A 50,485-nucleotide genomic window follows, 5' to 3' on the forward strand; every position below is an offset into this window, starting at 1 on the left:
TCAAAAAGAATGGTCAGTTTCCATTTATTTTGTAGTTTAAGGAAAGCAATTTCTTTCTGGGTAGAAAAGGAAGTCGTTTTTCCCCAATCTAAGATTTTTTTTTTCTAAGTTTTCAGTTCAAGGAAAATGTTTCTATATATCGATTAGTTTTTCGTCATCCAAATACCTAAAAATCAAAAAAAATTCTCTCAAAAACAATTTTCTTTCATGCAAACAGAACCTAAGAGTGAAATCAATTGGATTCATGCACATATTATCTTAGCAATACAATGCTTTTGCACACTCTCATGCAACAATATAATCTCCTTATTGACGTCGATTATTTACTTCATATTCTTTTTTAACATACGGCATGTTCCGATTAGTTACTTAAAGAGTGAAGCCTTATTAGGCTCATTTCCTTCACTTATAGCCGCCTATGACACTATTATGTAAAACCGAATAATTTCGCCATCTTCGTACGTGTAACATTCCTCGAACGGCACATAGAATTCACATTCTTGCCTTAGTTAGGTTAAGGCCGCCCTAAGCACTCCTTTTCCTAATTTGTCTCAAGGTTGTGAAGGTGGCCAATAGGATCCATACCACAACCAAGATTATTGCTAATTAAAGAAAAGATATGGATCGGATACGATGAGTAATTGTCTAAGACAATCGGTTGAGGCCATAAACCTCATAGTGCTCCAACTGCACTTTATTCTTAATTGCTTCACTTATGTAAGAGATTATTTTAAGAGCTAGGGTTTTATGGAAAAGATGTTATGCTGCAATATCCACCATCAATCAAATCCCTCCTCCTCTTGCCATACACGTCTCCAACCCTAGTTTCTCGTGGCCTATGGTAGGTGTCTTTTTCTTCTTCCTCTTTGATTTTTTGTTGGGTGTTATTTGGGCTCGGGACATGTATGATGGATGGTTAAGTGGACAGAGACCTCCACCCATAGGTCTGAACATTATTTCTTTTGCTAATTTATTCATTTGGCTAACTTTACTTATGAATGGGGTTGAATTAGAATACATGGTAACAGCTAAAAAGGCAGACACGAGAGGATTGTCTTGATTCGAGCATGCCTAGATGTTTAATTTATTAAGTTGAACTTTATGTCTCTGGAGTGGAATTAGTTAGGTGGATGTATTTGGTCTTGTACAGAGACGTTCGTGAAGACAAAATCAGCCTGTCTGAGAAAGTGATTCATGCAACCATATGATTCCAATGAGGTGGAGTCCATCTCAAAAGAAATACATGCCGACTTTCACCAACCTCGTCTGCGAGGCAAGACATGAGCTGAAATCAGGGTGAATGGCGTAAGCATAAGATTATTTGCACTCGGTCGTTCAAGGAATCAATTCCGCGCCATTACTATCCAGTTCGCACACACGACCAATAGCTAAAGCAGGCCCATAGGATATGGAAACAAATCTTTATAAAGACACGGGTTGATTTCCTTGTGTGATTCGCATTCGCTTTATTGACATGCGGTCGGCACACTCACCACTCTAGTATTTGTATCATAAGCATAGGATACATTCTCCTTCACGTTAAGCAAAGTTTTTTTCAATTTTTATAGCGAGCCGAAAAGAGAAAAGGTAATAATAATAATGGCAATATATACAGCTGGCTCACTTTTATTGGAGGGGAAACAATCCCGTGGTTAATTATAAGGTTCGGCTTAGCTAACCGTCCTCCATCAAATGATGGAGTGACTGTCAACTAAGGACCGCACATGCTAGATGGAAACCGGTTGACTTTTCAACCGGTTTCCATCTTTTACCCTATTTTTCTTTTTCTTTTTTGATTTTTATGTTTTCTTATTGCAAGCATAAATTGAGAGATAAAATCGTAAAATGGCCATCACAATCAAATTTTATGAATATGATGAAAGAAAAAACAAATTAAATATCAAATATAGATAATTACAAGTAAAAAATAGTATCACTTACTAAAAAGAAATCGTTAATGTCATTATATAGATATATTAAATTTAAAAGATCAAAAAACACTTGAAACGTTGGCTTTGCAATAAACTCATTTTTTTTTGGTCGGAAATAAACTTCATTAAAAACTAACCCAAAGACAGATTACAAGCGTTTCCAAAGTCAAGACATAAAATTAACCAAAAGAAATGAGGGGGATAAGTAATCCAGTCTGATAGGAGTGTTCCAGCTCGATGGGCTTTAGCCACCCAATCCACAACCCCCTTTGTTTCTCTCGGTTCACAGTTGATATTAATTCCTCCTAGCTAGGCCATCAACTTGCGCCAGTCCAAGAAAATGTACCGAGAAGCCCACAGAAGCTCCTCTTGGCCCAAGACTTCTTTCACAAAAGCTAAGTTGTCAGAAACTAGTTCCACTTTCAAATCAATTTCAAGTACACCCCTCAAGTTTAACACACGTGTTTTCTTCAGCCATAACAGAGCTTTTCTTATAGCAAGGGTTTTAGCAACTGAAGCTAAGAGGGCATGGATCTTGCTTGCGAAGCCATCAATGAGTACTCTGTCACTATTTATGCATATACCGACGACCGAACCCTCCATTGAAGAGCAGCACCAGGAGCTGTCAACATTTAATTTTAGGATATGAGGTAATGGTGGAGTCTAGTTCTTCATTTGAGGGTAGATCTCGGATTCTCCACTTGACTTGCACTGGTTCCATTGTTCGTAGATCTGGGTCATGTAGATGGCTTCATCCACAAGCAAATTTGGTTTGGGTTTTCAGTCTAGGAATATGAAGGCATTTCTTGCCTTCCAAATCAGCCAAAGGACACTTGCCAATAGAGCATTAGTTCGTGGGGGAACACCAGCAGTAAGATAATCGCCAACCCATTTATCAATTCAAGTTATATATGTCAGGAAAGCAACAAATCCAATTGTGGGTTCTAACCATGTGTCCTTTGTCCAAGCGCAAAAGATAAAGAAGTGTTTGATGGTTTCCAAACCTTAGCTACAAAATGGGTATAGTGGATCAAGTATCAAATTTCTTCTATATAAGTTGTCCTTGGTAGGATGGGCTTCGTTGCACACACTCCATAATGAAGAACCTGATTTTGGAATAGGTTTGTAATTTCCATGCCTCAATCCATAGTCTTCTGGGGTTTTGATACAAGGTTGATGCTTAGTTGTCTCTTTTTAGATATCTTCAGGTGACAAAGTTTATTACGTCCACTATTTACCTTGTATATACCTAACTTGTTCGCCGTCCATATGAGTTTATCCGGTCCCAAATTTGGATTCAAGGGAGTAGCTAAAATCTCTTTGACGGTATCAACTCCATATGTCTTGTTCAGTAATTAAGTAGCCCGCATTCACTCGAGTTGTGAATTATCAAGTCAATTACATACTAAGGATTATTTTGATTTGCTGGACCTCCAATTTTGCCCAATAACAGCCACATATCCTCTCTGATTTCGATGCCTTTACCATCACCTAATTCTCATTTAATCTCCAGTTCGATGACATATCTTCCCATAAGTATACTTTACTACATTTGTTAGCATTCTAGAAGTTTCCTCTAGGGAAATAGAGGCCTTTAAAAATTGACATGGCGTATTGCGATAAAGCTTGAACAAGTTGTTTTAACCAAAACCTCCTTACCAGCCTTTGATATTAACCATTCTTTCCAACCCTCTAGTTTACTATCCACCCTTGTTAATACCCAAGAAAGCATTTGTTTTTTTCGTATGACCCCAATTTGAAGGAGTGCCCAAATATTTCCCTGTTTTCTCAATGATATTCACTTAATTCTGCTGCAATATTCTATTTCAACTCCTGAAAAAAGAATTCCCCCAAAAAAAGGTTGATTTATTTAGATTGATGGACTAACCTGATGCAAACTAGTACTAGTATAAAACATTTGCGAAATTTTGAGCTATCCTAAGTGTACCATCGAAAAAGAAGATGGCATCATCTGCAAACCGGGGATGTGATAGTGTAGGGTAGTTTGAATTCAGTTGAATACCCTTTATACTTTTGCATGTCAATGCTTTAGTCATGAGGGAAGATAGAACATTAGCCATGATAATAAATAGGTAAGGAAATAACGGATCTCCCTATCTAATTCCTCCGGTTGGATGAAAGACCTCACAAGAATCTTCATTAACTCTAACGCTGAAAGATACTGAAAAAACACAATGTTTGACTAGCAAGACCCATTTCTCACAAAATCTCATTCTCAACATACAGTCACCAAGGAAATCTCATCCGACCCTATCATAGGCTTTCTGCATATCCAATTTAAGGATTGCATGAACTTTCTGTTTTCTCTTTCTAACCTCCTGAACAATGAAAGTGTTGTCTTGGATTTGTCGTCCTCTTACAAAAGCACTTTGTTCAGGAAATATAATTCTTGGAATCCAAGGTTTGAGCCTACTCATCATTACCCTTGCAATTATTTCATAATTAAAATTTACAAAGACTAATGGGTCTATATTTAGACATACTGTCAAGATTTTTTACTTTTGGAATAAGAGTAATATGAGTCTTGTTAAACTCGAGATCAAATGTATCTTGGTTAAAGAAAGAGTCCACCATTTTGAAAATCTCCTCCTAAATGTTCGACCAATTACTCTGGTAGAATAAACCATTTAGTCCATCTGGTCCTTGTGCTTTTGTCACTCCCATTTGAAAAAAAAAAAATTATCACTTCTTCCCCAGTAATATGCTTAATGAGGGCCTCATTCATCACATTAGTCACCATCCGCGGGCATTGTTCTAACACAAGTTGATAATATCTACTTCCAACCGAGCTATACAAAGATTTATAAAAACATGTGATGTGTTGTTTGAGAGTATACAAATGCCGACTCTAGTTATGCTCATCAAGCCATAGCATAGAAATTTTGTTGTGTTATCTCCTCTAGATCATGGTAACATGAAAATCTTTGTATTCTTATCCCCCCATTTCAACCAATTAATCCCATATCGCATGCCCCAAAACATTTCTTCTTGTCTCCATAGGATTTCAATTTGTTCAACAGTTCTCCTTTACTCTTCCCCACTTGATGTTTCCTCCACCGTATTCATTAATTTTGTAAGTTTTCCTCTAAGTAAATCAATCTATTTGGATGCATTTTTAAAAGCCTTTTGACTCCACATCCCTAATTCTGCTGCTACTTTTCTAGTTTTGCTAACGATATCCAGTTGGTTTCCCATTTCAGTCCTCCAAACATTTTTAACCACTTCTCCACACTTAGGATTTTCTAACTAGAATGCTTCAAATATGAATATCTTTTGTTTTCTAGTCTTTGCTAAATCCAATGATAGGATAATTGAACAATGATTTGAGCCAATAGCAAGAAGAGCATACGCCGCGACATTAGGGAATAAAACTCTCCATTTCATGTTACATAATGCCCTATCAAGTTTCTTTTTGACTAGCTCATCACCATCTGGATTGTTGGTCCATGTAAACGCATAGCCTTTGCTTTCCATATCCATTAGAGAACATAAATTCCCAAACTCCCGAAAAGTCACAATCTTGTACTTATCAACGTCACGTCTTTCAACCTTTTCTCACTAGTACAAAACTTCATTAAAATCTCTTATGCATAACCACAAAAGATTATAAGAAATGTCCTTGGAGCGCAAGATATTCCATAGTTTAATCCTCTCCTGAAAGTTGGTAGATGCATGCAAAAAAGAAATTTTCATCATTACTCCATTATCAAGAACCTTACATAGTACCCAATGCACTCCCCAAAGTTAAATTCCACGTTTGTTTTCACCTCCTCATCTCATAGTAGTGCAAGTCCTCCCCCAATCCCAACCAAATTAATAATAACTAAAGAATTATACTAAAGACTCTTTTTAACTTGATCCATCACTTCTTCCTTATTCTTGGTTTCCATAGGGAAGACCAAATTAGGCCTCTCATGAGCCACTATGGCTCTAAGATGCTAAACTATCAAAGGAGTGCCTAAACCTTAACAGTTCCAGCTTAAAAACTTCATATTTTCTTTGGTGACTTATTAGGACTAGTAACTAAAGCCCCCTCATGGACCCCTTTCAACACCTAGATTGGTGTGTCCGGAAGTTTCTCCTCATCGATTAAGTTCACCAATGATCCCCTCTTCTCATAGGGAGTACAGCATTTCTTATTTTTTGTAGCTTGTGTCTTCAATCTTATTTTTCCTATTTTAGAGTGCCTAACCCCTTTTCCATGCTCTGATATGATCAAAAACAGCTCATATGTTTGTTGCACCCTTTTTCCCTGGTTTGGAGTTGCATATTTAGACATACTTACATCATCAACTAGCTCATTTGCCACTAGAGTATATATGACTAAAGCCTTGTTGTTTGGCCCTGAATAATTGCTGCCAAAATTCTCACCTACGGAGGAGTTAGGTGAATCGGCACAATTTCCTCTTCCTCAATGAAAAGATCGATATCACCATAAAAAAACTTTCCAACATGGATTGAATTATTTCACTTCTGCCTTGAGCCACAAGCCGTATCTTCTCGATTTATCTTGGGCTAATCCAATCTCCTCATATTTTGGACAAAAATTTGCGTAGTGTCCTATACACCCACATGAGTAACACAAATATGGTAGCCTCGCGTATTTAAAATCTATCAACTATTTTTTTTCCACCCACGTTAATAACATTTCCTGTTTTGAGGGGGTTTAGTAGGTTCAACCTCACTTTTGCTTCCCCATGAAAGCCATTGTTTCTTGCTTCAATTTTGATTTCCTCCATTGTACCTAATTTTGTAGCAATCCTCCTCACAAAATCCTCCAATACAACAGCTTGGGGAAGTCCCAGAAAATGCACTCAAAATGCATAATGAGAAAAATCATAACAATGCTCTGGAACATTGGCGTCACCTTCTTTTTTTCTCTTCCATCGAATTCAAAGTGAAAATGAAAAACCCAAGTTCTATGACTTCAAATTTGACAACCTCTAATTTCCATGCTTTCTTCATTGTGCTTAAAAATGCTTGGAAATTAACATTTGGTTTAAAGAACAACTTTCCATAAAGTAAGAGCTCACTTTCCTATTTTTATTTTTCAGGCACTTTTGCATCCAAATATATGACTTCATCTTATGCCCATAAGTCATCAATCCTTCTACAAAGCGCCATCATCCAAAGGTGGTTTTCATCTATGCCTTCCATACTTGATCAATTGCAGCTCGATTATATGACGATATTAATGGTAGAAGTTATTGGGGTTTTTGTGTTGTTGGATAGATATATGGGTTTGGGGTATGGAGTGAAGAGAGCCCTAGCTGTGTGAGACAGCATATTTGAAAGTCATTTGGAGAGGAAATTCTAAATATGGGGTGTAAAGCAAAGAAACTAGGTCAAAAAAGGGTAAAACAGTAGGACGTTGTTGCATTGAAAGAATAGCTAAAGGGAACTGCTTCCTATCATTTCATTCTTCAAGCTTCTTTAATTGCTAGGTTCATAAAGATGTTGTGTGGGTTTTGTATTGAATGAGAGTGAAAGGGAAAGGGATACCTAATCATGTGGAGGCAAGATGCACTCAGACATTTGCGATTTCTTCAAGAAATTGGGTTTGGAAAGCTAGGGTTTTAAAACAAGGGTAAACTATCGCCTTAAGGGATAGAGAGGAGCTCGCACAGGGTGAGAATTGGATTGCTCATATTATTGTATACATTAATTCAATTGGTAGATACTATGACATAAATTTCCAAAAAATTCTACATAATTATTGAAAAATAATTTGGAAACACCATACCGTGTGATCCAAATTCATGGGAGAGTCAATGTGCGGGCCCTCTTATAAATTTTTTTTTACTTGTAATTATTTATATTTTGGTAATTAATTTATTTTTTCTTTCATCATATTTAAAAAAAAATGAATATGTGGGCTCTCTTACGATTTTATCTCTCAAATTAAGCTTGCAATAAGAAAAAATAAAAAAGGGGTAAAACATGGAAATCGCGGTCCGTCATTTGATGAAGTGATGGCCAACTAAGCTTTTTCCTTAATTATATTTCAATTCAGTTAAATACAGCATGCACTGTTGACTTTACATTGGAATTTCCTTAATTACCATATTAAAGGTCTGCTTAATTATGCGGGATATTATTTACTTTCATCGAATATAAGGGCTTAAATTGAGGCTAAAAGAGCATGATTAATTGGAGTAATTGCTCTCTAATGAGCTGCTTGATCTTCTTATCCGAGTGTAACTCAGCTCTCTCTCCAAACGACATCGCACTGGGCAGAAACGAGCTGTTCTCTCTCGAAATATACCGAGAGGAGAGGAAGAAAAAGATGGCAGACATTACAATTTGCAGAAGGGCAGGCAGATCGCATCAAGGCACACGCCGCGAGCTTGGATCTAGCGACGGCAAGTGCACGTGCGCTGGCCCTGCCGCGGGGGTTGCTGTCCTTTCTCCAGACGCCGCCAAGTAGGGTTTTTTCTAAAGTGGCTCGCGGTATCTCCGTTCCCTCCCATCCCTGTCGAGCATGGACAGCGCGGATCGAGCGTCGGATGTGAACCGAAAGCGACGGACGGTGGTGGTCCTCTTGTCGGTCTCTTCTCCATCCAATAATTCGCTCCGTCGATCTCTCGTTAGCGACGGTCTCTCCGACCACCTTCTGAGCGTTTGTTAGGTTAAGTTGGCTTCTGTTAAGTTCTCTAACATGATGTCGAAAGATGCAGAGCCGGAGATGGCTCCCCATTTGAGCCCTCGGCGCCTCACGTCCGGCTCTCCGGTTCGCCTCTCTGGGGCATGATGGAAAGATACCACGACAACCCGACCCGACCCGTTTTACGCGACGGTGAAGCCCCCTCAAAAAGGAATGCTCTGAGTAATCACACGAGGTGATGACCAATTGGAAGTCGATTTTTAGCTTATGCAATGCTCAACGCGCAGTCCTACTCATTATGGATATAATGTAATCCGATGGCTTTTAATTTATATTTAGATCGATGAGCTGTACACTCGAATAAAGGAAGCTTTGCATCCTTCACGTGCTGCACCATTGAGATGCAACTTTATTTTCATGCATAGACATAAGTCGTCTCATCTGCACATTCAGTTGCTTTTGAATCTAACCAAATTGAAAGGGAATCTAATGTTTGGCAAAAATTTCGTGATAAATGCTTTTAGGAAAATATTTTCCAGAAAATGTTTTCTTCTTCTTAGGATAGGGAATTTGTTTTCCTAATTTTAAGCATGCATATTTTGCTAAACTATAAATGGTTATCCATGAGCTGATTACTTTTGACAAACCAAACACTGAAATGTCCAAAAAATTTATTCGCAATAAATTCTTTCACTCAAACAAGCACAACCCTAACCATAAACATAAAAAAGAAAAAAATTGTTTGGAGAGCGTCTCCATCTTCTTAGTTGGAAATTTTAGCAGGCCCATTAAAGTTGCGTGTTTCTTCTTATGGCCAATCTTAGAAAGCGGACTTTCAATAAATGCTCGATACGCCATGCCACAGAGGATTATCATACTCAGCTTTCAATACTCGAGTTCTCTAAAAGTCCCGAATAAATTCAATCGTTCACAAGGGAAAAAAAAAAAACCAAAAATGAAAAAGTGATGATGGGCCGTTCATATATTTCCCCCTCACACGGCCCAAGCCCACGAAGTGGCTTTCTTGTCTGGCTTGGCTTGGCTTGGCCCTTCCGCGAGATGAAGAGGCGCCGGGAACTTCCCGGGAGAGGAGGGTCGACACGAGTCGTCGCGCCCGAAGTCAAATTGGACTCGACGTTTCCTCCACGATGCAATGAAGACCACATAACATGGTTAGAAAAATCAAGGCCTCCTCCATGTTTTCACAAGTTCAAATCCAAACCAAATGACAAATCGACTGTGGGCGTTTTCTTCATTCCTCCGGAGAATCGTCTTTCGAAATCGACAGCCATCGAGCCGCACACAGAAAGAGAAATATCCATCGTTTACTGAGGAAAACTCTCTGAATTATTATGTGCGCATCGAGACATCTTCTCCAGCTCCGATAGAAATATCCACCACTGCAATTGCATTCCATCGAGGAATGATTCCTCGAGAAACGACCATACGGGACCCTTTCTTTCTCTTTCTAATTTACTATGCACGTTTAGTTTGTTGGATACGTGTGGGAGTTGTGATAGAGAAGTCCCACGTCAGATAATTAACATAATATTGAGCAATTAGTATATTATAGTTGGTCCATAACTCATTGACTTAAACTTTTGAATGAATGTAGATCCAACTGGATAATTGATAGGCTCGAATTTGGATTTCCTCTTGATGATTTCCTCAAGCGTTGCATACTCCCAACAAGTGGTATTAAAGACATTGGTTAATTGAGAGTCACTCCCAAATGTGTATCGATTTTGGTAAGGTTAATTTGTGGCAAATGGTATTAGAGCTAATGGTTGATTGGTGGGCTACTCCTAATATGTAACGGTATTTGGATTATCTCAAGGAAAATTAGAAATCATGTACTTATTGATTCGACCATCATAGAATTTATTTATTATTGTTACAAGTTTATCTACTACTAATTTTCTTTGAAATTATCAATATTATGGCCAATTAGAGATTTTATTAGCAATCCGTGAAGTCGATAATCTAAAAGACAACACAATCAATTCCAGGACGTGTCGGTGCATTTTGGATTGAATTGAAATTCGAAGACTTATTTTGAGACGAAAAGAATTCGGAGCAGAGCTGAGATCAGACCTAAAGCTGAGAATCTTTTTAAGGGGATTAGTCCTCGCGGAGAATCATGAAAAAGGAAGTAATAACATTACCAGTAATAATGCAAATCATTTTCTAAGGTCAAGAATCGGTGGGTCTTCTTATACGATGGTGCGACAAGAATCGTCGGTCGGCCATGGCCGCGGGGGCCACCGTGGCCCCGTTTTCCTGTTACAGGACTCGCTCCACTGTTCACGACATGTCTCTCCTCGTCACAGTCCCAGTCGCGGTTGCCATTATCGTGGCTTCGGTACATTGCCAGGAAAACGACGTCGCGACGAGACAAGAAGGATGGAAAATTCGCAATCGCGCCCGCGCTCAGAGGCTCTTTGGGAGCACCTGACCAGAAGGCCCCGTTTTATAAAAAAAATTTTTGTTCGTGCGGACATGTGATGAGTCATGTCTCGGGACGGATTTGGATGTCGATAGCGAGGTCGCAGGCGAGGGCCGTGTTGTCTCGAAATGAAATCATACGTGCTGTGATTCGATGCTCGATTTGTAAGTGTGGAATTGGAACGAGGATAAACAAGGTAGCTGCAACCATTCCTTTTTTTACTTGAGAAATTTCATCTTTTGTGGAAGAGAATGTTAGCTAGCGGAAATCTATTGCTAAGTCTCCCATCCCCATGGCCCCCATGTGCACCGGTCCACCCACATGCGCAACCTTGCCAAATGCCAAAACATATCCTAAATAAGATATATTTATTTATTTTATTTATTATATATACTGAACGTTTATCGTTTCGAAAATTTTGGCCAATTAGAACAAATGGCAAAATCATTGCCTCCAATTGCAATTTCAACCTGACTTTTTCCTTTATCTCGTAAAAAAAGTCAATTTTAGGTTTGATCTTAATTCGGGCTTTCATCTTATCTCATAAAAAGGTGTTCGTTCATTTTCAGGCGGTGCCCAAATCTGACCCTCGATACATTGAATCTTTAACGATATCTTTAGATTTGAAAAACTTGACGAGGGCCGAATTTCGATACCATATATATACTGAGCATTTATTGTCTTGTTTAGCTCCGAAAGTTTGACCAATTATCATAAAAAGCACGATTTTATCTTAAATTCTAAACATTTCTTATATGGAAAAAAAAAAAAAAAGAGTCAATTTTAGATCGAATCTCAATTCTTATCAAAACTTTTCTAATTGTCTCATAAAACAACATCAACATCAGTCTTAATTCCAAACCTAACTTTGTCTTATAAAAAAGCATCGCATTCAGGCAGTGCCCAAATTTGGCCCTTATCGATATCATTAGGTTAGAAAAACTTGATGGGGGCCAAATTTGGTATCAACTCCAAGTCGATGCTTTTTTAATCAGACAGGAATAAATCTTGGGCTAGAATTGGGATCCACCAAAAGTTCATGCGTTTTTTGGGAGTTGGGTACGGAGAAATATTGGTCGGCCAGATTCGTAATTTTGGGTATTTCGAGGGGCCGGAGAGCAAAAAACAAAAAAGATAAAGATAAAATCGGGGGTCAAAGCCCGCACCCAACCCGGCCCCCACCATCATCAGGTCCGAGACAAAAAGCTGGAATTATTGGGGAGAGAGATGCCAATATAATATTCCACGAGGCCCGATGGAGTTAACGGCCCTGGAACCGCCACGCTCCGCCGCTCCCCCCGCGACACGTGTGCCCCGGGCGCATTGACTAGTCGCTGCCAGCTCTCGTCGGTGAGCGCGCCGGGAGGGACCGTCCTACGTGTCGGTTCCTGATTGGTGGAAATTATCCACGTAATTAATTTAGTACGTCCTTTTTTTCATTTTATTTTTTTGGGGGGGGGGGGGGCGGTTGAGGGGGTAATCATTTCGTTACCCGAAATGACACCAACATTTTACCTGCAAATAAGCTTTTTATTATTAATAATTAATTGATTAATTTAACCACGATGTCAGGCGCGTGATCTCTTAATAGTGTTCACGTGCGTAACCCCACGCTTGGCTCGTGAGCCGTCTAATTAGTTGACTATAATCTAACCGCGGCAGCTTCAACGAAAAAAAAAAAAAATTGTTAAGGTTGTATACCAATTATAGCGACTGTTTCAAAATTTTAAATTATTAAATAAATGTGTAATTTAATATTAAAATATTCCGACATTGTCTTCTGCAATCTTCTATTCTAATGCTACATAACAATTTAATGAGATCATTATTAGTTATTTTTAAAAAAATTAATTAATATGCGATTTAATGCGATAGAATTTCCATTAGAAAAATTGAGGTGGATGCGGGACGAGTCACTTGGAGTTGCCAAAAAAGTTGCGAACCGGAGGCATGGAGCGTTCACGGAAAAAGAAAAAGACAGAAAGGTTGAAAAGGAAATTAGGGCATTAACATAAAGTCCGCCGCCCGTCCACCAAACTTTTCAGGAAAAATCATAACAGTGGTATGTAACTATCCCACTCATGGATGTAAGGCCTGCTTTTGCTTCAACTTGTCCAATTTTCAAAGGGATAATAATTAAATAGGTAATGTGATTCGTGAAAATTTAATTCGTTCAATATAATTCATAAATTTTATTTTAATGTACAATGTCGTTCCTGAAGCTTTTAATTTTTTCAATACTATTTTTGAATTTTTTATCTATATTCAATCTAATCCTTAGAACCCTGAATTTTTAATTCTTTCAACATTGGTAAAAATTTTGATTTATATTTAATCTAATCCCATCATTGCGTATTGGAATAAAGTTTACGAATCACATTGAGTATTGAGTAAATTAAAAGTTCGGAGATGATTTGCATACCGGAATAAAATTTGAGAACCACAGTAAAATAAATTAAAACTTCGGCGACGGCATAAACAATAAGTCAAAGTTCTAGAATCATTTATGCTATTTTTCTTATTTTTTTAAAAGGGCGTTCTTCAAATCCTATATATAAGTATATCAATTTATTTGTATCTATTTAGTGGACATATGTACGTATGAATATACTCACATCAAAATCAAAGATCCAGCGGATGGAGTTGCGAGATTTTCGGGTCTGGACCACAGCCGATCATTATAGGGAGAGGGTCCCCACATCATACGATCATATAGAACCAATTATTTTATATTATCTTATTTATTTATTAGTATTATTAAATTTATCGTTGGTAATGCTAATACTAAAATGCGTGTAGGTCAGGAAACGACTGTATAAAACAACAATCGACAACTGGGACTGTACCCATGACATGCTGTATCCCCTTTTTCTCGTCATCTTCTTCTTGCCCACCACCTCGTTTGGTCTCTCTCACTCAATAGTTGTCACCTGTTTTTTTTTTTTTTTTTTTTTTTTAATTGTCAAATGTCAAAAGAGTTTGGAATCTATAGCATCATTATTATCATATTCAGTACTGCTACTTAGGACCTATTTATTTCACGGAAAATAAATAATTTAGATAATATTTTTCCTGAAAATAATCGTTTATATTGCTTGAGATTATTAATTTAAAAAAAATGTTTCAAATGTTAATAATAATTTATGTTTGGACATTTGATGGGAAAAAGGAGGAGGATTATTCGAAATCAAGCAACATTTTGAGGAGAGTTGAAGTTGGATCTACATAGATTTAAGAGTTTATTTATTAGCATTGGTTGAGAATAAGATAATTAGGCTTCTGAATCACTGACCAACAAAAAAATTTCCTTTTGAAAAAGTAATATGCTAAAGAGCACTTCTTGAGCATTTGTCGAGTTTTACTATATGTGTTTTGGAAATTTTGATATTTATTGTTCGAAATTGTCAAAATAAGAACATTGCATAACGGATCTATCATTCTCTAATGATATTTTATCAACAGTAAGTTTTGTGTAGGTCATTAGACTAATGATTCTATGGTGTTGATTAATAAGATTTTTAAGGGGACAAATATTCTCTAGATTAAGACCTTAGCATATAATGATTTCTCTCAAATAGTAGTAACTTTAGTAGTCTAGTTTTTCATCATTAGCGGTGCCTTCCTTTTTAAACTTCCTAACTTGACAATGGAGTCGCTTTATAATTATCTTGTGATAATATAATTTTAGCTTGTGTAGGCTTTTGTTCTTAGTAATTAAACATCTGACGAGTAAATTTGCCAAAAGCTATCACAATCTCAATTGCGCCTATAGTCGGTACTTCCTTTTTTCAAGTAATAATCAAGCTATAAAATCCGTAACATAAGATTAGCAATCAACCAATATAATAACGTACCTTTAATAATCGTAAGAAACACAACTTATAATTTGTAATTGACCTCAATAATCATAGATTTCCTGTAAATCCATGTAAATGGTAGTTATTTTACTTGGAGAAATAGTAAATTACCTCGAGTACTCTTGAGCTCGAAGGTCCAAATCATTGCAACTCCTAACAAGAAATGGTGAGCAATTTTAATTTATTGTAACTTTCTCTTTTTGTATTACAAGTAAATTTACCTGCACAATCACAATGTCCTTTCAAATTTCATAAATCAATGAACCGCATCCTAAGTAATAAATTCCGTCCGTCGTTCTTAATTAATGGTGAAATTTGTTATCCTACTTTAGTAAATTCCCTTAAAAGTTCATGAATTATCGTTTTACCAATAATAAATTACATTTTTTTGAAATTGATTATATTAATTAGTGCCTCAAAAGTACTCGGACACCTCAGTAAAATTGATCGAACGGAGTAGATTTATTGGCTTTGGATTCGACGGCCCATGTTATCCCTCCTGGACTATATGCATTTTTTTTTCTGAGTGCAAAAAGAAATTAAAAAGAAAAAAAAAAAATTGGTCTCCTCATCTACCCAATCACAACCACCTCGTGACTTGCGGCCCGTGTAAATTTACCATTTTGTCCGTTGCCACGCCGTCAGGGGCACGATGAGGCGCCGCTCCAGCCGGTAATAACCCCATCTCAAAAATTCAAATTGGAAAAATAGACCAAAAGAATAAAATTGGAAAAAAAAAATCTCACCTTTCGAAGTAAAAAAAAAAAAATGAGCATACGAAAAAGATTATAGTGGAAATTTTCATTCTGAATAAGAATCTAATTTATTTTAAAATTTTAAAACAACTAAATAGATTTCTCAAATCTCTCTCGAGTTAAGAAATTTAGTTAAGTAAATTAAATACATTTTCCCACAAAAGCTAATTTTGATCGAAAACTATAATTAGAGATAGTATCATAAAATCCAATTGGCTCCCACCTCCTTTCAAAGTAGAAGGGTTGAAATAGTGGAACGAACGTTAATTTAATATCGTCACCATAAGACTCTCATGTCAATTCATATCTTGTCGCATACATGAGATTGGCGAGCCTGTCATTACAACGTCATTTCTATGCTGAAAATTGGAAAGCTTTCGTACGAGGTGGAATAATTTATTTTTGTAAAGGGGTAATTGCACCCCTCATTTTTGTCACCCCACTTTTCATTTATTTATTTATTTATTGATATTAAATTTAAAGAATAGAAAACAAAAGAAAATTTCGAAAGTATAAAGGAAAAACGGCGCAGGCACAGGCGCAGGCCCATCCCAAATTCGAAAGTGTTAGATTTTTTTTTGTAAGTGTCTCTGCAGTTCTTCATCTCTTTCTGCTGTGCCGACTCTCTCTCTCCCTCCTCTGCCGCGTCTCCGACGAATGCCATTGCCAAAAACCCTCTCAAAGTCTCCGCCTTTCTCGCCGGAACGCTCTCCGATCGCCCCGGCCGGCGCCGCCACGCCGTCGCCGAACCTCGGGGCCCTCGAATCTGCTCCGTTGCTTGTCCCCTGTTTTTAATTTTCTTGTTGGGTCTGTGCGTACTCGCATTGGGAGCCTCGAATGGAGGGACGTAATTCTTGCCTGCGTGGGTATCCGGCTTCGTAGTTGCAGCGTGTTTTTCGAGCTTGGGTCGTGGAGATTTCTGGGCTCTTTTTGTTCCTTCGGATTTGCTGTAAAGTTTGCTCCTTTTGGTCGAGCTTTCTTTTTTTTTTCTAAACTCTGGCTTTGGAGGGAAGCGTGGCTTCTCAATTTGTCGAGACCAAGTTTGCTTGCGAGCATTTTGGGTAGTTGAATCGCTTCGTGGTAGGTGAGTTTTTGCTGGATCTTGTGGTTTTCTTCTTTGTCTGCCCTTGTAGAAGGGATTTTTATCTGTCGTATGATGTCTTGTTCTGTTCTTTCTGTTCCTTTGATTTATGGGTGAGCTGATGCTGACGTAAAGGACTGAATTTTGCATCTGGGACGATGTCCTGGTTTGTTGCATTGTTATTAAGATAGTGGTAAGATGGTCGAGCGAATACATTCCGTTAGAGCCTCAGTTCTGCTTTGTAGATTGCTCTATGACTGAGGCACGCGGAAGCCGGTGGAGTTTGAAACTGTTAAAAGAGAAAGGCAAATTGTGGGGACAACATTCTACTTTGCATCTGGTTTGCGCAGTGTTTATTTGTTAGATGTTGAAAAGGGTACTTTTATCTCATCAAAATTACTAAACAGGTTGTGCTTTTCGGTTGTCTGCAGCACTTGTGAAGTCTTTTCGGGAATGAAGTTCCATTGGAAAGAACTTTAATGTGTTGTGGCTGGATTCCATGTGCCTAGATAACTTAACGTTCATTTAAAGTTGCTAGTTAAGGTAGAATTATCAGCTGTAAAACGTGAAGGTAGGTGTGTGACAGTGTCAAGATTCGAATACTCAATTAGAACATTGTGGTGTCTGTTATCTTGTTCTCCGGTTAACTTTCTAAAGCTTATTCTTTTCAGTTCCTATGTTTTAGGCCGATTCTTTGGTTATGCAGGGTTTGATTTTCTAGATATGTTTGTTCCTCTATTACCGAAAATATGTGGTGTTGTTCTTCGATCTTGGAGACCCTCATTCTGGTTATGTTAAAGTACTTTACTGATGATTCACTTGACCCATATTTTCCAGGTGAACCCTCTACTCTGCAAGTGAAGCAGAATTAGATAACCGCGGAGTTCAACTTTATTATAACTAGGGATTAATTGTTTGAAAAGAAATGTGGCCAGCCTGCATCTTGCTGTAATGAAGAACTCACAGGTTAATAGTTGACCATACATCTCTCACACCTCTCTTCACTATCTGTCTGTGCTACTTTTCATGAGCTCCTTCGTTCATTTCATCTTGCCTCTTTGCTTTACATAGTGGAAGAACTATTTAGTGTCTTTCTATTTCATTGACTATTCTATGCCACAACCTCACTGTTGTACCTGCTATTCAAAGAAAAAGAAGAAAGATAGATTCTGCGAACCTTCCTTGCACTTTCCTCACTGCCTCTGAACTTAGAATAATGATGCAGTCCTGCAGAAAGCAATTGTGGCACCCCTAGATTCATTTGCAAATAGTGTGTTTGGCTCATTTTGACAAAAAAAATTTCTTGTGCTAAGATGAGAGCGGAACTGGAATAATATCGCGAACACGTGCGGTATATAGGCCTTGCTGATGACCATCCAAACTTTATGATGACATTTGGACTTTAGCTAACTTCACAATGCTACAGTTTGCTTTTTTAGGTTCTGTTCAATTTCTAAACAGTCAGATGTAGGTTGGATACTTTTGAATAGCCCTGCTGCAAATTCCATGAATGTTTTTGAGTCCAGAAACAGTCACTTTATTATATTTATTTTTCACCTGATCACTAAGATTTTGTTTCATTTTGAAACTACAGGGCGTGCAGGAAATACAATCTTCAAACCATGCTTCTCATGATTCCCAAAGTGAACAACAAAACAACCAGGGAGCAGAGGCTCCCTTGCCGGAGTCCAGCTCAATTTCTACTTCAAGTAATGAAACTAAGAAGGTTTCACGCAAAGATATAGAACTTGTAAGCTTACTCATCCAACTTTAAGTTGGTAGATATATCTTTTGTTTTATTTTGAATATTTTTTCCTTTGTACGTTACCAGACCTTGAAAAGCACTCATTCTTGTTTATACTTTTTCTAATGTGGCTTTTCGTAGGTCCAGAATTTGATAGAGCGTTGTCTACAACTTTATATGAATAGAGATGAAGTTGTCAAGACACTGTTGACAAGGGCGAGGATAGATCCTGCATTCACGACACTAGGTGCGCATGGTGGGACATTATTGGAAGTCCTTGGATTGGGCAACAGCTTATCTTTTCTTTAGATAATATGGTTTTGGGTTTTGTTCTTTTGAGGGCCTTTTTTTGATGAAAAATCCTTGTTTTCCCATTGGGTCACCTTTTGTATCTGCATCAATCGCCATATATTAGGAGAAGTCCTCATAACTCATTATAATTTTTCCTGCTACATTCATTACTTAGAAATGATAAAAACTATGCTGCTGCCACTTTTGTCAGAACATTTTCTGAGTTTCATATGCATCGAATTATTCAACCATTTTTTTTTTTTTATACTTTCAGTTTGGCAGAAGTTGGAAGAAGAAAATGCTGATTTCTTCAGGGCATACTATATAAGGTTAAAACTGAAAAAGCAAATTCTGCTGTTTAATCACCTGCTAGAGCACCAGTATCATCTCATGAAGTATCCGGTGCCTCCAAAGGTCCCTCTGGCCCCTATGCAAAATGGAATTCACCCAATGCCTGGTAAGTTAACCTTCTGATGATTGGTTGGAAAGACACGTCCGAGACGTGAGTCTGTAAGAACGAGGATATCTCAAAAGATACATACACATTAGTTGTGACGGAAAGTAAAGGTGCATTCCATAAGTAGCATTGGTGCTGTGAAATTTATATATATTTCATGTGTATGTCACTGGGAATCTATTGTATTATTGCTATCTTAGCCTTTTTGGGAAGAGGAAATGATTGTGAAAATAATTAATGTCTCAAAAAAAGGCGATTAAAGATAAATGCTTGAATAACAAGAGAGAATGTAGAGTGTATTTCGACCAATCTGATGTCCCTAATTGTTATGAAGATGTTGTTTTGGGTTTCCCAACTTACCTTATGAAAAGAAATGATTGAATCAAACCTCAGTATGACTTTGTGTTGTTACAGTAGATACCAATTTCTTCTCCCAAGCTAAAAAAAGGTATTAATCCCTTCCCTACCGACTTTTACTCCACTTTCGGTCCACCACTCATTTTCCGTCCTTTTTCTGTCCTTCGGAACAACAATAGGCTGTATGAGCTAATTTTCATCATAAGCTGCCAGGGAGAGGAAAAGAGATGTTGGCCTTGTTTTTATGCTCAAACATGGAGTTAAGGCTTACATAATACACCACCATTTAGTTAAGGTTGTATGAGCTAATTTTCATCATAAACTGCCAAGGTGAGGAAAGAGGAAACTGGGGGCTTATTTTTTTGCTCAAACATGAAGTTAGTTTCCATTGTACATGACGTTTTGTACATGCAAATCATACTTATCCCGATATGAAATGCTGATCTCTGTTCTTGTGCTTTGCCTGTGTTTCAATGTTTGAGTTCATTCATAAGGGACATAACTTGGTGTCTTGGGTCCTAGCATTATTGTTGTCAACTACTATTCAACTCAACTTGTGTTCAGTGCAGTTAACAATTTACCCATGGGATACCCAGTGCTGCAGCAGCCTGCAATTCCAGCACCAGGTCAACCTCATATCAATCCCTTGGGCTGTGGAATTTCTAGCTGTCATGTCGTGAATGGAGTTCCTGCACCAAGCAACTACCATGCTATGCGTGTAAATTCAGCGAATGAGTAAGTACCAATACATTGTCATCATAATCTACATCATCATACTTGGCAATGACATTGATTTGACTTCCATTCTGGACCCATGTCTCCTGCATATTCTGATCTTTAGCTTTATACCAATTGGAATTGAGGATTGATTGTGTACCATTTGGCAATCTGCTATGTGTTAATTGCAATCTTTGTGCATATAATGGCATGGGGCACATGTTTTTGTCCCTTGACATGGTACTTATAGCAAAATCTAAGAGCAACTGCCAAGCATACGAATGTTTACACGCGTAAGTTATTCAGTGTTGACACAATGATTTACATTCTGGTTGCCATTTAGTCCTTGGCATCTAGTACTGAGCTCTATTCACTCATGCCGAATCCTTCAATTCTCACTTTTCTTTCATGAGGCATAAACATGATATTATACCATAGGTGGGATGACTTGTCTAGGTGATTTCTGCGGTTGCTTGGTTGTTTGGTTGATCTCTCTCATGCATTGTTTAAGCCAAGTATTGCCATGTGACATTGCCTGTGCATGGTTGGAATTTACCTCGCTCTCTTATCTGGTATTGATACTATTGTTTTCCTTGATTTAATATGGCAATGGATAGCAGTGCAGCTGATGCATCTTCCCTCATTCCTCCAAGCAGTGCCATGTCATCCATGTCAGAGATGCCTGTGAGTCCTACATCAGCGGCATCTAGCGGTCATTTCCCCTTCTCTGCATCCGAAATATCTGGATTGGGTGTAGATACGTCGGCACTTGATACGGCATTTACATCTGATGTAGCAAGTTCAGTAGGGTTGCAGCTTCCACCTGATGGGGGACCTGGGAATTCCAGAGACTCTCTTAGGTCATTGGATCAGATACAGTGGAATTTCAGTCTCTCAGATCTAACTGCTGATTTTTCAAACTTGGGAGGTATGTGTCTAATTATTCTTCCTAAAGTCATGGGCATTTGGTGTTATGATGGCTTTAGTGTCCATGAGCTAACTCCATTCCTTTGACCTATGGCCTCTATTATATCTTTACTCATACAAATCTTTTGGGATATCTTTAATTGGAATTGCAGATTTAGGGGCCCTTGGAAACTACCCTGGTTCGCCATTTCTTCCCTCAGATTCAGAAATTTTGCTCGATTCTCCTGACCCGGATGATATAGGTACGAATGCGTTCTCTTTTTCATGATGATTAACTACATGCATATACAACCCATGTATGGTAAATATTCACATGGAAACTGCTTTGAGTTGACAAATGCCTAGCGCAATGGAGAGGCAGAACCTGAGAGATTCTCTTACAGTCGTTTTCAACAATAAAAAGGAAACGCTTCACTCCTTGCCTATTTCCTAGCTGTCCATGCTGAGTTTGCCCTAATGGAGTTCTGTTGTGGAAGACTTCAGAACATTATGCTAGTATTACTTATGTGACAAACATGATGCACCAGGTTTGTCCTTTTTGTAGGAAGGGATTCAAATCTCTTAATCGTTTTTCCCCTTTCCATAAGTAAATTGGAGATGAGAGAGGACAAGGAGTGAGTCGGCTTATTGGTGGAAAACCACTTGAGCAACGCAAGATGGGGGAAGAGCTTATTGAGCCCATTTTAATCTCAAGTTATCTAACTGCTTTTTTAGATATGAATGATTCACCTTTTTATGCTGTATTTACTCATAGTATTGCATTCTCTCCAGTCAGAACTTGTGCTCTTCTTAAAATATTTTATCTTGTCCTTCTGCATCCACTAATTGTCCCTACTAATGTGTTCACTGTTTTCTTTTTGCCACAGTGGAGGAGTTTTTTGTAGATGTCCCTGGGCCAGCAGGCTCTCAGTCAGATGAAGAAGGTCCTAGATCCCAGTGAGAGACCTGATTTGTTAGGGTAGCTATGTTTAGGTTAGAAAAATAAGTCCTCGCCATCCAATATACTGGCCTTACAGGTTTTTGTCAGTGACCAGTGGTGAATTCTTTACTTTCCCTTAGCTTGTTGGCGACAAATGTGGGCTTTTGTACTTCTTATTACTTTGAGAATCACTAGCCCCAGATGGGAACTATTCTGCTGTAGCTTTAATTTTCTCAGATTAGCCCAGCTTATGGATCTATTCATGTACCTCATTGTATAGTCTTGGCAGAATTGTTGTGTTCACAATCCTTTCTTTCTCAACATTTTGCTGTTTAATTATGTGGTGACATGGTAAATGCCTACTCTGTCCGGAGTGCAGCTACCTTTACACCAATGCCATGGTTGATAGACCACTAAAATGGAGTTGCTTGATGAATAATGCAGCACGAGGAAATATCTGCTGCTTTTTGTGATCTGATTCTTTGTTGGGGTACCGATGTCAGTTGAATATCTTTACGCGATGAGATCACCTTGCGAGATCAATGTGATTATTTGGCAGGCTAATAAATGCCATAATAGAGGGCGTTTGAATTAATCCTTACGAGGTATGAACGAGAGTCATGATCAGAAAGGGTAATGATTTTGAGGGGATTGTTGAGTATACTTCTCGCTTCCAAATTGTCATAATGGCGAGTTTTTAGGTGCGTGCTGCCCATCAAGGTCATTATTTTCTTTTGAGATAATGCCAACGAGAAACCATTGCCCCAAAAGCTGCATAAAGTCGTTTTTCTAAATGATTTACTCAAGTAAATTGGGTTATAATTAACATGGAAAGGCTGTCCCACTAAGGATCCTGACCCCTGATCTCACCCTATGCAATTTGCCCTATCTTGACGTTGCCTCGTCCTTGGATGTCGGTAATTTGGACGGCCCTGTGATGTGGGTGCATACGCTACCAGGATCAGAGACCAGCCAGAAGGCATCCCATCTTCGATGGGAAGAGTAAAATGTAAATCACAACGACCCTAAGCTGATGCGGGTGAGCGACGCACAGGGTGATCAGGCAACGGAAAGATGTCAAATATTTCGTAAGTAGTACCAAATTACCAATTTGAGGAATTGCCAGTTTGGTTTATGCCATTAATCCTTGCCTCAGACTTGAGACAGCGGCAACGTATTGTCACAACCCCAACAATTCCAGTGATACAGGCTTTCCCCCATATATGATCCTGCTCCTCTTTACCAGCACATACAATCTTTTTCGATGGCCCAAAAGTCAACATAAATCTACGACCTGAAAAGTTTGCGTACTTCAATTCTACTTCTAATATGTACATGTCAAATGCGTGACTTGCCGTCACTTTTTACAAATTTTGGGATCCAAACTTGGCATCAGTTCCTCGCTTTGCGTAGAAGGTGCCTGCAGCTGGAACATCAGCATGCTGAGATACTGTTCCGGAAAGCGATTGAAAGTTGGTATTCCCAATAAACCAATAGAGAGCCCATTTGAGATTGCACAGGGTGTACTTTAGAGCTTTCGTCCAATTCTCCTGCTTATTGAAACTTTGCGTAATAGAGTAGTTCTCGACTTTGTCATTCTCAATCCTGCAAGGACATCTCATGTTCAGTTATTCTCATCAGTACGAAATACAGCATTCACTCAACATTCTGGAGCACCCGTGTGCTCACAATGAAAGTACTGGTAGGTGCCAATGTTCACAAATTGACTACAAACTAAGGTGTGAATAAGATTTCTCGATATCACAGTGGTAATTGGTTACCGCTACTCTTGTAAGCCATTTCCGGAAGTTACACAAGTTGCTCGTTTACTTCAACGAAACATGCATTAGCGAATCATATTTTTTGAAAAGAGCAAATGAGCCATGCGGTGAATTATGTCAGGTGATCCACATGTTCAGAGTTAAATAATACTCCTTCTATAAACAAAACAAGGAAACAATATAAATTTCCTTCTTACGACCATAAGGACATTTACTAGCAGTTCAGTCAGGATATATCAAATCTACAGATTAACATCATAACAGAAAACTCGATCTAGACAATTACGTACATACTGAAATAAGGAGATGGTGCATTCCATAATTCAAAGTTATATCTACTCAGAGGAAGAAACACTTACTTGTATGGCAATTTGAAACATTTCTCAGATGGTATGTTGTTCTCCTGATCCTTTGATTTTGCGAACTCAGCAAAGTCTTTGAGGCATGTCAAGAACAATGTCATAGCCTTGTCATAACGAGTGCTCCAGAACAAGTTCACAGGACCAAACCTACGAATTAAAATTTATGTTAAACCAAAAATGAGAAACCTACACAGAGAACTACAACCACAACCAGATGTCTAACAATCACATTATAATTAAATTTCCTAAAATTATTCTTGATATGCACCAAGAGGTGACAAAAGTGACAAGTTAATCAGTAGTGAGGTTGTCTCGAGGAAAAAAACATTAGTTACATGCTAGACTCATGGCAAGATGTTTCTTTGAACCTACAGCACCTACCTTAGGAAGGCAAGTCTCAGCTTTAAGATGCACACATGGGCTACATAATACAAGAAGATTTGGTTCAATTATGGACACTTATCTGTACTTACAGCTCATAAGAATTGTTGCTGAGGTCCATAATCCGGGGGTAGCTTCCCATGGGAAGTATCTTTATACGGTATCTAAACAACCACTCAAGGGAGAGACAAAACAACACCTTGAAAAATTTCACCCAGGCAAAATGATGAGTGCAAGAGTGGAGGTTGCATTTATCTATTCGAGTGAAATGGCGAGTGCAAGAGTAGAGTTTCCATTTATCTATCCTTTTGTCTTTGATTATGAAAATTCCCCAAACTTTCTGCCAAAGATAATGAGAGGCTAGGATAAGCAAAATTCTCAAAACCACAGACCATGGAAGAATGAAATTCAATCTGTTTTGTTTCAAAATGGCCCAAAAGCTAGTCAACTTATGGTTGGATCAGAACCTAAGAGATGACTGATTTTTTTGATAAGTTACACTAAGACAGAGGCATATCTGCCGCAAAGAATGTTCATATACGTGCATTGGCTCCTAATCATATCATAAAGATACTGAAGTATATAAACCACCAAAGAAGCCAGCTAAGAAGTGAGAATTCCCAACATGCCACCTTGAAAATCAACAAAGAAGCTAGCTAAGAAGTGAGAATTTCCAACATGCCACCATCAAAATATATCCACAAATGTAAGAATCTGGAACAAGAGACACGTTAAGGGGATTGGCACACTAACACCATCAAAGCCCATTACTACTGCATAACTGGTTTTTTTCTCAAATGCATTTAAAAACAATGGCAATTAACAAACTCAAGCACATGGTATGCTGTGGCCAATTCAAGCAAGAAGATCAAACTTTAGATGAAATTCAGTAAAGGATACGGAAACTTGGGCCGAAAATATTGACACATTGTATGTAAGAGGAGGCAAGCTTGGCCCCAGGCAGCATTTATCTCATCCCACTCAACCTGAGCAATTCAATACAAAGTGAAAGGACAAAGTCAAACCCTTTAGCAGGGTGAAATGGCAGGTAGAACATAGGCTTAAAATATAGAGACATCTTAGACAAGGCCTGAGAATCACTTGCAACTGCACTGAAAAATGTGCACTAATCCAAGCAGACTAATTTTAACACAAAGTCCTTGGAACTAGTAATTAAAAAAAACCACATATCCACAATGTAGCTGGAAGCCTGAACTTCTAGAATCATGGTGTATTAAATGTCAGGTGAGGTGAAACTGACGCCCATACCTCATCAATAGCCTTTCACAAAAATCTTTCAGACCTTAGATCAGAGAATCAGACAAAAGGTTGTCAAATGTACTGAATGCAACTCACTGCACAGCTTTTGTTCACTATGTGTCCATAATTGCGTAGCACAATTCTATTTTCTCCACATACTCTCATTAAGCTTTACCATAAATAAACTCTCATGAAGGTTGCATTAAGAAAAGCACCTGCAGCAGCAAAGACATTTCCTGGAAGAGGATGGAAGTTTCACCAAATGTTTTTAACTCCTAAAGAGTTGTCCTAAAAGCAAAGATTATTTACGTTCCACTACATGGTTTGATCTCATTATGCATAACGAAGAAACAGGAAGAGCTACAAATCAACAAGCCAAACAATACAGCACAGTCAGAGCTTGATCGGAGTATTTTCTCACTGGAATTTTGGGAAGTCTTCCTAGTCGAAAATTGTTTATCGTCCCAAACTCTCCATCATGCCAGATGGGAAAGGCATCACTGAGGACATTGGTTCGCTTCAACAGCTCTAGATGTGCCTGTGAAACATCAATCTTTGCCAAGATTGCATCTCTCTCTTCCTGCAGTCATTTTTTTTTTTTTTTTTTAATTTCAAAATTTTCGAGTTAGAAAATCAGCTGTGAAGTTCTAGCACAAAGAGGAGATACATCATTGTTGCATTGCCTATACATGCTTTTCACAGTGCACATGCTACATGTTTGTACGGCAAACACCGCTAAGTAACACAAAACATATCGCAATTGTTCATCAGTGGAAATGGAGTTAGCAACTCACCCAGGAAGAATGTAATTTTATTATTACTAAAAAAAAAAATGCTTCAGTCACAACTTATTGAGAATGGAAACTGAGAATCCAGTAAAATACAAACTTTGATGTAACAGAGGCAAAGACTGAATAATTTGAGCTTTCACCTAACACTTTCAGTCGCCTGATCTTCTATTATTCCAAAAAGAGTCACAATCGTACTCAGAAACAAAACTTCTAAACTGCAGATTTCATATGTTATGATGCTACAAAATGATTCAGATTTTGGATAACAAAACAGTAGCAAGAGCATAACAATATTTGGGACAATGTAAGGTTAAACAATCAATTGTGTTGTTTTGAAAGACAATCTCAAGTAACTTCTTTGCAGATAGACTTTGGGAGCCCATTTAGAGCGTGCCCAGCAATTTTAATCTGGAGAAAGTCGACAGGATTTTGACTTTCATTTATCTTCTCATCAATGCATGATAAACTTATGCTCTTTCAAATTGGTCAAACCAACTGAGAATACCATAATTTCCATGAATAGTATGAAAAGGGTGCAATTCACGAACTATAGAGTATGGACAGACCTGATGTGAAATCAGCTGAAACTGAAAATTGTTAAACTCGTGCCAATACCTGATGCACAGAAGTTCAAGAATGATAATTAACTAACAAGTCTTGATTCCCAAGTCTATGAGCAAGCAAGATCCAAAAGCGAATATGAGGACTGGCAATCTTTTCACCAGTGGAGACAGGAAAGATACCTCTCCTCCAATTCTTGAAAGCGGCTAGATTTTGTTTCTAGTTCCTTCAATTCACCACTAACTCCCTTATACTGTTTATCAATTTCTTGGATTGCAACTTCAAGTTTCCGCTCTTCTTCTTCAATCTTAAAAGGAAAGGTATGGGGCGTCAGTTTGATCTCAATAGCAGGAAATTCAATTAACAGTATACACGCATATATACATCAATGATGAACCAAGTTCTTGGATGGAAAGGCAAAAAGTGAGGAAACACAAGAACCAAAGGTCAAATATACATGTCAAATAACAGGAGAAAAATAAATAGTTTAAACTGCAAATATTACCCTTAAAAGTATTATAAAATGAGATTAATACTCTAAGCTGCCAAATTATCCATCAAAAGATTAAATGCCAAGGTGTAAGCTTTGAATATCCCTCCAGCAAGTGACGAAAGATTTTAACAATCTAACATCGTGAATTTTTTCACTTCAGCATGTTTAATGATGACGTACTGCTCCATATGGATTACATCACAGCTGAAACGCTTCATTTACAGAAAATCATTAAAATTAAAGGCATTTGTCAGCTATATAGTCAATCTGAACATAATGCAGAAGAAATTGTTTTTAGGGACAGAGCAATTCTAGATCTTATGACTCAAATAGAAATATATACGCACAGATGCCAGCTCTTTTTCATCATCACTTCCACTGAAGCACAGCTAAGTCTTGTTCCAGTGTTACGTCTTAGGACTGTGCTAAAACAGTGTAATTCCAACTGCCCCCCAAAAAAAAAAAAAAAAAAAAAACTCCCAGACAACCCAAAAAAGGAAGAAATTCAAAAACGCCAAAGAATGAAAGAACAAACCAACAAAAAAATTTCAAAAGCAAACACAGAGGTTGACTCGGTAGCCTAATCACACCTTTAGCTTCTCCTTAAGGAAATCAGCCTCGCTAAGAATATTACGTGCCTCGCCCTCCAATCTCTGCAAACAGGCTTCATAAGCTTCGATATCTCTGTTTACATCTTCAACCTCCTTATCAAGTTTATCAGACAATATCCTCATGCATTCAATGCACAGAGGTTGTTCAACCTGAGAATGGCAATCAAGGCGACGAGAAAATTATATAATTCCACTGCAAACAGCAAATGAAGCAAATTCCCTATCCTCAGAGGAAACACATTTGAGATACCTGAGACTGTGTTGTAGCGATCTCAAATGCACGTTTAAGGACTGTTATAGTCGTGCTAAACCCAGAATTGTTTGGCTGCAGAGGAACAGCTGCATGGCCCCCTTCGGATAAGGGTAACTGCCCAGTTCCTCCATCCGAAGCAGACTCATTCTTATAGACTACAACAAAAGATTCATCCATCGCCTTCCCAGATGGGCTCGCATCAGACTGGAGGCTAGCACCGTGACCACGTGGAGGAATCCCTTGCGCCTGAGCTCTCTGTTTTGGCAATACAACGAAAGAATTGTCCATGCGAGTTGAACCCAACACGCTGTTCGCCACATGCATTGAAGACCCATGCATACCTGTGAACACAAGTGGACATGGGATTCAGCACACAAGAGTGATTTCTCCCATCAAATTGCCCCGTCGAAATGATAAACAAACGATGCCCCATCATTACTAAATCCTCAAAGCAGCAAGCTGTCATTTTTTATCCGAGCAAAGATACAGAAAAACCGACATTTGATCGAGGCCGAACTACAACTCTCAGCAAAGAAATTGGTTTTAACAGTCTACAGAGGCGTGAAATGCAGCACATCATATAAAAGCTCCTCCGTGATCACATCACGGCAATCAATTAGAGGCGAAAGCTATTCAATCGCTCAATCTAGTCATCTTAATTACTCCAACATCATCTATTAACAAAAAAGATTCTTTTCCCAATCTCCTGCCCCCGATTGCCCTAACGGAAAAGAGCGACTTCATAAAGTCACGAGCTGAAATTGAGCTGGCTCGAGCAGAAATCAACACCGCAAGAAAGGAAAAATCGAAACGCGGGAGCAACGAGATGACGGAGGAACCGAACCGGAGCGCGAGGAGGGGTCGTTGAGGTACTTGTCGGCGTAGGGATCGAGGCCGACGATGGCGAGCGGGTGGTGGCAGTTCTGGCACTGCCAGCGGGGCAGGTTCGGATCCACCGGGAAGCTCCGGCCCTTGTCCTCGCCGGCGTTCTTCATCCTTCCCCCCCCAGACAGACGCCCGGCCGCCGCGGATACGAGCTTCTCTCTCTCTCTCTCTCTCTAGTTCAGAGCTCGCGAGCCACCGAACCGCGTGCTTCGACGGAGCGGCGGCGGCGGCGACGACGAGATGATCGCCTCGCGCGGACGGTATCGATCGCGACGGGAGAGTCTGCCGACCGGGTCGGGTTGCGGGTAGAGAAGGAGGGTACCGCACCGGTGCCGTTGGACGCAAGTCGTTTTTGGCGAGCACGCGATATCTTGGGCCCCCCCCTCTCGGACTGATTTTTTAATGGGTGGAGTGCATTATTAAAAAGTTTAATTATATTCAAATGCATTTAGTCTATTAAATCATTAAAATTTTATGAATATCTCGAGAGCAACGTTGAAATTGGATAAGATTGCATGAGACCTCCTGCTTTTGCGTCAGACGCTTGGGATTTAATAAAAAAATAATAATTAACGGGATGAGTGTAGAGAAGCATAAGCATTTGTCTCACTTCAATCATTAATTGAAAAGGATTATGCACTAATATAACAAGGACAGTAATCGATCATATCGTATTGTGCAAGACAAGGGTCGTTTTTCGGGTATTAATCAAACATGTCATGGAAAAATTCGTCCTCCTAAAACTTGTGAACTTTCTTAATTTGAGCACTTTTTGCAAAATCTAATAAAAATTGATTAGAAATTCTTTTTTTCACTTGGTATAGAAATATATAATTTGATTTTCTTAAATAGACATGCATTATTCGGATGTCAGTAATTTACACACGAGTAGATAGAAAATCAGATACGAGCACTAAAGTCTCAAATCCAATTGCTATGAGCCTCAACCCAATTGCAAGGGAGTGGAGCATGAGTACCTAGGTTCGAGGCCAAGCCTCAGTGGACCTAAGCATGACCTTTATGGCTCTGAGCATGGCCATTATGGACCCGAGCCCAAGTGATGGGGATCCAAGCTCAGGTATAGAAACCCCACGCTAGGCCTTTGTGGACCTAGGTGCCGAGGTTTTAGGACCAACCTTGATGGATCCGATCATAGGCACTAGGGACAAGAATATGTCTCAATATACTCAAGCAAGGGTGCTAGGGATCCAAGCATGAGCACTAGGACCAACCTAGCTTCGATAAACCCTGGCCTAAGCACTACATATCTGATCTTGGACGCCGAGAATTAATGTTAGAGTTTCGATAGAGTTTATGGCCTGAGCTCTAATACCTAATTATATTTTTGAAAATGATTTTTTGATTTTTTAAAGAGAAATTCATTTTCTTGAATTTAAGTATAGGTTTTTCATTGACTATAAAAATATTTTTTATCGACTCATTTTTCTAAAATGAACCAAACACCTAAAAATGCTTTCTTAAAACATGTTTTCCGCAAAATAAACAATGTCTAAAATAAGTTTACAAGTAATGGGCAATTAGATCCTTTTTTATACAAGGATTTATTTAAAGATAAGAAACTGGTATTTGTAACAATATAGTTACACAAACTATCATTAGATTAAAAGTGACCTATGATTCTTTTTTTTTTTTCTAATTGATTAAATTTGACTTGTACAATATTTAATGGATTGGATAACAGTGCAAATGGTTTTGTGAAATTTGATCTAATATATAATGTGATGGTTCATGAACTTTTAATTTATTTAATATGATCCTAGAAATTTAAATAAATGTTCAAGCTAATCCCTGTACTCTATGAAAACGTTCAAAGTTATTTTTCTATTAATATAAGTTAAGGAACTACCCTAAAAAGTTTCATATAATCCATGAACTAGTCTGAACATGTACATAAATATTCAAAAACTATGTTCAATAAATTAAAATTTTAGGAACAACATTACGCATTAAATTAAATTTTATGAACCATACTGAATAAATTAAAACTTTACGGATTATCTTACATATCAAGCCAGAGTTCAACAATTATTTCTATCATCTTTTTCTCAAAAGAACACGATTGTGTAAAACCGCGCGGTCCCAGCCCACCAGCGAAACGGAGTTTACTCACGGGCCGTGATGGGCCGGATCCTACCCTCATCCGAATCCGACCCGCTCTCGGGGCCCCGAGTCTTGGCCCGAGTCCCGTCCATAAATTAGGGCACAATTCCCGATTTCCCTCTCCTTCTTCTTCGTTCTCTCTCTCCAACGCAGACGCACGCAGAGCGAGATCGAAATCAAGCCATGGAAACCACCGCAGAATCCGCGCGGCCCTTCCAGTTCTTCGTCAAGCTGATCGACGGCAAGACCTCCGTCCTCAACTTCGCCGCCCCGCGCGTCGACGCCCTCGCCGTCAAGCGCCGCATCTTCGAGGTCGCCCGGATCCCCGTCCCCTCCCAGCGCCTCATCGTCGCCGGCCGCCAGCTCGAGGACCGCTCCGTCGTCTCCTCCCCCGGGCCCACCCTCCACCTCTCCCTCCGCCTCCGCGGCGGCAAGGGCGGGTTCGGGTCCCTCCTCCGCGGGGCCGCCACCAAGGCGGGCCAGAAGAAGACCAACAACTTCGACGCGTGCCGCGACATGAGCGGCCGGCGGCTCCGCCACGTCAACGCCGAGAAGAAGCTCGAGGAGTGGAGGGCGGAGGAGGAGGAGAGGAAGCTGGAGAGGGTGGCGGAGGAGTTTATTAAGAAGGCCGCCAAGAAGGGGAAGAAGGGGGTCGGGGAGGGGCAGGCCGAGAAGTATGTCGAGAAGTACAGGCAGCAATCGGCGAAATGCGTGGCGCAGGTTGAGGAGTGCGTTAGGGACGTGATCGGGTCGCGTGGGACGGGGTCGAAGCGGAAAGCTGGGGTCGGTTCGGGCTCAGATGCGAAAAAGTTGAAGATTTGGTAAGTACTGGAGGTTCAAACTGATCTTTTTTTGTGGTTATGATGATTTCTAGTGCTTAAATTGGTTATCTATGTAGAAGCATATTGAGCTCGTTTATCGTATGATTGCTCGGCTTGCTGGTGGAGGGAATTAGAGAATTTAGCAGAACAATATCTATCCATGTGGAAAAATATTGCGGAATTTTCACAGCCTCTTATGCATGCTTATTTGTACTATTTTCTTTTGCTGGTGCTTTAATTGTGTCCATTTGCTCTGAGCTTTAGTTTCTTTTGATTACTGAGGCCTTGATACGTTAGTTCTGTTCTACAATTATCCAAATTATTTTATGCTTGGAAATAATGAATTGAACTTGAATTATGTAGTTACAAATGTACTCTATATCGTGATCACGCATGGGTTTTTGCAAATAAATAAGTCGAACTATGCAGGCTAGATTCTGTAGAGGCACCAGTTTCCAGTTTGCTCTACCTTCTTTTTGATCATGTGAAGAGCACAAGGAAGAGCAAAAAGCTAGCAAATTGTAGTTGTCTTTTCTTTGTTCACTTATTTTCTTAAGTGGAATGATAATCTTTAGTATGTTTTAGATAATCTCCCTTGATGCAACCTGTGTCCTATTTTGGGTTCCCTGCAACTTTTTTTTTGCTGAATTTATTGATTGTAAACATGAGGTTGGGGAGAAGAGGGTATATCATATGTAATAAAGAAATTGCAGAGAATTTAACTAGATCGTCGGTACTTGTGGATCCGCGAAGGTGGTTTCTTGCCAACCTGGGCCCATACTGTGCATTTTCATATATAAGCACTTGTGTACATTATCTCTTTGAAAACTAAGATCTGTAGTAGATTATGTAATTTAAAATAATTTATTCAATTCTTGCCAATCATTTTTTCTGATGTTGTTAGGATGGGGAAGAGAAAAGTGGGAGATAGTGACAGTGATGATTCGGGTGATGATACCAGTGAGGATGAAGAAGATGAGAAGTCTACCATCTCAAATGGTGCAATGCATTTGAATTTGATTAGGGAAGAGGATGGAAGCTCCGACTCTGTGACTGGTGGGAGACAAGATGGAGAAGCATATACTTCCAGTTGTAATGGAAGTGGTTCTGAGGAAGAAAAAGAGAGCAGCATGCAAGTGTGTTCAGAATCCGACGGGTGCTCTGGTGGAGTTGTGCCTGATGAAAAAGTTGCTTTGGTTAACCCAGTTTCTTCTGAGGGTCATGCTGTTTTGTCATTGGAGTGTGCTATAGTTTCTGAGACTGAAGCGGTTGAGCCCGTGAATGAGAGTCAACATAAAGTTGAACCTGAGAATTGCGAAGTAGTGGTTAGTCAGTCACCAAGTGCTCCAGATTCAGGAGATGAGGTAACAACTGAAGCTGGACAAGTATCTCCACAGGCTGGTGGGTTTTCAGAGGACAAAGTAGCAGTTACTGAAGCAGCTGAAATTGTCGAACCTGAAATTGTTGAAGCTAGTGTTTCAGAGGACAATGCACTTGATTTTGATAAATTCAATTCAGCTGCTGAAATGGAGGTATTGTACTCTGAAATTTCACTCAGATGACTTGTAGCAAGCAGATTGTGAATTCAGTTATTATCAAAGGAGACTATTTTTTTTTTCAATTATTGACATGTGTGAAAAAGCGAGTTTTTTAGCCACCAGAAGGGCATTATCTTAAGTAGTCGTATGTCCTGCTGCGAATGGGTAAATTGTATTGATGCTTATGATAATACCATCCGTGCCTAACTACGACTTTTTGCTCTGTTCCTGCAGGGTGTGGGCATGGAAAGGTTAAAGCTTGAACTTCAATCTCGTGGATTGAAATGCGGAGGTACTTTGCAGGAGCGTGCTTCTAGGCTTTTCCTACTCAAGACTACCCCACTGGACAAGATCCCAAAGAAGCATCTTGCAAAGAAATGATGTATATGATGCCACCTCAAGCATGAACCTAGTCATCAAGCTGTGATAGAGCTGGAACTTATAGAGCCAGAACTTTGTCGGCATTAGATGGGAACAATTGCATGCCATCCGATGCTTTGGACCTTCAAAAGATTTCATCACCATCTACTTTAAACATTGCATGTATAGTCTTTGTTTGTGTGCTTATGGAGGAGACAAGTTTTTGTAATCTGACTTAGAACGAGGATGAAACCCAATTTGGTGATGTCTATTTTCTGGCTACTAAGATAAGATTGCCCAGAGCGTACTGAAGCAGTGCATCCCAGCTGTGTCTTTCAGAATTGCAATAAAACGTATCTTTTGCGGCTTGTCTGCTGATTGTGGTTTTCAAACTTGGAACGGGCTTTGTTTTTTAAATCTTGCTGAGGTGGGCAATAAGCATTGTCACGGTAAGTGGCGGCATCGCATAACAGTTCTTACGTCATGAATAGATGTATACTAGTAAAGAGACCAGCTTCAAAATTGAAATGTAATATTGACAAAAATATGCAATGAGTAAGATTATAAGATTACAGATTGCCAACCAATGGAACGGGGGGTGTTAATGATGATGAGAATTTTTCTTGAAAAAAACCAGAATAGGTAAAATCCCGTAATGAAATCAACAGGTTCTTTCTCAAATCGTACATGCACAAGTAAATTGACAAGGAGAAGAAAGAATAAATCACTTAGCAAAACTTCATTTTGTCCTGCAAATAAAACGTCTGATATTGCCTTAAAAAGTGAATTATATTGCAAAAGAAATCTTTTAAACAGCTCTACTTTAGTACACAGTATTAAAATAAGATAGCATCAAAATCGAGTTTTCATAATGTAAAAGGAAATAAAATGTGGATACTCATATGAAAGGAAAGAGAAAATTAAGAAAAAATAATTTGAACTTTTCCAGCAAACCAAACCCCTTTATTTTTTTTGGTCGAAGCAAACCAAACCCATTTAAAGTGGGACAAGTGTCAACAAATACAAGCATAAAAACGGTCCTTTTGTATGTAAGACTACAATCTGCACGGGGCTGATATAGGTTTACTCTTCCAGATATACCTCTTGTACAACGCATGCAACATTATAATCATCGTCTGATGCATGCATTGTCTGTATGGCTCCACGAGTCCCTAAGAATGAGCAGCAAATGGTGCCCCAAAGAGAACATAAGAAATCTGTGAATGTCCTTGTTCTTTGTTTCGTGTGATAGGATAGCTCACCTGATCATCAGTTGGTTAGGCATTGTTTGTTCTTTTGATATCGTAAGATTACATATGCATTTTGTTTATGATTTAGAGTTTTTAGATTTTTTATTAAAAAAATTGATATGAAATGAATCACAGAAGCTGCTGACAAATCCTGATCGAAACAATTTCTCCGTCGGCTCCAGCTCTCATGACATGATATTTAAGATGCAAACCTGCGTCGATACGGTTTAAAAACTGTCAATGAAAAAACAAAAGTCAACACCATATAGAGAAAACTAGCTCTGTCGATTTATGCGATCAGATAATTACTGTCGTTTCATGACTGATTCAGAAGCAATGAGGCTCTTCAGTATATGCGCAAAGGTCAACTTTTAGCTGATTTAAAAGAGCAATACCCTCATTTTTCTGTAAATTGGTATTTACTGCAACTGCATGGACCGTGACCTTGGCCTTTGGTTGCAAATCTTGAGGCTTCCCTACCCATGACTTGACATCAAAAATTGCTGCCACAAAGTTACGAAAAATTTTCTGTAATCTCAATACAGCAAGCAATTAATCTATCCAGATTGCTACTATCTGACGGTCCTGTCACTGAGGACGATAGTTTAGTTAAGCATGAGCCTATGGATTCTGTATGTTTCTTCTATTGCTGCTGGCAGAAAGCTTTAGTATTAAAATAGGAACTTTTCTGTGGGTGGTTGCATACTTGGGTAATTTGAGCAGGAAAGTAATGATGATTAACAAGCCAGAATGAAAGGCTAAGATCACCTGAGGTTGAGGAATCTTTGAGGTGTTTGAGGTCAAATATGGCTCCAGAAGCTGCTTCTGTATTCCCTTTGATATCGCGAGCTCCTGCAACTTGATATTCCCAAGTTCCGTCCTGGTATCCCTCGCTGAGGAAAAGTTCAATGTGCCTTGCATCCAAGGTTTGCATGGTTCCTGCCACAGCGAATAATTTTGAGTCCTATGTTGGCTAAATCAAACAATACGCAGACCATTTTCGCAGTGCCCACATAAGACTACGGAAAGGAAGTGATCTCTCTGTTTCTTGAATGCCTACATGATTCCCTCCGAGAAACTCACGATCAGTTTAAAGCAAGAAACCACGTCATACAATTTGCAACAGACTGATGATGCCAGTTAATTCTTGAGAGTTATGAAAACCAAAATTCATGAAGATATCTAACATCATTACTGTTTAGCCTATGCAAGCAATCACTAGAGAAATAGATCGCATATCCTCAATTTCTTTTGAATTCAAATATTAATTTGTACTTTAGTAGTCAGCCCCTGTTAACAAAGACAGGGACGGTATGCTTTCCCAAAGAGAGGAGATCTATATCACGTTAGCTAATATAAGAACACAATTGGTTACCTTCACATTTGCTTAGGTCACAGATAGGACAGCGAACTAGCTGCAAATCTGTGTGCAGACAAATGCGAGGACACAAGTTAGAGAAGCCATGGAGTGCTTCTGTTGTCCATGCCAAACACTTAATGTGGAAAAGAATGAAGGAGCACTCTGCAACTAGCTACCGGCTATCCAGATTCCAGTTTTGATGTTCTTTAGCAAGCAATAGGCGCCGGACTTCAATATCTTCTTCATGTTCCCTGCTTCTGGTATCTCCACAGCACTCAACCTCTCGGTCAGGAGTGCCTGTGATGAATCAAGAGAGAATGCACCAATTCGCATCCAATCTTGAGTTGTCAAGTGAAAGAAAAAAGTCAAGACACCATTGTTGTAAAATCAAAATCAGAACTTGTTATATGATAAAGCACAGAAGGTAAGTCTTATTGCTATCCGTATACTACCATTTCCAAGTCTAAAAGGTGTAAAAGCTTCCTATGCAGCCAAAGAAATACTCACCAATATGCTTCTCCTGCTGACGAAACATGTAAGAGTGGCTCCCATCTGATCAAAGGGAAAAAAGAAATGAGGTGAATATACCAGCTGCACTCTGCAACAAAGACAAGTTGGCAAAGAAGGTTCTGTTTTCTACCAAAAGCCGAAGCATAGAGCGAGATCCACTTGCACGAAACTTTCTTCGGCTCAGGGACTTGAAGATCGCGCAAACAAGCAAACTTCCATATGCTATCATCCATCATAAGACGGTAGAACCATTTGCTGGTCAATGCGAGCATCACCAGCGATCTTCCGCTCAGGAACCTGGCTATCGCCGTCCACACGTCTTCCTCATAGCTTATTACATGCCCAAAACAGAATGTGAATCTTGAGAATTCTTGCTTAATAATTATTACGGAGAACACAGACGAAATGAAAAGGTAAACGCTCTGAACTGCTGGCCTCTGTCGTGCAACGACGGCGTCACTCTGTGTCAACGTGCACCGTGAAGAGAATATCCACACAATCCTTCATCAACAATGAACAGTGAAGAACCGATAGCTTTTCCATACAATACGTCATCAACAATGAACAGTGAAGAACTGACAGCCTTCTTCACTGTGTTCATAGCTACTCGTAGTATAGAGCAGATTGTATACAGTCATCTCCATCTCAAGCGGCCGCTCCGCGCTAATCCTATCTACTTCAAACAGAGCCAGCGAGCTCGCAACCAAGCTACAGAGGATCGCTGAACTAAGCCGCAAGTTCGCGGCTAGATTCTAACTAGGATTCGAACTCGAACCGGTCCGCCGGCGAGATGGAAACGAAAAACAGAGCATCCGAATCCCGCGCGCATATACCGACGATGCGTCCGGAACTGACACGCGCCGATCGGAATCCGGTCGCGTTCTGCTCGAGCTTCGAGCAGATCGGCTTTCGAACGGCACGGAAACAGACAAAAAAACAGAACAACCGAATCCCGCAAGCGTATGCCGACGTGACCGGAACTCGCACGCGCCGATCGGAACCCGGTGGCGTTCGGCTCGAGCTCCGAGCCGATCGGCTTCGGGCGGCGCGGAAACAGCACGGCAAGCTAGAGGCGGCGAGAAGAGAGCTCGATCGATCGCCGAGCGAGCGAGCGAACGGAGGAAGCTTGAAGAGAGAGAGAGATTACCAGCAGAAGGAGGAGTGAGGAGCGAGGTAGCTGGAGCGAGGAGAGATGCGAGCGCAGACCGCTCTCTGCCTTCTTGGTCGCTTTCCCATCGCTTGCTCGCGCGCTCTTTCTCTCTCTCTCTCTCTCTCTCTCCCTCCCTCTCTCTTTCTGTCTCTCTCTATTTCGAAAACGGATTTTTGATTTGTGCTTAGAAGCTAAACAACGCTCAGACTTCGAATATGAACTCTATTTGTATTTATTTATTGTGTCATTTTTTTAAACTTTTTTCCAGGGCGAGAGCGTTTATACGGGGTCGTATCCATTTCGCTTCGCAACCGGGTAATTTTGCCACAGCTCTTTTTTTTTTTCTTTTTCTTTTCTGCTTAACATATAAAATACTCGTATCACGAAAAGTCTTAAATTAGTATATTTATGACAAATTTATTTTAAATTAATTTTTTATCACCAAAAACCTCATATCGATACATTTATAATAAATTTATATTAATTTTCGTTAAATTTGATTAATATTACAAAAATCACAAATACATCCATTCATTACCATATGTTATTTGACTCTAATTCGATAATAAAATTTAAAGAAAACCAACGAAGAGTAAATTGCTCAAGTATGTACCAATTTAAAGATTTTTTTTTTTAAGTAAAACAATTGACTTGAGCTAAATTTATCATAAATATACTAATTTAATTTTTTTCTTGATATTTGTTCTATAAATGAATGTGTTGAGCTCATCCTTGTTTTTCTCATGAATAAATCAAGTATGCAACCCAATAATACAATATTAAAAGTGTACAATAGTACTTTGTGATTAATGATGCATTTGTTTTACAATAAATAAATAATTTGAAAAACATTTTCAAAAATAATCGTTTGTATTACTTAAAATAAATTAAAGGAAAATTTTCCATCACCCACATAAAATACCCATGCATAGATTGTTATTGATATTTTCCGCTAATTAATTTTTCTAAACAAAACAAGCACTACAGTCAAGAAAACAAATATCTTTAAACAAATTATTCAGCAAAATACACGTAATGTCCAACAATGGTGGAGCTTCAGAGTATTGTAAATTCAATTAGCAGCGATGACAAAGTCATCGCACGGCTACAACGCTACTTCAGTAAAACGGGCCCTGATATACATCAAAACCTTGAAAAAACAAGAAACATGAAAAGGAAAACGCCCCCCACCAAGCAAAAAATTTTGTTGGTGGTCATCCAATTAGTATTATTATCTATTGAAAGATTTACAAAAAAATTTCCTGGGGCGAAACAATTAAAAGAATTATATGCTCGCTCTATTCTCAGATGTACAATGGCTAAGCCTAATTCATGAATTTCCTACAATTGGGGGCTTTACATAAGCAAGGGACTTTCAGTTCCTCGCGTTCGTCCGGATCAAATAAGTAATCGTACCTGCAAAGCAACATGAATGCGTCAATGTCACAACCCACATGACGACTCTGCTATGCTTCGGCTTTTTCAACTTCCCAACAGAAAATGCGCGCACAGGCAATCACATCACAAACACACAAGGAAGAAATCTTACGTTAGCTCATCGCCTGCAGATACATTAGTCTTTGCGATAAGAACAATTCGACTCTCGTCATCACCCATACTCAAAATTCTGGCATAACAGTTGGGCATACACTGCAGCATATCAAGGATTTCAGTGTTTAAATAAGCAACCGAAAGCCTCGTCACACTAGGAATTCATGAGTTAGAATACTTGAAGCAGAAGAGGCCCATCATTCCTTTAAGAAATGCTTCTATTGGAACTTACCGAATGATTAATTAGCCGAGCTATATTCCCTTTATTTGTGGCATCGATTACAAGTTCTTCACTGATCTTGAAGAGCTGCACAATGTCTTATCATGTTTAGAAGACGAACTGACAGATGATGCAGATCATGATTTCAATGCTAATCAATGAACCTGATGAGCCAAAGAGACAAAGCTTTGGGAGGGAAAATCATGAAGAAACACACTTCCTAAACCGACAGGCACTATGCATCCTCAGCAAGCAACGAGTAAATGGATCAATTAAAATGTGAAAATAGTGATGGAGATCTTGGACACATTTCGCTTTAGAAGAGCATAAACATGATGGGCAATACTTTACTTGTGTAACAGAAAACACCATGTCATACATTTATTATTGACACCAGAACTATCCAAGTGAACACTTCTCAAATATATTATAATCTTCCATCAAGTAGGCTGGAGCTCAGTTGTAAGTCAAACTTGAATTTTCTTAAAACTAAAATGAAATGGCAAACTGCAGTGCACCCAATAAGGAATTTTAGAGTCTTACATAACAGTCTTTTCCCTCTCTGCGGTAAGTTGCCTCTCTAAGATCTGCCACATTGCGTCTCACCTGCTCACCACGGTATTCAGCAACCTATAAACAAACAAGTCTAGTGTCAATCTCATGTCACTTTTAAATAGGCATATGGCACTGGTACTTTCATATGATTTCTCAGATAGAGCTGAAAAGAGCACACCATAGCAGAGGAGACAGGTCTTAGGGAATAGCAAAACATAAATAAGATGTACCCAATCTTCTAAGGCCTCCACAGAAACTCCACTCTTTATGATAATGAAAAAACGAAAAACATTGAGAATATAAATTGCTGTACTTGTCTCTTTTATCATGTCCTCCATTTCCAAGAATAAATGAAAAGCATAATGACAAATACGGCATTTCCGTCCAACTAAAGCATAACATGCAAATAATGAGGTCCTTTTCACAAGAAAGTACCATTTCTCCTTCCTGAATATTTCTTCGAGCAAAGAGTCCCCATCCATGTATACCAGATTTACCAAAACATATTCGATGCTTTTCTGTCCTCTGAAACAGTAATTTAACATTAGCCATTACGAAAGACACATCAAGCAAAACGCAATGATAAAAATTGAAGGAGCAAACGTACTTGTAAGAGGTGAAGCCGTTCCTTTAATGAAGTAAAAATTGTAGAATCATTTTGTTTCTGCAAAAGAAAAGAAGAAATCTGTAAAACACTACTATGACCATCAATCTGTAAAGTAGAGAAAAAAGGTCTCCAACTAGAAGGGGTTGTTATAGTAGAAAAATTACTTCCAAATTTCGCATGTTAATCACTTCTTGAAGAGAATGATGCCTTGGCCCCGTTGGACGATGAGACACTGGTTCTTCATTTCTCTGAGAAGAGAATGAGCAAACATCACAACTCAAATAGACCATGTAATTACTGGCAGACAACTGAAATGATGATCATGACAGTAAAATTTAGAGCTGCGTGGATACAATACCATTTTGTTAGATCTTGTAAAGACCCGACATCTTGCAGACGAGAGTGGTTCAATTTCATCATTCTTGACGGTTAAGGACTCGGGAAGTTCTTTCCTAGATGATATCAGCCTTGAACCTTGGAAGTTCCCCTGCTGGTCTTGTACCAAGTTTCTAGCAGAGAACACCCCTAAGGGGGTATGAACAACCACAACCGAATCTGGGTTTGGGACCCTGGGCAGAAGCCAAAGCATGTAACCTTAATGTTCAAAATGTACACAATGAACCAGAAAGGAGCAAAGAATGTGTCTTCTTGACTGACAACCACACATGAATGAAATTTCTAGATGGTCAAGGAGCTCAACCATTTTTAAATGATGCACGGTTGAGTACACTTTAGCCACCTTAATATCAACTAAGTACTATTAAGACATGAAGCAGGAAGTAAGAATGTTCAAATATGAGAAACCAAATTAGACCATCAGTGTTCAGATTAATCAGCAGAGTTCACCCAGCCATCACATTTCATCTAATAGGCCATAGCAGCAGATTATGTAACTGAACAGGCCATAGCAAAAAGGTTCAAACAAATGCAATTTACTCTTTTCAATTAGAATTAGCTCTGCAAAAATAGAACATATACTGACAACCTCCTAAATTTGTCTGTTGACACTTTAATGGTGACTACATATTCTTAACTTCAAATTGCAACAGGAAGTGTCCTATAACCCGAGAAGGAACTGCAAAGATGGGAGAAGCAACTCTATCTCATAAATTGTTAATCAAAATGACATTGCATAAACATTGATTAACTATTCAATACATCAATGTACTATGTTAATGACCATGACATAGTTATAATCAACCTCTTGGCTTTCGAACCTTTTGCATAATCATCTGAGTAAAACCATATTTTTCCAGGACAAGGCAGCATGCACCTATAGTTTTTAGTCAATGGATCATAGTTGTTAAATCTTCTAGGCAATAGACTTAACAAAACGGCTCTGGACATGAGATTGAAACAGAGAATTAAAACATGTAGACAAGGGGAACCAATCTAACCTATGATCGGCGCAATATATCAACTTCTTTGTTATTTGACTCCCACTCTTCTCCAGGCAGTGTAACTGAAAACAAAGATATAGAATCAGTGTAAACTTACATGAGTATCTATCTAACATATCCTTCCTTGCAATCCAACAGCAAAGAAAATAGAAAGAAAGCAAGAGTGAGCATCAGAATAGATTAAAAAATCCAGCTCAAGAAATTCTACCGATGTTAGTTCTGATAGAAGTCATGAAAATAATAAATATCTATATAAGGACTTACTTCCATGCTGTGTCCTGCTCTTGCAGCACACATAACGTGAAAATAAGTAGGACATCTGCTGCATTGAGTGCAGGAACCATGAGTCTGCTTACATATTACACAACTCTGCACCACAAGCAAAGAAAAGCATTTGAAAAGAAGCACTGAGCATCTAGAAGTTAATGGCAAATAAACTAAGCAGTAGACAACAAACAAAATCAACACATGAAACTCAAATACTCAACTAAAAAGTAAGCTGCTATAAAGCTATTATGAAATCAGGTTCTCCTCTATTGCTAAACGCTTTTATCATTCCCACAATAAGTACAATCCACCACATCAAAGAAACAGCAATCTTCAATACTGTAAATCTAAATAAGTATGGATTACCTTCAAAAAAGAAGTTGGAGGAATTCTAAGTATTCCAGTGGCCGGTTCCATTTTCTCATGATTTAGAAAACTAACTTCAGGGCGAAACCACGCACATGTGACATGAACCCAGAGCGGCTCGATATCCGTTGGCTTCAAAGCACCCCCTGGAGACCAGCATTTAAGCCAGTCAGAATCATTTCAAGCAAGAAAATACTAACTCACACAACACCAAGACATAGATTTAGAGCAAAATTCAGACAACTGTGATAATGAATTTCATATGATACGGCTTCCTCAAAAACCCAATAGTAATATTTCTAAAAAATCAAAAGCGATATATCTAATATTGTCACCATGAACGTCAAATTATTTAAAAGTATAAGAAACAACATATGAGGACAATAGGAGATTAAGATGTTGAATCTGACCTTCTACTGGACAAAGACAACACTGCCTCCTCACATCAGGCGTTTCACATGCCCTGCAAACCCATGAAGTGAAGTCTTGGACATTGTTTATCCCATAACATTCTTGATGCACAGCTATCTGACACCTGCAATCAAGAGTGAATCGAGTTCATTTACAGAAGAAGACCAACTATCTGGTGACCTTTGATTCAAATACCAAAAAAAAAGGTGGACAAATGCTATCTGAAAAGATGTAAGACCTGTTGCAGATTATCATTTTGTTATAGTCCCAATCTTCAACCCATCTACATACGGCACACCTTTCTGTCGTCCATTTAGCAGAAACAGGCACATAACTCTCTGCCAAAAAGATAAATATATAATAAAGCACTTCAATCATTCCAAACACTAAGATTCTTTTTTTTTCACAGCAGGGGGAATTCTGGTCACAAACTTCAGCCTCTAGCTTTTGAAATATCTGTCTCTTCAAATGTAAACAACTTTCTAGCACTACATTTAAAAAAAAATCAAACTTAAAACCATAAGTCAAAAGCTACAACTGCTCCAGTAAAACTACCAAATCCCCAAACATCTTCCTGTTCGGGATGCAGCATCACTTCAATGAAGATGCAATTGTACCATATATACCATGAAAACTTTCAGCGTATATTTTGACGGTGAATGCAAGAACTACCTTTCAAGAAATCCATCAACTGCTGCTTATCTAGCTTCAAAGGATCAGAACCAAGTGCGGCATACTCTGCAAGCTGAAGTTACATAAGATTAGCATGAAACTGCACGTTGGCCACACATAGTATAAGCACCACATATACACTACATACAATCATTGCCAAGAGATATTATATCACATGAAAAGGCTGCAAAAGACAGTTTCAGACCCTCGAATGAAATTGGGTATGTCTACCTCATTGACCTAAACATGATTTCTTCCTGCCTGAGTATTGAGAATATATTTAGTCTCTAAGTGGAAATCTTCCACATGAGAAAAAGATTAAATCAAGGAGACACAGAAACTCAAATGACATGTGCTGAAAGATAACTAATTAATATGCTAAAAGACAGCATTCTTAAGATGACCAAGACAATAGATTCCAGAAACATGGTATGTGCTGTGTAATAACAATAGCATAAACAATTCATAATGAACAAACCCATGCCCCCCTGTAGGAGGTTATGTGTTAATGACCAGATCTGCACACAAAGTATAAATCATGGACACTACACCACACCACGAGCTGTATAAGGAAAAGCTACTCCATGGTGTTTTCTTTATCAGTACATTTGACGCTGGAAAGATTCAAACAAGATTATTTATAAACAGAAGAATCGAGCAGACTAGTTAAGCAAGTCTAGTATAAGTTGACAGATGAAGAAAGAGCACAAGTGATGCCGTGAAGTCACAGAAAAGTGTACCAACCCATTTCTCCAATGGTTCTCTCGTATCCTTGATTTTGACACTGTACTTCCACTTTTTGGCTCTGCAACCTGTGTGCCGTTCCCATTCACTAGGTGTCTGCATCTTTGAACCACATGAGCCACACTTGCACACAATTCTACAAAGACAAACGAAATCAAGACGGCTTATCAACAACCCTGTGTAAATTAAAAACTTTCCCAAGTTATGCAGGTTTTCAATAATAAAAGGTCTTCAACACACACCATTCGGATCACTTAACTTCCAAAGTAGACAACAGACTAACTATGCCGTAAAAGCCGATAAGCTAAGCTAATTAGTCGTAACTAAAAAAAAGAAGCCCAATCTTCAAAAGCCGAAAAGAAAAATGTTGATAGGGCAGAAAAGATGAAGCAGCATCATACGAAATTCAATCTGCAGTACTGAAGGCTTACAGATGAAGTTTTGGAATATATGACCCTTCCACGCCATTGCACACCACAGAAACCTTGTCAGGCAAAGGAGCTTGCTTGTTTTCCACCAACCTGTTTCAAGCAAATTCAAGCAATCTTGTTCAAGTCCTAACCCAACCATAAAGGCATATGCGCACGTACACACGAGCACACATGCAAGCAGACTATATAACTGACCAAAACAGGTAACATATCTCTGAGCATACTTCTCTTTTGGCTCCAATTTCTGTAAGTTTGGCCTTTTGCAAGTGGTCTTGACCTCGCAATCTGGGCAGTAGTAATCAGAGTGCCGTAGCTCCTTCAAGTGTAATTATGTCAGAGACAATTCCCATGTGCTTGCATAAATAGATCTAGGAACAAAACCAAAAAATGCATGCTCACCTTTAAAAGTCGGCTGGAGATATTGGCACACTCAGCATGCACCCATACATTGCAACCATCGCAACATACCTAGAAAAGAATTCCACGCAGCAAGATACAACATCAAACAACTCATCATTTTCAATGAGAATAAGTCAACTATGTCAACAGTCAGATATCTTACCCAATCTCCACCATCGGAATGATGCCAAATTTTCTTGCATATTCCGCAGTATTGTTTGGATTTCAGTAACTGTAGAAATGATGCACGTGACATTGGTCAGTACCCCAAGTCATCTCGTAGACTTGTCATGAAAGTTTTATTAAAAAAAAAAAAAGAATGCAACTATGGACCTTGGCACAATGTCTACACAAAATTTGAGCTTCACCACTTGGGCCTTCCATCTTTTTCATACTTCTACGAGGGGAAATTAGGCTACAGCTGTCACAAGTTTGCATATCCTTGGAACACATATCCTGTATCAAAGAAACAGGGAGCCCCACTTTCATTGGAAAATTGCGATCAGTGCATAAATGGTTTAAACAAAAGCTTCCATGCAAGATTTAAAAGCAATAATTACTTCCGGATCCCAATTGAAGTGCAAAGCTGCTAACAGCCAAAATGTCAATCATCAAAGGATGGATCATAACAATCATTGACAAGGTGAATGGAAATGACCTTTACCCCCCAAAAATACAAAAAAGATATAGATATGGAATGAAGACATGACCCTCTAAAGCAGAGACTTTCCAAAAGGACCAAGATTTGCAGGCAAGTTTCTAGTTTAGCCATGTTACATCAAAGAACTCAGTAATAAAGACTTTTCAATTTCATACACTTGCGTGGAAAAACAAGGAAGCATTTTTACTCAGTCACCCTAGACAAGATTCAAATGAAGTAAATAATGATCTAGACCTATTTTAGTCACACTCTAAACAGTCGCCATCATAGAAGTTCATCAGTTCACTTGCCTAAAACTCAGGAAAACATAAGTGGTAAACAAATCGAACTGTTCACCGACAACGTACCTGATCTGAAGTGAAGCCAGAGGCCTCTTGGCTGAGACTGGTATTTGCTTCTGCACAAGGCATTCGCCCATAGCCAAAAGATTCCATATAACCTGCTTCTGCTAAATCTGCCTCCTCTATTGCCATCTTGAATTCACTTGGCTTGCTTTTATGAAGATGTGTCTGACTCTTAAATCTGGAGAAGTAAAAAAAACAAACCTACATAATCTTCCTTATGACTTTTCTATCTTACCAAACCAATTACAGTAGACAAAAATTTACTGACTTATCCATGTATTGTGTGTAGGGGTATATCATTCCTTGTTTTGCCCAGCCATAGTCCTGCACAATGTTCAACTGGCTTTATAAGGATCAGAGAGACAACCCAGTGTGGATGAAGATCGTCTTTTCTTTTCTTTTCTTTTTCCGGCAGCAATGATAAATTATCAACGAAAGAGAAAAAGGGTACCCTCTGTTTTCCATTCTTGGAGTATCCAAAATACATCACGCATGCCGCCCCAGGGACACGGCATCTCAAAACCGAATCGGGCGCGTGCAATAATGGATCGATCACTATAGCTGGCCAAGCCGGGTACTTCTTCCCGCATTTGACCCAAACGATATCGCCCAAGCTGAAATCCTCCGGCTTATAACTCTGTCTTCTCGTCGCCACTGAGGTACGAGGGGGCACGTACTTCTCACTATCGATGGACGGCGAAGAATTCACATTGCACACCACCGAACCACGCGAACTCAAGTGCTTACTACTATTGCCCCCGTCCGCAAGCTCTGTACCCTCCAAGACTCTAACTTCCCGCAGATTTCCACACGAATTGTCGCCACCATTCTCTTCGGCGCTCCCCAATTCGTTGTACTCGAGTATCTCACGAATTATCCTGCTCTTCTCCAAATCGACCTGACTCGTAAACACCGACTGAGCCAGCTTCGGATTCTGGATATCCCCGTCTCCTCTCGACGGAGAGACGACCGACTCGTCGAACCGCGAACGGGGCGCGCGAGTGCGTCCGCGCGAGTACTTCAACCGAAACATCTCCGCCCTTCCGTCCGACGACTCCTCCTTCGACTCCTTCGAACTAAGTCCCGCTCCAATCGACGGCGGGCGCAATTCCTCGGTGCTGCAGCAAGAGCCCGAGCCGCCGCCATCACCGGACGGCCCACCGTAGCCGTTCCCCTGCTTCGCCCTCTTCCAATTGGCCTCCCGGCCGTCGGGGCCCTGCGACTTGCACCGCTTCAGATTCGGCATTTCGATTTTCTTCGGCCGCTCGACGATCATCTTCCGAACATCGCGCGGCACACACGAAAAAACCCTAAAGACAGCACCCCTGAAAGAAAAAAAAAAACCAAACTCTCCCGGTCGTAGTAATCCCGACGCTCCGCGACGCCGGGAACCGAAGCCGGAGATCGACGGCCGCCGCCGTCGCCGCCCGGAGCGGAGGTCGAATTGCGCGAAATCGGAACCCTAGCGGTCGAGTTGCTGCTTTCCTATAATAAGCTGAGAGAGAGAATCGATCGGGGGCTGAGGAGTGCGCCGAAATCAATCGCGCGAGGAAAGACAGGTTTTTTTCTAGCGGAGCCGCGGAGGATGGCGTTGTCTGAAGGGACCGCTAGGCGTGTGTTCTCTTTTTTTTTTTTTTTTTTTCTTTTAAGATTGTTATGGTTTTCGCCAGATTGTAGGGGGGGAAAAGGATTTAATATTGATAAAGTCCTGGGACAGCGCTGACGTGGCGGGGTGGCTGAGGCGGTTTTGGGGCTTTTGGCTCCAAAAAGGTACGCTGCTCCTCCGTTTGGAGGGAGGGAGGCAAGGCAAGGCCTGAAATTGGTCGTGTGGAGGGCGCGAACTGAAATTTTCTTTTGGGAATAAGACGGCTGGTGGAGCGCCCGCCCTGCCATTCAGTGGGGCGGTCGTTTGTGTTCCTCTCTGATTCATCCCCACAAGATTCATGCTGAATCTATGAAGATAAAAAAAAAAAAAAAAGTAAGAAGATTATTATCAGGAAATACTCCACCAAGCTAGTGTACGTATGATAAATTTATTTCGAATTAATTATTGATTATCAAAAACCTAAAATTACATTTGTGATAAATATATCCTTTTAATGTAATTAATATTGCAAAAAAATTATAAATTGATATATCCATGATAAATAAAGAATAAAATCCCAAACCGATATACTTATCAATTATTAAATATTATCTAACTTAGCAATTTAATAATATAATTTAACAAAAAACTAATTTATGGTAAAATTATCATAAGTGAACTAATTTAGGGTTTTTGTGATCAAAAAATTAATTTTTAGTAAATTGTCAAAGGTGTACCAATTTAAGATTTTCATAGTATTAAAATGGTTAATACAATTAAAAACTTCAAATTGATAATGTTATGATAAATTTATCAAAAACTTTTTTTCACTATCAACAATCTCAAACTAACATACCCGTAACATTTATCACAAAAAAACCTTAAATTAGTACATTTGTGATAAATTTACAATCCATTAATTTCTGTTAAATTAGATTGAAAATTATTTTTTTAGTATGAAACATTTTATGCGCCCGAGCATTGTCTCACCTAGGGATCACCCTCACCCAAGGTTGGCAACTATCGCCTACCCCTTGTGCAACGGGTGACGGCAAAAAGTGCCCACTAGCGAGCCCTACCAATTCTTTTTGAAATAAGTTCATCGGGAGTCATAAAACTTGTCAAATATATGCAATCGAGTCCTAAAATTAATACTGTCAAATCATTCATCAAAACAATGATATAGCAATTTTAAATTAATTTCTCTCTCCTAATTGGTATTTTTACTATTTTCTTTTTAATATCTTATTTAAATCATATTAAAAAAATTAAAAATTAAATTTTATTAAAAAAAAAAACTAGAGAGAGAGAGAGAGAGAAGAGAAGGGCAAGGTAGGCCACACCGATAGGCACCACCGCGGCGGCTCCAATTTCGGGCGAGGCCTCGCGTGGCCCCAAGCGAGTGCTAGCCACCCTCACTAAGCTTAGGCTTGCACTTGAGCGCTAAGATCTAGGTGACACCTCACTAAGCTTAGGCTCGTACTTGAGCACTAAGATGACATCAATGCTTGCCTAGGCCTAGCAAGTGTCATCGTCCCTCACCTAGGGCGGACAAAGGTATTCACACCTAAATTTTTTGCTCAAAGATCATTTTTTTTTTTAAAAGGAACTTATTTTTCCACAAAAGTAGTTCTTGTCAAATTATTGCATAAAGATTACCTAGGCATTTAGTATAGT

General features: G+C 39.2%; 5 protein-coding genes across 11 annotated transcripts; 2 read left to right on the plus strand and 3 right to left on the minus strand.

Moving 5' to 3' along the window:
- Nucleotides 1–16,161: 16,161 nt before the first annotated feature.
- LOC104442174 lies at nt 16,162–22,446 on the plus strand. Of its 7 annotated transcripts, none has more exons than XM_018872393.2 (9): nt 16,162–16,698; nt 17,533–17,661; nt 18,290–18,445; nt 18,581–18,695; nt 19,005–19,187; nt 20,114–20,279; nt 20,879–21,189; nt 21,341–21,430; nt 21,733–22,446. In XM_018872393.2, the coding sequence occupies exons 2-9, from the start codon at nt 17,647–17,649 to the stop codon at nt 21,804–21,806; spliced, it is 1,110 nt and encodes a 369-aa protein (XP_018727938.1). In that variant the 5' UTR covers nt 16,162–16,698; nt 17,533–17,646; the 3' UTR covers nt 21,807–22,446. The 7 variants fall into 7 exon arrangements, with proteins under 7 accessions (XP_018727938.1, XP_018727936.1, XP_018727941.1 ...); XM_018872391.2 differs by having other exon boundaries at nt 16,164–16,698; nt 22,055–22,446; XM_018872396.2 differs by having other exon boundaries at nt 16,164–16,698; nt 20,918–21,189; nt 22,055–22,446.
- Nucleotides 22,447–23,217: 771 nt separating this feature from the next.
- On the minus strand, nt 23,218–29,852 carry LOC104442175 (beclin-1-like protein). Its single transcript, XM_010055519.3, has 10 exons — nt 29,445–29,852; nt 28,598–28,941; nt 28,327–28,497; nt 27,426–27,550; nt 27,249–27,297; nt 26,313–26,471; nt 25,532–25,617; nt 24,724–24,795; nt 24,248–24,397; nt 23,218–23,712 (listed from the first exon to the last, which is right to left on the minus strand). The coding sequence occupies exons 1-10, from the start codon at nt 29,593–29,595 to the stop codon at nt 23,472–23,474; spliced, it is 1,548 nt and encodes a 515-aa protein (XP_010053821.2). The 5' UTR covers nt 29,596–29,852; the 3' UTR covers nt 23,218–23,471.
- A 1,879-nt stretch (nt 29,853–31,731) lies between these two features.
- Nucleotides 31,732–34,703, plus strand: LOC104442176 (replication stress response regulator SDE2). The gene is made up of 3 exons (XM_010055520.3): nt 31,732–32,427; nt 33,332–33,959; nt 34,200–34,703. The coding sequence occupies exons 1-3, from the start codon at nt 31,790–31,792 to the stop codon at nt 34,344–34,346; spliced, it is 1,413 nt and encodes a 470-aa protein (XP_010053822.2). The 5' UTR covers nt 31,732–31,789; the 3' UTR covers nt 34,347–34,703.
- A 137-nt stretch (nt 34,704–34,840) lies between these two features.
- Nucleotides 34,841–38,756, minus strand: LOC104442177 (probable F-box protein At3g61730). The gene is made up of 8 exons (XM_010055521.3): nt 38,593–38,756; nt 37,576–37,775; nt 37,443–37,487; nt 37,112–37,273; nt 36,951–36,998; nt 36,344–36,514; nt 35,971–36,078; nt 34,841–35,787 (listed from the first exon to the last, which is right to left on the minus strand). Exons 1-8 carry the CDS (start codon nt 38,679–38,681, stop codon nt 35,705–35,707), a joined length of 906 nt encoding a protein of 301 aa, XP_010053823.2. The 5' UTR covers nt 38,682–38,756; the 3' UTR covers nt 34,841–35,704.
- An 821-nt stretch (nt 38,757–39,577) lies between these two features.
- On the minus strand, nt 39,578–48,854 carry LOC104443221 (histone-lysine N-methyltransferase ATX3). The gene is made up of 23 exons (XM_039311330.1): nt 47,675–48,854; nt 47,492–47,547; nt 47,227–47,401; nt 46,552–46,674; nt 46,382–46,450; nt 46,219–46,287; nt 46,044–46,135; nt 45,820–45,909; nt 45,389–45,524; nt 44,645–44,717; nt 44,211–44,310; nt 43,972–44,096; nt 43,562–43,707; nt 43,193–43,297; nt 42,926–42,990; nt 41,887–42,097; nt 41,693–41,776; nt 41,529–41,585; nt 41,357–41,446; nt 40,910–40,996; nt 40,379–40,453; nt 40,145–40,245; nt 39,578–40,011 (listed from the first exon to the last, which is right to left on the minus strand). Exons 1-23 carry the CDS (start codon nt 48,497–48,499, stop codon nt 39,921–39,923), a joined length of 3,045 nt encoding a protein of 1,014 aa, XP_039167264.1. The 5' UTR covers nt 48,500–48,854; the 3' UTR covers nt 39,578–39,920.
- Between the last annotated feature and the right edge of the window lie 1,631 nt (nt 48,855–50,485).

This window comes from Eucalyptus grandis, chromosome 4, assembly GCF_016545825.1.
Source record: "Eucalyptus grandis isolate ANBG69807.140 chromosome 4, ASM1654582v1, whole genome shotgun sequence".
Classification (NCBI taxonomy): Eukaryota; Viridiplantae; Streptophyta; class Magnoliopsida; order Myrtales; family Myrtaceae; genus Eucalyptus; species Eucalyptus grandis.

Excerpts from the sequence above, each read along its gene's own strand:
- LOC104442174 (XM_018872393.2), top strand. Across the intron at positions 18,696-19,004 it reads CACGACACTAGGTGCGCATG|TTTGGCAGAAGTTGGAAGAA; the intron begins GTGGGACATTAT and ends TTATACTTTCAG. Across the intron at positions 21,190-21,340 it reads TGATTTTTCAAACTTGGGAG|ATTTAGGGGCCCTTGGAAAC; the intron begins GTATGTGTCTAA and ends TTGGAATTGCAG.
- LOC104442175 (XM_010055519.3), bottom strand. The coding sequence starts at position 29,595 with ATGAAGAACGCCGGCGAGGACAAGGGCCGGAGCTTCCCGGTGGATCCG. Across the intron at positions 25,618-26,312 it reads GAAGACTTCCCAAAATTCCA|GTTGAGTGGGATGAGATAAA; the intron begins GTGAGAAAATAC and ends TGAATTGCTCAG. Across the intron at positions 24,796-25,531 it reads TATTTTCGGCCCAAGTTTCC|ATACCGTATAAAGATACTTC; the intron begins GTATCCTTTACT and ends GTGGTTGTTTAG.
- LOC104442176 (XM_010055520.3), top strand. The coding sequence starts at position 31,790 with ATGGAAACCACCGCAGAATCCGCGCGGCCCTTCCAGTTCTTCGTCAAG. Across the intron at positions 32,428-33,331 it reads GCGAAAAAGTTGAAGATTTG|GATGGGGAAGAGAAAAGTGG; the intron begins GTAAGTACTGGA and ends TGATGTTGTTAG. Across the intron at positions 33,960-34,199 it reads ATTCAGCTGCTGAAATGGAG|GGTGTGGGCATGGAAAGGTT; the intron begins GTATTGTACTCT and ends CTGTTCCTGCAG.
- LOC104442177 (XM_010055521.3), bottom strand. The coding sequence starts at position 38,681 with ATGGGAAAGCGACCAAGAAGGCAGAGAGCGGTCTGCGCTCGCATCTCT. Across the intron at positions 37,274-37,442 it reads TCAGCAGGAGAAGCATATTG|ATTGGATGCGAATTGGTGCA; the intron begins GTGAGTATTTCT and ends TGACAACTCAAG. Across the intron at positions 36,515-36,950 it reads TGACCTAAGCAAATGTGAAG|GAACCATGCAAACCTTGGAT; the intron begins GTAACCAATTGT and ends TCGCTGTGGCAG.
- LOC104443221 (XM_039311330.1), bottom strand. The coding sequence starts at position 48,499 with ATGATCGTCGAGCGGCCGAAGAAAATCGAAATGCCGAATCTGAAGCGG. Across the intron at positions 47,402-47,491 it reads TACACACAATACATGGATAA|ATTTAAGAGTCAGACACATC; the intron begins GTCAGTAAATTT and ends TTACTTCTCCAG. Across the intron at positions 43,298-43,561 it reads CTCCAACTTCTTTTTTGAAG|AGTTGTGTAATATGTAAGCA; the intron begins GTAATCCATACT and ends CTTGTGGTGCAG.